This window comes from Maylandia zebra, linkage group LG3 (assembly GCF_041146795.1).
Source record: "Maylandia zebra isolate NMK-2024a linkage group LG3, Mzebra_GT3a, whole genome shotgun sequence".
NCBI classification, from domain to species: Eukaryota; Metazoa; Chordata; class Actinopteri; order Cichliformes; family Cichlidae; genus Maylandia; species Maylandia zebra.
In genome coordinates this window covers 21,821,409-21,882,356 of record NC_135169.1, presented here as the reverse complement: position 1 = coordinate 21,882,356, position 60,948 = coordinate 21,821,409, and the positions used below count along the sequence as shown (strand labels likewise).

At 43.9% G+C, this 60,948-nt stretch overlaps 2 protein-coding genes and 1 pseudogene across 2 annotated transcripts; 2 read left to right on the top strand and 1 right to left on the bottom strand.

Moving 5' to 3' along the window:
• Window positions 1-6,532: 6,532 nt before the first annotated feature.
• Window positions 6,533-8,569, top strand: LOC112431439 (tripartite motif-containing protein 16-like). The gene has a single exon (XM_024800040.2). The coding sequence runs from the start codon at window positions 6,627-6,629 to the stop codon at window positions 8,301-8,303; it is 1,677 nt and encodes a 558-aa protein (XP_024655808.2). The 5' UTR covers window positions 6,533-6,626; the 3' UTR covers window positions 8,304-8,569.
• An 8,355-nt stretch (window positions 8,570-16,924) lies between these two features.
• LOC112432771 (tripartite motif-containing protein 16-like) lies at window positions 16,925-19,033 on the top strand (annotated as a pseudogene).
• Window positions 19,034-50,835: 31,802 nt separating this feature from the next.
• Window positions 50,836-55,683, bottom strand: LOC143416800 (uncharacterized). Its single transcript, XM_076882424.1, has 4 exons — window positions 55,600-55,683; window positions 54,177-54,232; window positions 53,710-54,069; window positions 50,836-53,568 (listed from the first exon to the last, which is right to left on the bottom strand). Exons 2-4 carry the CDS (start codon window positions 54,223-54,225, stop codon window positions 53,453-53,455), a joined length of 525 nt encoding a protein of 174 aa, XP_076738539.1. The 5' UTR covers window positions 54,226-54,232; window positions 55,600-55,683; the 3' UTR covers window positions 50,836-53,452.
• Between the last annotated feature and the right edge of the window lie 5,265 nt (window positions 55,684-60,948).

The window sequence follows — 60,948 nt, the reverse complement described above, 5'->3', positions numbered from 1 at the left end:
CAGGTCCAGGTACCCTCGCCCCCAGAGGGGGAAACAGAACCCAGACCCAAGAGATGTTGCCCTCCCCCCCTGGGGTGGAGGCAAGCAGACCGTCCCAGGCTCCGCAGCAGCAGGGAGGCCAATCGGACAGCCAACATCTCCTCCCAGCCCCCCCGCCCCGATGGCTAGCAGAGAATGGGTGTGTGTGAAGACCCCATACCTCCCTCCTCCCGCTCATGTGTAGTGTTGCTGCGTGTTGTTCTAAAGTACATTTAAAACAAGGGAGAGCATGGTACTGCAGCCAGAAAGCAGTAGGTGTTAGCACGGCCCCTCCTGAGAACCCTCAATGTCTACATGGATTTAAAATTGAGGGGTGGGCACCAGCGCCAGAGGTAGGTTTGAGTACACAGACTGTCCACTGGACGCCGTTAACGTGCCCACCCTCAAGGCCCTATATATATGTGTGTGTTATGAGAGTGTAAGTAATGTGGATGTCTAAGTTGTGTGTTAGGTTTTGTATTGTTGATTGTCATTTATGCTTAGAAATATTTACCCACATATGCTTAGAAGTGTATAATCATTTGTAGATTGAAAGAATGTCTCATCCTAGGAGGTCTGTAACGGCTCTGAGTAGCATGAAGGGGGAGTGCGTTCACTCCCTCTACAGAGTGTTCTGGTATAGATCACACACCTCCTAGGAGAGGTCGTATCTTCTCTTGCTGATATATGGTATAGCAAACACACGTATATCTGTTTAAGTATAAGAGCCTTTTGTTCAGATGGACCCGCTCCTGGCACCAGCGTTTGGGGAGTCTTCACAGGGTCACATCTGGACCTCACACACACACACACACAGACACACACACACATACACAGTATTCTTTATTCACATGTATACCTATGTAAGATGTCATATGTTAATGACCCTATGCATATTCATGTAACCACAATAAAAGGAGTGCTATGGGAAGCCTGGCTGAGAGTCTGACGGAGGCTAGGTGGTGGGACGACACTTGGCCCCAGCCAGATTTCCCTCATGCATGAGTAAACCAGCCTGCTTGTGTCTTGCTTTGCAGTGTAGTTATATTGTCTTCAACGTTCCAGCGGATAGGTACAAGCTACAAACCTATCATTGTGAGATAAAGTTGAGGCACAGGTGGCCAGAAGGGGACAGAGGGGGGGGGGGGAATGTCTCCCCTGCACCCTGGTGACACACCCGCACCCCAAGGCCCTACCTGTGTGGGTGAGTGTGGTGGAGCGGAAAGAGGGAGGTAGCCGGGGATGGGGAGGAAAAGGAGGGAGGGAAGGATGCCCCTCCCTAGGGCCAGCTCCCCCGCTGACCGATCGGGTTTCCGGTACGGATTGGGTAGTGACACTGCTTCTATGCGCCATCTTTGTTTACTCTTTCCCACCGAGGCTTCTAGACTTCTGATTGGCAAACATTTCTACACGGTTAGTAATATATCGCCACCTGCTGCTTTGGCATGTTCCTAGCAGCGCTTTCCTTCGTTTTTGGCTTTTACGCGTGGACGGAATTTTTTTTTGTTTTTTAAACGAAAACAGAAAATGTCAGTTTTCAAAATTACCCATGTGCGTGGGGACGTAGCCTAAGAGAGTGATCCAGGCAGTGTTTAAGCTGAAAAAGCTGTGTGTTTCTTCCCCCCCTTTCTTTTTGCACACCATAAATGCATATCTGGTAACATTACTGTAGACGTGACCGGTAGGTTCACGTTCAGATCATGAAACCATTTAAGCTACAGGCATCTACTGCAATAATTTAAGGATAGCAGAAGTGATAGACTGAGGTTGTGCCAAATATTTTAAAGTTAGGGTGATTTGTTAGAGAATGGTACCCCATGGGTGCCGTCTGCAGGTTATACAGGGAGTGCAGAATTATTAGGCAAATGAGTATTTTGTCCACATCACCCTCTTCATGCATGTTGTCTTACTCCAAGCTGTATAGGCTCGAAAGCCTACTACCAATTAAGCATATTAGGTAATGTGCATCTCTGTAATGAGAAGGGGTGTGGTCTAATGACATCAACACCCTATATCAGGTGTGCATAATTATTAGGCAACGTCCTTTCCTTTGGCAAAATGGGTCAAAAGAAGGACTTGACAGGCTCAGAAAAGTCAAAAATAGTGAGATATCTTGCAGAGGGATGCAGCAGTCTCAAAATTGCAAAGCTTCTGAAGCGTGATCATCGAACAATCAAGCGTTTCATTCAAAATAGTCAACAGGGTCGCAAGAAGCGTGTGGAAAAAACAAGGCGCAAAATAACTGCCCATGAACTGAGAAAAGTCAAGCGTGCAGCTGCCAAGATGCCACTTGCCACCAGTTTGGCCATATTTCAGAGCTGCAACATCACTGGAGTGCCCAAAAGCACAAGGTGTGCAATACTCAGAGACATGGCCAAGGTAAGAAAGGCTGAAAGACGACCACCACTGAACAAGACACACAAGCTGAAACGTCAAGACTGGGCCAAGAAATATCTCAAGACTGGTTTTTCTAAGGTTTTATGGACTGATGAAATGAGAGTGAGTCTTGATGGGCCAGATGGATGGGCCCGTGGCTGGATTGGTAAAGGGCAGAGAGCTCCAGTCCGACTCAGACGCCAGCAAGGTGGAGTACTGGTTTGGGCTGGTATCATCAAAGATGAGCTTGTGGGGCCTTTTCGGGTTGAGGATGGAGTCAAGCTCAACTCCCAGTCCTACTGCCAGTTTCTGGAAGACACCTTCTTCAAGCAGTGGTACAGGAAGAAGTCTGCATCCTTCAAGAAAAACATGATTTTCATGCAGGACAATGCTCCATCACACGCGTCCAAGTACTCCACAGCGTGGCTGGCAAGAAAGGGTATAAAAGAAGAAAAACTAATGACATGGCCACCTTGTTCACCTGATCTGAACCCCATTGAGAACCTGTGGTCCATCATCAAATGTGAGATTTACAAGGAGGGAAAACAGTACACCTCTCTGAACAGTGTCTGGGAGGCTGTGGTTGCTGCTGCACGCAATGTTGATGGTGAACAGATCAAAACACTGACAGAATCCATGGATGGCAGGCTTTTGAGTGTCCTTGCAAAGAAAGGTGGCTATATTGGTCGCTGATTAGTTTTTGTTTTGTTTTTGAATGTCAGAAATGTATATTTGTGAATGTGGAGATGTTATATTGGTTTCACTGGTGAAAAAAAATAATTGAAATGGGTATATATTTGTTTTTTGTTAAGTTGCCTAATAATTATGCACAGTAATAGTCACCTGCACACACAGATATCCCCCTAAAATAGCTAAAACTAAAAATTACTTCCAAAAACATTCAGCTTTGATATTAATGAGTTTTTTGGGTTCATCGAGAACATGGTTGTTGTTCAATAATAAAATTATTCTTCAAAAATACAACTTGCCTAATAATTCTGCACTCCCTGTATAAGGCTTACATGATTTACTCATGAAAGTGGCCACTTTCTCATTACTTTCATATATTGTTTTAGTAAGTATCCAAAACATACAAGTTTCATTATATAATTTTTCAAGGGATCTTATATCTGTTCTCACTCTTATATGCTTTTCATACAAGTTTCACGCAAGACAGATACAAACTTTATAAAATTTATATATATCTTTTCCATGTGGGATGTCATGACAGTCCAAGTTGATGAACACTTCACATGCATCCACCACAGCCAAGCTGGAAGTGTCATTACAAAGTAGGGACTGGTCTCTCGGTCCGCTGCCGCTCGCTCGTGTGTGAAGCTCGAAGAGATCGATGGACAAACTGCCAATCGATCGTTTATGTCCTCCAAGGGGAGATATCTGCACATGACAAACACAGAACAACTGTGGTTTCTTTGAGGGGAAATGTGCACCAACTGCTCAGATCTCTGTGTATTTCCTTGAGGATAATGAGACACCAAGGCTGCAAGTACTCACATCTACCAGCTAACAAATTTCATATGATCAGAGTCAAAGAGCTGCAGACAATCACTGGTTCGCACAACGCCCATGAGGTGGAGCTGTTTCTGGAAAAAAAAAATAGTCCGCGTGCACAGATTACCTGTTCCCACTTGCGAGCTGGTGTGTACCCATAACTTTTCCAATCAGCACCATGAAAATGTCCATGTGACAAATACGAGTCCAACTGCTCAGTCCAGCTGCTCACTGAGCCTGCTAACTGCTGTGTATTTTATTGTGAGTAGAATAAAACAACAATTAGAATAGAATGTGCTTAGATAACAGGAGGTGGCTGTAGATCAGAAGAACGGGAAATGATTCCTAAGTGTGTGTTTTGCTAGAATGACTTGGGTCAACCCTTGTTTAAAGGACAATTGTGGACTTTTATTCTCAAAGCATTTCATGTGACCTTAAAACTCTCACAAATGAGATTAAGTTGCTGAACCCTGAGGAATTTATTGACAGTGGGGGTCTGCCTGGGCAACTCCCCAGACTGAACAATAGAATTAGTGGAAAACTACTGAAGGGGGGTGACACAGGGCAGCCGCCCCACTGACTCTATATAGGTGTGTGTATCAGGAATGATCCTCGGATCTACTCGATGCTTGCTGTGACTCCATGTAGTGGGATCTCCCAACGCACATTGGTAATAAAGATGAAAAATACTCCAGCCTCATCTGACCCTTCTTCCCCAGCTGGGATATCAAACGGATCGGTGAGGTCAAGAAGAAGTGAACCTCAACAGAACAAATTCACTCATGTGAATGTGAAGAGTGAAGGTAACAGTGGTCCAGGTGGCAATCAGGTCACTCGGTATCTAAATTGCTTCAATTTGTTTGATCAACATTATCAGTGTAGACACGTATTGAGGGGAAGTTGGGGTGACGATGAACTTGGTAGATCAGTCGACTGTTGAGAAGGAGGTAGGGATTAATAACTATTAATAAGCCTTTGTACTGGCATAACAGCTCCTGAGCCAGTTACTAAGCAGACCAATCAATTCTGTGGAGAACACTATCATCCTTCCTGGACGTTCCCTCAGATCTCTGTGCATGCATCATACAGGAGGGTCTGAAGTATTTTAAGCCAATCTTATTGCTCTTGTTGTCTGGATATTACTTTTATTCTGTTTTCACACAGATTCCTGGATTCCTTTCCCCCAGTGTGTGGTGACCCTACCCTGAGTAATGAGAGAGTGTCTCTTTGGATAAATGGATGTTTGGCTTCTCCACCTCTCTGGACCTCAGAGCACCATTTCCCCTTTTGCAGTGTGTTGTTCTAATATTAACGTCACTGTAAAACAAGTGCACTGGACATCAGCTTTATTTAACAATTTCAGGGACGTAATCAGATATCAAAGGGTCAGTCCCAACCCAGGTCCCCATTTAGTGACAATTTCAAGATGATTTGTCGAGTTGATTACAGCTTCTTGTCACGGCGAGTGAGATGAGCCGTGTGGAAAATAAAGGAGGATCCAAACGCAGGCACTTGTATGGGTGTGAGGGTGGTTTATTAAACACAAAAAGGAAATGGACAAACGGCGAACGGAGCAATGACTAAACTAAACTGGGAACAAACTAACTATAGAACACGAACCTGGACATGAATGAGAGCGGGCAGAAACAGATGATGGTAGACTGCAGGGAAACACACAGATGAAGCAGGGTGGAAACACAGACGGACCAGCAACTACAATGACGGCAGACATGACTTAAATACACAGAGAATCACAGGGGAATTACACACAGGTGGTGGACACAGCTGGGAATAATCAACAAGACGAGACAAAGGTAAAACTGAACACACTCACATGACACGCAGACCATCACAATAAAACAGAAACAAGCAACCATCACACTAAGACACAAACTCGACATAGAGAGACAGACAGAAAATGGCACATGGAGCTAGACAAATACTAAGCAGACACAACTGAAGAACAAATCCTAAACACCACAGAAACATGAAACTCAAATAATAAACATCATCATAATCAACACTACAAGAGAACAAGAAAACAATCCCTGATGCAAACTAAAACCAAAACATAATAAAACTCAAACTACTGGGTCCGACGGACCCAGAACCGTGACACTTCTACATAACAAAATAAATGAAATTTAAAAAGTTGATGAGTATGTTTTCTTTGAAATTAACAGGAATTTTTCTTCATTCCTATCGAACATTTCCCTGAAATACCAACTATTCCACTTGCTGCACCCTTAAATGCAACATAAGCTTCATGTCATCATGCAGTGGCTGCCTTATCTGTATGTCTAGGGTCATTATCATCCTGCATTGAATAAAACTGAAGGATAACTTCAGTGAGAACTGTGACAAGTGAAGTTTATTATATAGAAGAAAGTGTTAACAGGCTTAAAAGGTGAGCAGTAAATAAAAAAAAGGTTAAACACAGTATCACTCTCAAACTGCTCCTCTTCCTGGAGTGAAGCACAGCCTGATAACCCTCCCTCTTCTTCCTGCTCTTAAACACAGCACCTCCTCTCTGTCCACGTGTTTCCTCGTTCCCTCCCCTTCAGACCTGCACTTTGACAATGGGCGTAAACAACATGTGGTGACGTGTAAGAGCTGACAGGCTCCATTCACTGCAGAAACACGTTGTTGAGATCAGAGCTCAGACTAGTTTCAGTTTTAAGGAAGAGAAACTCACACAGTCACTGACACTGAGAGGAGAAATGGCGCAGAAAGGAGTTCAGCTGGACCGAGAAACCTTCTCTTGTTCCATCTGTTTGGATCTACTGAAGGATCCGGTGACTACAGCCTGTGGACACAGCTACTGCATGAACTGTGTTGAAACCCACTTTGACAAAGAGGACAAGAAGGGAATCCACAGCTGCCCTCAGTGTAGCAAGACTTTCATACCGAGGCCTGTCCTGGAGAAAAACGTCATGTTTGCAGCTTTAGTGGAGCAGCTGAAGAAGACTGGACTCCAAGCTGCTCCAGCTGATCACTGCTATGCTGGACCTGAAGATGTGGCCTGTGATGTCTGCACTGGGAGGAAGCTGAAAGCCATCAAGTCCTGTTTATCTTGTCCAGCCTCTTACTGTGAGAAACATCTCCAACCTCACTATGATGCAGCTCCATTAAAGAAACATAAGCTGGTGGCCCCCTCCAAGAAGCTCCAGGAGAACATCTGCTCTCGTCATGATGAGGTGATGAAGATTTTCTGTCGTACCGATCAGCAGAGTATCTGTTATCTTTGCTCAGTTGATGAACATAAAGGCCATGAAACAGTCCCAGCTGCAGCAGAAAGGACTGAGAAGCAGAAGGAGCTCGAGGTGAGACGACTAAACATCCAGCAGAGAATCCAGGAGCGAGAGAAAGATGTGAAGCTGCTTCAACAGGAGGTGGAGGCCATCAATGGCTCTGCTGATAAAGCAGTGGAGGACAGTGAGAAGATGTTCACTGAGCTGATCCGTCTCCTCCAGAAAAGAAGCTCTGATGTGAAGCAGCAGGTCAGATCCCAGCAGGAAACTGAAGTGAGTCGAGTCAAAGAGCTTCAGGAGAAGCTGGAGCAGGAGATCGCTGAGCTGAAGAGGAAAGACGTCGAGCTGGAGCAGCTCTCACACACAGAGGATCACAACCAGTTTCTACACAACTACCCCTCACTGTCAGCACTCAGTGAGTCTACACACTCATCCAGCATCAATATTCGTCCTCTGAGCTACTTTGAGGATGTGACAGCAGCTGTGTCAGAGACCAGAGATAAACTACAGGACATTCTGAGAGAGGAATGGACAAACATCTCACTGACAGTCACTGAAGAGGATGTTTTACTGTCACCAGCAGAGCCAAAGACCAGAGCTGGATTCTTAAAATATTCACATGAAATCACACTGGATCCAAACACAGCAAACAGACGACTGTTATTATCTGAGGGGAACAGAAAAGTAACATTTATGAAACAACAAAAGTCTTATTTTGATCATCCAGACAGATTCACTGTATGGTGTCAGGTCCTGAGTAGAGAGAGTCTGACTGGACGTTGTTACTGGGAGGTGGAGTGGAGAGGAGGAGCAGTTTATGTCGCAGTTGCATACAAGAATATCAGCAGAGCAGGAAGGGGCAATGAATGTGGATTTGGATGGAATGACAAATCTCAGTCATTATATTGTGACACAAACGGTTATAAATTTCAATATAACAAAGTCCAAACTGTCCTCTCAGGTCCTCTGTCCTCCAGAGTAGGAGTGTACCTGGATCACAGAGCAGGTATTCTGTCTTTCTACAGCGTCTCTGAAACCATGACTCTCCTCCACAGAGTCCAGACCACATTCACTCAGCCGCTCTATGCTGGATTTCGGCTTGGGTTCTCTGATGGAGACACTGCAGAGTTGATTAAAGTCAAATAAACTAAGGTTCTAAGGTACTAAGGTTCATGTTGATCCCTGACCATTATACGTACTTGTGTAGTTTCTAAATGAGGCTTTACATTTTAGAAGCTGAGAAGTTCAGTGGTCCATTGATGTGTGAAAATAATATTGCACTGTTTCAAACTGTACTTACATTTATGGGCATTTTTTTATGATTATTTGATCGTGCTACTAACAATCAATTATTGTATTTAGAGTAAAATCATTTAAAGCCATTTTCAAATAAAAAGTTTGACAGATTAAAACAGATATCATGTTTCTATAGAAATTGATACAATCAGATAACTGCTTGAACTGCTTTACTTAAATTTCCGAAATTTTAGCAGAAAGTTTCCTTTTAGACATGTCTGTTCCACAATCAGGACTTTGGAGGAGAACAAATAAAAGCATGGGCGACCGTGGTTCAGGGGTTTGGGAAGCTCATCTTTTAGCCGGAAGGTTTACCGGTTTGATCCCCTGCTACATCTGTCTTGGTGGTTCTGTCCTTGGGCAAGGCACTTCACCTACCGCCTACTGGTGTTGGCCAGAGGGGCCGATGGCGCGATATGGCAGCCTCGCCTCTGTCAGTCTGCCCCAGGGGAGCTGTGGCTACAACTGTAGCTACCTCCACCAGTGTGTGAATGTAAGAGTGAATGAATAGTGGAATTGTAAAGCACTTTGAGGGTCTCGAAAAGCGCTGTATAAATGCAATCCATTATTATTAAGTAATAGTGAGCTGTAGTGAATATTGATTTTTTTTCTCTCAGTAACAAAAACAGACTCATTTTCAGTACATAAGATAACCAGTCCCAGTTCAAATCTTTTGTCAGCAGACTCATTAACATCATGGTAGATAGTTATTCGGTATATGATGCTTTCACAAAACCCAGTTTAGAACAAAGACTTCTGATGTTTAGATGAAGAATACCTGGACCAGATCTAGTTTGAAAATCAGTTAAAAACAGGACATTGATGAGAACAAACAACAGGGGCATGATATCAGCAAACAACATCATTTAACACAAAAACAAATCAAATTTATGCAGATATTTCTGCTTCTTACTCATCTGCAAACATCCAGCATGTTTTAAATATTCCTGCTGTTTTTGTTAGCAGGAAGTTCATGTTGAGCTCAGTGAGTTGAATTTATATGTGAGAAAATAATTACACACAACTAAACCTGACAAAGTACATACAAACTCCAAAACATACAAACTCCAAAGCACATTATTTGTGTTTATTCTGCAAATACTTCATTATATTGCATAAATGTCAGTTACAAGCTTAACCTCCTAGGACCTGCCGTTCATATATATGGACATCCCATTTTGGGTTGTTTAAACCAAAATACTAAATTTTGCTCTACAAGAGCTGGATAACCACTTACGAGGACATTATGCTGCCACTGTTCTATCGAAATTTTAAATTAATGTCTTCATACGTGGATCTCATTTTTCTCAGAACCAAAAATCAGTTTAAAAAAAATCATGTAAGTCTTTGTTTTTACAGTCATCAGGTCCCAATGAGCCCAAATAGCAAAGAAAAATTAAAAATTTGAATGCCACGAAAGAGTTCGGGTCTTAGGAGGTTAAATATAAGGTTGGAAAAAAAAAGTAATTGCAACCAGGCTATTGATCAAGTAATTGCGATTAATCAAGATTAATTACAGAAAATTGTGAGATTAATTCGTTTTTTTTAAATTTATTGAAAAGCACTAATACATATATATATGTCGGGGGCAATCGTGGCTCAAGAGTTGGGAGTTCGCCTTGTAATCGGAAGGTTGCCGGCTCGAGCCCCGGCTCGGACAGTCTCGGTCGTTGTGTCCTTGGGCAAGACACTTCATCCGTTGCCTACTGGTGGTGGTCAGAGGGCCCGGTGGCGCCAGTGTCCGGCAGCCTCGCCTCTGTCATTGCGCCCCAGGGTGGCTGTGGCTACAATGTAGCTTGCCATCACCAGTGTGTGAATGTGTGTGTGAATGGGTGGATGACTGGATATGTAAAGCGCCTTGGGGTCCTTAGGGACTAAGTAAAGCGCTATATAAATACAGGCCATTTACCATATATATATATATATATATATATTTATTTATTTATTTATTTAATTATTTTTTACTATAACTGCATGTAGTGGCCTGTCATTAAAATTTCAACTGGTGTATACTTTGAGGTCCGAACACATACAAACTCCATAACACAACGGAAGTGCTCCAGGATGCTCGGCGCAGTGTTGAGCTTTTGTTACCTAGTGGCTACACAAGTCAGGAAGTACCAACGACCGGATTTGGTGTGTGGTAGTAACAGGTTAATGAACATATTTTTTTAAATTATTTGAATATATATGAGTGCTTGTGTATAAATACACAAACAATACACATATGCTTTCAATTGTGTAATTTAAGTGATCTAGGTAGCTGTTTTGGAAGTTCAGTTAACGCCAGCAGTGTTTTGGAGTTTGTAAGTGCTTTGTCTCTATGGGCCACCGTATATATTTATATATAAACATATATATAAATATATATGTTTTATATATATATATATATGGGTTTTTTTACATTAGTAATTCCTTTTGTGCATAATTTTATATTGTTGTTGATAATTAATTAATTAAAGCAACAAAAGAGCCGAAAGAGCCGGCTCTTTTTTTAGTGAGCCGATCTGAAAGAGCTGGTTCTGTAAAAAGAGCCGGAAATCCCATCACTAATGGGTCGCGTGTATCCTCCTATCCCAGAATTCATAGCACGGTCCAGTCAATTCCAGTTTCCAACAATGGCAGCAGCTACTTAGTTTTAATATTACTCTTATTACTATTTCTGGGTCACAAAAAAAACCCCGAAAAACAACAACATATTTTCAGGGGAGAATGTAGCTGTGTAAACTTTAAATATGCTTGATTTATCAAGACATCACATATTTGAAAAAGTGCTCTGACATTTTTGGAGACGTCTGTTACCCACCAGCTCAATAGCTGACTGGGAGGTCAAGGCTCACTAGAGCTGGTGAGAACAGCAAACTCCCGGCACATCGTTTCCAGCCTTCCCAGTCTTCAAAGGACCCGGCACACATATACCTCAAAGGCTGGGTCCTCCGAAGGATGCAGCCTAGGTTTGGGGACACAGCTAGAGAATATGAGCTGAGGGAGACACCTGGTGGACAAACGCAGACATGACAAGAAGAAAGACTAAAGTGCAGATGGGAGACAAACAGCTGGAAATACTTGTTGGAAAGGATTGAAGCAGACCACAGAGGTGTTGTCAGATACACTGGTGGATAAAAAAATCAGTTAGTGAGGAGGCTCAAGGTATTGCTTGGTATCTATTCTGGGCCTCTGGAATGCACCAAAACTGCCTTTCTGCAGGGTACAAGGGTACTGTTGGGTCTGCGCTTCCACAGGCCCCGCTGGTTTACACACTTATTCTCGTTAACGACAAAGACAAGACGAACAACTTTTACTTGCTAGCAAGGGAAGGCTTGGTTGGAACCAGGCTCTTGGAGCTCAACGCTCCTCACCCGTTTCCAAACCAACTTCTTCAACAAGCAGCCCTGTTATTTCCATTACAGTTACAGTTTGGAGTTTACACAAGCACCTCCCCTCGTAAAACCGGTATGCATGTGTATGCATGTGCAACAACGTGTGTGTGTGTGTGTGTGTGTGTGTGTGTGTGTGTGTGTGTGTGTGTGTGTGTGTGTGTGTGTGAGAATGTGTGTGTCATGGGTGCGTTTGTGTGACCTCCTGCTCACCAAAAGGATCATTAAAGCAGGAAGCTTACCACACAAGAAACAGATCTTTCAGATAGGTGTGCCTAATAAAACACTTTCAGCCTCCCCCAGCACCAGAGTGGCTGGAGAGGTGGTCAGAGACAAAGGAATGTCTTTGATCATATATTTTGAACCAAGACTTACAAATTTAAGAAACACAATCACAACAATTAACAATTTGACTCCAACAGGTACACTCTTTACTTAAGTACAGATAGCTACATTAAAAGCTAATGCAGTAAAAGTACTGAAGCAACATCTTTCCTCAAGTAAAAGTGAAAAAGTAAAGGCCCTTAAATGTTCTCAAAGTAAGAAAGTAAAAAGTAACTCCTTGAAGGAAAATTCTACTAACATTTTTTTGTAAAAAGGTCACTGAAGCTTGTGCTATATTAAGATAACAATCAAATAATATTAGTTCACATGAATACAAATATACAAATCTAAATTGCAATTCTATTGAATATACTCATAGCTGGACAGGCCATCGGTTATAGCGGGCATTTGCCCAGTGGGCCGATGGGTTTTTTGTTGTTGTTGTTGTTTTTGTATTGGTATAAACAATGAAAGGTGGTGGATTGGCCAGATGCTGGCCGATGTGTAAAAAAATCAGTGTGTCTTTACGCTGCACAGCTGCCTCTTCTTCGCTCATTCTTTCCCCTCCCTCTCCTGTTGCTACTTCAATCATGAAACTGATCAATGATCAGCTGATCGTCTTTTCAGTCCCGTCTCTCTTGTTTGTTTATTGCCCACTTAGCGCCAGAAAGAGGAAACCAGCGGATGTCGTGCTAAACAACAGCAGCACGTTTAAGCTTAATCAGCTGTTGTTAGAATTTATTGAATATTATTTTTTTGTATCAGCTGATGTTTGCTGGAACCACAGCTGTAAAAGCTGCTGGTCATGATATGGATTTGGATATGTGGTGAGCAGTGCTGGGCAAGTTACTTTGAAAAAGTAATTAATTATAGTTACTAGTTACTTCTTCAAAAAAGTAACTGAGATAGTAACTGAGTTACAATATTATAAAAGTAATTAATTACTTGAAAACTAACTATTGCGTTAGTTTACCTTTAACCCTTTGGGGTCCAGGGTATAATTGGACATTTTTAACTACTTTTGATTTTCCCTCCACATTTCACCTTTAAAAACTATCTACTTCGCCTTGTTTGGTATCATTCTTTTCAGCACAATCTCACGTGTCTGAATTTACAGTTATGGTTTCATTTTGATATACTGTATTAACACAATTGATCTAAAATCAGACAAAAAACATAGAATCAGAGTAGAAAAAGTTATATTTTTTTACTGTAACAACCACAAACATGTTTAATGAATCATATTTCATAACTTTAAATGCAAATATAAATTGTCGATTTTAAAATCTTATGCACAAGTTTTGCAAACAAAGTTATTTGCAGCCATCTACCTTTTACCTTGATTTTCTAAATAACCATTTCAAACTATTTACAGAACAATCAGCTGTTCTTCATTCAATAAGATGCAACACAAATTATTTGTGCCACTCCAAAACAATAATTTCTGTCCACTATAAAGGAGAACATCACAGCCTGATACCTGCAGGTCTGACAGCAGCAGGTGTATCACTCCTGTTTCTATCTGGAGACAGCAGTTGCCTCATTGTTCTGACACACAACACAAAACTATCCACAACACTACACACTAACTACACAAGACAACACATTAACTACACACTCCAAACACGCTAAACGTCACAAATCTCTCACATCTCAAAACTCGCTCTGTCTCTTTTTCTGTTCTCTCTCTCTCTCTCTCTCTCGCCGTCACTCCTAAAACTTCCCCTGTTTTTTTTGTTTTGCTTTTTTTTTGCTCATAAGCAGAGCGTGCTTGCTAGCGCTGTCCTTAGACAGTAAACGTGACGAAACTATTGAGGAAAAAACGTAGCGTATATATTGTTTATCATGACTCTGGTTTACGTGGCCTATCAACACAATTTAAAAACTGGTAAATATCACCTTGTTGCTTTGTCTTTAAGTGGTCATGTGTTTGGCTTACCATGACTACTTTATTCTTCCTCAGTCAAACAGCAGCACTCATGCGATTGTTTTGCCCCCTTAGCTCCAGGTGCTGAGCTAGAAAGTGATCGTGATTATTGTCCGCAGGGGGCACGCGCAGCTTCTTAAAGCTTTAGCGCCCAGATTACTTACGTAGTCAGCTACTTCCGTGAAACTGATATAAGATGCGGTGGCGCCTGTAGCGCCGCCGCCTGCAGCGCCACCGTCTCCGGCTTGCACGCCGCCGCCTGCAGCGCCGTCATCCTCATCTGGCCCAGCCTCCGAGTCTTCATCCTCATCTGGTCCAGCCTCCAAGTCTTCATCCTCGCCTGGCCCAGCTTCAGACTCATCATCCTCGCCAGCCGCAGCCTCCAAGTCTTCAGTCTCGTCTGGCCCAGCCTCCGAGTCTTCATCCTTGTCTGGCCCAGCTTCAGACTCATCATCCTCACCAGCCGCAGCCTCCGAGTCTTCAGTCTCGTCTGGCCCAGCCTCCGAGTCTTCAGTCCCGTCTGGTCCAGCCTCAGTGTCTTCAGTCCCATTGAACGACTGGCGACTCATTGAACGACTGGCGACCTGTAGCCCTGACCCCCATCGTAAGCAAATGCTTTGAGAAGCTGGTCAGGGACTTCATCTGCTCTGCACTACCCAACTCACTGGACCCTCTACAGTTCGCATACCGCCACAACAGGTCCACTGATGATGCCATAGCCCTGACACTACATACTGCCCTGTCACACCTGGAGAAGAGAGACACGTATGTGAGAATGCTGTTTGTAGATTACAGCTCAGCATTCAATACCATCGTTCCCTCAAAGCTGGACAGGAAACTGCAGGATCTAGGACTGAGTAGCTCCCTCTGCAGCTGGATCCTTAGCTTCCTGTCTGACAGACGCCAAGTGGTCAGACTGGGCAGCATCACCTCATCCCCCATCACACTGAACACTGGTGCTCCACAGGGGTGTGTACTGAGCCCTCTCCTGTACTCACTCTACACCTACGACTGCACGGCCACTAACAACTCCAACATCATTGTGAAGTTTGCGGACGACACTACAGTGGTGGGTCTTATCACCAACAGTGATGAGACGGCTTACAGGGAGGAGGTCAGCGCCCTGACCCACTGGTGTCAAGACAACCATCTCACCCTCAACGTCGCAAAGACAAAGGAGTTGATAGTGGACTTCCGGAGGTGCAGAGAAGTACACACCCCCATCACCATCAACGGCGCTACTGTGGAGAGAGTGAGCAGCTTCCGGTTCCTTGGCGTACATCTGGCTGAGAATCTTACGTGGTCAGTACACATAAACAAAACAGTGAAGAAGGCGCAGCAGCGCCTCTTCTTTCTCAGGAGACTGAAAAGATTCGGCATGAGCCCCCGCATCCTCAGGACCTTCTATCACTGTGCCATTGAGAGCATCCTCACTGGATGCATCACCACCTGGTATGGCAACAGCACCGCCTACAACTGCAAAGCTCTCCAGCGAGTAGTGCGGTGCTCTGAACGGATAATTGGAGGTGAGCTTCCCTCCCTCCAAGACATCTACAGGAAGCGGTGCCTGAGGAAAGCGGGGAGGATCATCAAGGACTCCAGTCACCCCAGCCATAAACTGTTCAGACTGCTTCCATCAGGAAGGAGGTTCTGCAGCATCCGGTCCCGAACCAGCAGACTGAGAGACAGCTTCTTCCATCAGGCCATCAGACTGCTGAACACGTCATAGACACCTCAGCTTCACTACTGGAACTTCAACATTATGCACTACATACTGTACAGTAATGCCACTGTTTTGCACATGTCTCAACTCTGTATATTTTTATATATTATATTTTATTGTTTACTCTATTTAATTTGTAAAATATGTGTATACACACACACACACACACACACACACACGTAGAAAAACATTTAGTATACACATCCAGAATTTTTTTTTTTTTGCATATACTATTATATACTGTACATATATTTATTGGTTTCAGATTTAGCCATTCATATATTTTGCCTGTTTATGTTATTGTATTTTGCACAACTCTGTTGCTTGTGAAGCTCGCACACAAGAATTTCACTCGCATGTGCTGTACCAATGTACCTGCACATGTGATGTGACAATAAAAGTGATTTGATTTGATTTGATTTGATTTGATTTGATTTGATTTGATTTGATTTGATTTGGTCCAGCCTCACTGTCTTCAGTCCCGTCTGGTCCAGCCTCCGAGCCTTCACCCTCGCCTGGTCCAGCTTCTGCCTCTGCGTTTGGAAACAATGACATTTTGTGGAGCTGAATGTGTTTGAAAACTCTTTAATATGTTTACTGCCTCATACACCAACTACTATACCTGCTGCACCCTCTCACCGTTGATAGTGTCTAATGGAGAGAAACAATTGAAATGAGCATAAACTTAAATGCAACATAAGCATCATGTCAGTGGCTGCCTTATCTGTATGTTTAGGATCATTATCCTCCTGCATTGAAAAAAAAACTGAAGGACTGTTTGATAATTTCAGTGAGAACTCTGACATTTCTAAAGTGAAGTATATTTATATAGAAGAAAGTGTTAAGAAGCTTAAAAGTTGATGTGAGCAGTAAATAAAAAGGGTTAAACACACAGTATCGCTCTCAAACTGCTCCTCTTCCTGGAGTGAAGCACAGCCTGATAACCCTCCCTCTTCTTCCTGCTCTTAAACACAGCACCTCCTCTCTGTCCACGTGTTTCCTCGTTCCCTCCCCTTCAATTCTGAACTTGGGTGTAACCAACATGTGGTGATGTGTAAGAGCTGACAGGGTCCATTCACTGCAGAAACACATGATGTTGAGGTCACAGCATAGACTAGTTTCAGTTATAAGGAAGAGAAACTCACACAGTCACTGACACTGAGAGGAGAAATGGCACAGAAAGGAGTTCAGCTGGACCGAGAAACCTTCTCTTGTTCCATCTGTTTGGATCTACTGAAGGATCCGGTGACTACAACCTGTGGTCACAGCTACTGCAGGAACTGTATTAAAACCCACTTTGATGAAGAGGACAGGAAGGGAATCCACAGCTGCCCTCAGTGCAGGAAGACTTTCATACCGAGGCCTGTCCTGGAGAAAAACACCATGTTAGCAGCTTTAGTGGAGCAGCTGAAGAAGACTGGACTCCAAGCTGCTCCAGCTGATCACTGCTATGCTGGACCTGAAGATGTGGCCTGTGATTTCTGCACTGGGAGGAAGCTGAAAGCTATCAAGTCCTGTTTGGTCTGTCCGGCCTCTTACTGTTAGAAAAACCTCCAACCTCACTATGATGTAGTTCAGTTTAAGAAACACAAGCTGGTGGCCCCCTCCAAGAAGCTCCAGGAGAACATCTGCTCTCATCATGATGAGGTGATGAAGATTTTCTGTCGTACTGATCAGCAGAGTATCTGTTATCTCTGCCTGATGGATGAACATAAAGGCCACGAAACAGTCCCAGTTGCAGCAGAAAGGACTGAGAAGCAGAAGGAGCTCGAGGTGAGACGACTAAACATCCAGCAGAGAATCCAGGAGCGAGAGAAAGATGTGAAGCTGCTTCAACAGGAGGTGGAGGCCATCAATGGCTCTGCTGATAAAGCAGTGGAGGACAGTGAGAAGATGTTCACTGAGCTGATCCGTCTCCTCCAGAAAAGAAGCTCTGATGTGAAGCAGCAGGTCAGATCCCAGCAGGAAACTGAAGTGAGTCGAGTCAAAGAGCTTCAGGAGAAGCTGGAGCAGGAGATCGCTGAGCTGAAGAGGAAAGACGGCGAGCTGGAGCACCTCTCACACACAGAGGATCACAACCAGTTTCTACACAACTACCCCTCACTGTCAGCACTCAGTGAGTCTACACACTCATCCAGCATCAATATTCATCCTCTGAGGTACTTTGAGGATGTGACAGCAGCTGTGTCAGAGACCAGAGATAAACTACAGGACATTCTGAGAGAGGAATGGACAAACATCTCACTGACAGTCACTGAAGTGGATGTTTTACTGTCACCAACAGAGCCAAAGACCAGAGCTGAATTCTTAAAATGTTCATGTGAAATCACACTGGATCCAAACACAGCAAACACACATCTGTTATTATCTGATGGGAACAGAAAAGTAACATTTATGATGTTCAAACAGTCTTATTATCATCATCCAGACAGATTCACTGAATGTTATCAGGTCCTGAGTAGAGAGAGTCTGACTGGGCGTTGTTACTGGGAGGTGGAGTGGAGAGGTGGAGCAGTTCGTGTAGCAGTCGCATACAAGAATATCAGCAGAACAGGGTTGGGCAATGAATGTTTATTTGGAAACAATGACAGATCTTGGACATTGTATTGTGACACAAACAGATATATATTTGTGCACAACGATGTCCAAACTGTCCTCTCAGGTCCTCGGTCCTCCAGAGTAGGAGTGTACCTGGATCACAAAGCAGGTATTCTGTCTTTCTACAGAGTCTCTGAAACCATGACTCTCCTCCACAGAGTCCAGGCCACATTCACTCAGCCGCTCTATGCTGGACTTTGGACTTGGAAAGATGGAGCCACTGCAGAGTTGATTAAAGTCAAATAGAGAAGACAGGTTCATGTTGATCCCTGACCATTATATGTACTTGTGTAGTTTCTAAATGAGGCTTTACATTTTAGAAGCTGAGAAGTTCAGTGGTCCATTGATGTGTGAAAATAATATTGCACTGATTCAAACTGTACTTACATTTATATACCTTACATCAATATAAATCTGAATTTGTTCTTATAGCTGATAATCATGTGAGTTTAAATGATACTACTCTTCATATTCAGCATGTTTGAAATCTGTCATCAGTCTGGTTAGTGGTTTTATTCTGTAGTTGCTGTAGTGGGTTGTCAAATGCAAAAATATATTGGAGCTGCAGTGATTCATCAGTTAGTCAATGATTAGAGAATTTATTGTTTTATAATTATTTTAATCACATTTAAAGTTGGTTCCAGTTTCTGAAATGTGAAACCTGATCATATATGACTGTAAACTTAATGTCTTTGAGTTTTGAACTTTTACAATTTAATAAAACTTTGAATCCTTGAGGTTTTTGATATTATATTATTGTATCTAGAGTGACCACACTCAATGTCATTTTTCATATGAAAAGTTTGATCACACTCGATCATTTATATTATTATTATTATTTAAATCCATTCACTCACTTCTGCTCATCCTTTTCAGAGTCACTGCAGCCTATTCCAGCTGTCTTGGGGAGAGAGGCAGGGTACACCTTGGACAGTCTGTCGCAGGGCTAACACATAGACAACCATTCGCACTCCCATTCACTCCCTGTCCTCCTCTCTCCCCACCTTCACCCAGTACGCCACTGTGGTGTTATCTGTTTAAGTATATCCGGTTTTATGGTGGAAGTGTGTTGGGTACCGGAAGTGAGAAAATAAAGGTTGAAGTTGTTTGCTCTACAAGGTGTCGTCTCTTTCCCTACCAAAAACCACGACATGGTGTCAGAAGTGGGATCGTTGTAAGTGCCTTATCATACCATCGGGGAGGACAGCAAGCGACTTTGGGAGTGGTAAAGAGTTTTCTCGAGACGAAAGATGTCGGACGAAGAAGCGGGAGCTAGCGCAACAGTTACGCGGCCTCGCACGCCACCGCCCCACCAGCGAGCTAACGGCGGCTACAATGCTAACGCTAACCTACCCCCGAATGCCACTTTCACCATCCAGCCCCCCGAGCTGTTCGATTTCTCGAAGCCACAGCATTGGGAAAAATGGATACGGAGGTTTGAAAGGTTTCGACTCGCAAGCAACCTACACCTTAGCTCCGAGGCTAACCAGGTGAACACTCTCATCTACTGCATGGGGGATGAAGCAGATGATATCCTCCGAGGACAAGCGTTATCTGACATACAGAGACAGCAGTATCAAGCAGTAAGAGACACTTTGGAGATGTACTTTGTTCCCAGGAAAAACATTATCTATGAGAGAGCCCGCTTTAATCAGAGAACACAGCAAGCTAATGAGACTGTAGACTCGTTTGTCACTGCACTTTACGCTTTAGCTGAAAACTGCAGTTATGGTGCGCTGCACGAGTTAATAAAAGATCGCCTCGTCGTGGGTCTGAAGGACATCAGCCTAGCGGAGAGACTTCAAATGGACAAAGATTTGACGTTAGAGAAAGCGGTTAACCAAGCCAGGCAGTCAGAAGCCATCAAGAAGCAGCATTCGGACATCAGAGGGGAAAATAAAATGGAAATAGATGCTGTGTCAGCTAAGCACAAGGAACAAAGGCATTCAACGTTCAAACCCCGTGGAGATCGCAAATACACATCAAAGGACAAAACATCTAATGGGAGATCATGCTACAGGTGTGGGAAAACCCCTGCACATGGTAAAGATCAATGCCGAGCGAAAGATGTATCTTGTCACTCATGTGGTAAAAGAGGTCATTTCAGTAAAGTGTGTAAATCTGTTAAGTCTGTGCATGTGATAGAAGCCGAAGAAAGCGATGTTACACCCATGTTTCTTGGTTCTGTAGACGTAGGCTCAGATCCTTGGTATGCAGATCTCACTATCAGAAACCACAAGGTCAGATTTAAGATAGACACAGGAGCTGACGTATCTGTTATCCCTGCCCAGACGTTTTACAGCATAAACCAGAACGAGACAGGGTTATGCAAACCAGATAGACCGTTGTTTGGTCCGAGTGGTTCCCCACTTGACGTGTTGGGTATGAGCAGAGAAACACTTTGCAAAGGTGAACAGGGAATACAGGAAAATGTGTACATTATCAAAGATTTGCACGTAGCACTGTTAAGCAGGCCGGCAAGCATCAAGCTGAACCTAGTGTGTAGAGCCGACAGCATCGACATGAATGTGCTGCACGGAAAATACCCGAAACTGTGTCAGGGTTTAGGCTTAATGCAACAACCTTATTCAATTAAGTTGAAGCCTGAGGCTGTGCCTTTTTCCCTGGCCACACCAAGACGGGTCCCCATCCCTTTGTTAGGAAAGGTGAAACGGGAACTGGAAAGAATGGAGTCCATGGGAGTAATCAGCAGAGTTGAAGAACCAACAGAATGGTGTGCAGGTATGGTCCCAGTGCCAACAAAAAACGACTCTGTGCGTATTTGTGTTGACCTCACTCACCTCAATGAAGCAGTGTGCAGAGAAAAGTACATCCTGCCTTCGGTTGAACAGACTCTAGGTTCTCTGGCGGGAGCTAAAGTCTTCAGCAAGTTGGATGCAAACAGAGGCTTCTGGCAGGTCCCATTGTCACCAGAGTCAGCACACTACACGACATTCATTACACCCTTTGGGCGCTTCTACTTCAACAGACTTCCTTTTGGAATAGCGTCTGCCCCAGAACATTTTCAGCAATCCTTAATGGGAACAATGTCAGTAATCCTTAATGGGCTGCCAGGCGTGGTCTGTCACATGGATGATATTCTCATTTGGGGACAGGATCAGCAGGAGCACAACACCAGACTGCACACAGTGCTCAATAAACTACAAGAGGCCGGTGTCACACTAAACCTGGAGAAATGTGACCTGAGCAAACAGGAAGTGAAGTTTCTTGGACACATCTTGTCTGCGGAAGGAGTACAGCCAGACCCAGACAAAATTAGAGCAATCTCAGAAATGAAAGAGCCATCAAACGTCAGTGAAATGCGCAGCTTTCTTGGGATGGTAAACCAATTAGGCAAATTTATCCCAGGACTTGCTGAAAAAGATAAGCCCCTAAGAGACCTGCTCTCGAAGAAAAATCAGTGGGTTTGGAAGCAAAAAGCATTCAGGCAGCTGAAAGGCGATCTGACGTCAACTCCCATTCTTGCACTCTATGACCCAAACAAAGAGTTAAAACTGTCTGCAGATGCTTCCTCCTATGGACTGGGAGCAGTCCTATTTCAAAAAGAGGGAGAGCAATGGAGACCTGTTGCATATGCGTCTCGTTCTTTAACGGAAACAGAACAGAGGTATGCACAGGTGGAGAAGGAGGCGCTTGGACTAACATGGGGTTGTGAAAGATTCAAAGATTTCCTCATCGGGAGACACTCTATAGAGACTGACCACAAGCCACTCATCAGCCTGTTAGGCCAGCAAGCCCTAACCGAGCTTCCACCCAGGATCCAACGATTCCGCCTAAGGCTTATGAGGTACAGCTACACCATCTCACACACTCCTGGTAAAGCACTCCATACGGCAGATGCACTGTCACGTGCACCTGTTAACCAAGACCCTGATTCAAAAGCTACAGCTGAATTTCTGGAAGACACAAATATTTATGTGGATGAAATTGTCAAATGCATGCCTGCTACCTCGACATACATCACACAGGTAAAAGAACAGCTAAAAACCGACAGCATATGTTCAGAGGTCATGACTTTTTGTCAGAGCAGCTGGCCAGAATACAGCCATCTCGTAGGCCCAATCAAAGCATATTGGCCACACAGAGAGACCTTAACTGTACATGACAATCTGCTACTGAAAGGCACCAGACTAGTAATCCCCACTGCTATGTGCCACTCTGTCCTAAGTGCCCTACATGAGGGGCACCAGGGAATGTCTAGATGCAGAGAGAGAGCCAGAGAGGCAGTGTGGTGGCCTGGTCTGAGTGGGCAAATAAACGAACTTGTGAAAAACTGCACCATTTGCATCAAAGAGCGTACTAACCCAGTACAACCTTTAATGCCAAGCCAACTCCCGGAGAGGCCATGGCAAAAAGTTGGTGCAGACCTTTTTACACTCAATGACAGCAACTATGTGCTTTTGGTGGACTACTACTCGAAATTTGTGGAAGTAGCATAACTTACCCCCACCAGATCGGAAGATGTTATAGTACACCTAAAATCTGTCTTTTCCAGACATGGAATTCCAGAGCTTTTCTACACAGACAACGGACCTCAGTTTTCAGGACAACAGTTCAAAGACTTTGCAGCAACGTATGGGTTCAGACATGTAACAAGCAGTCCTAGATTTGCACAGAGCAATGGCGAGGCTGAGCGTCATGTCCAAACTGTGAAAAACCTGCTAAAGAAGGCAAAAGACCCATATCTTGCACTTCTAGCTTACAGAGTGTTGAAATCTCCCAATTCTTTGAAACTTTGGGCTGAAGGAAGGACAATACTCGGTGTATTTATGCTCAATCAACAATCATTTATTTCCATACAATTCAACACTTAAGAGCATAAGGACCATCATGATGGGGAGACATGCCTGAAGAGGGTCACAGCAAGTCTCAAAATGGTGACGGGTTGCTCAGCTTTTTATAGTCTCTAGTGGCCCCCACCTGGTCGTAAAAGACCAAACATTAACATTCTTTCTCTCTTACGGCGCCTAAGTTATGACCTCGGCAGTTGTTCCTCTGCTTTCTGTAAGGTGGGGGTGTGGAATGTGGTCTGTCTATCTCCCCTGTCTTCGACACAGAGTCTCCTGCTTACAACCTTCTCTTCATGATTCAACAATTAAGCATGTAATACATTCACAGCAGATCAAGGATACAGAGTGATGCACACTTATCTAATAAACTAATCAGTGAATATGTTCTTTCAACTCAAAAGTATAATGAGAACTAAACTACATACAGATCACACACTCTATATTAAAGGGTATAATATGATCTACAGCAGTATCATCCTTCAACTACTTTGATTACATATATAAGGTAACATATAATAACAGAATAATATCGCAATTCCCCCTTTTGTCACGGTCTGGCTGGCAGACCATGGGGATGTGTGGGGAAGGAGGACCCAGGCGCGGTACTCTGTGTATAAACAGTGCGTTTATTTACAGTGATGGAAACAATAACAGTAAATCCCCGTGCTCTCCCGTGACTCCCGTGTCGTGTCTTCCCAAAAAGTCCGTGCTCCGTGTTCTCCACTGCCGTGTGTCCACACACACCCGTGCCTGCTGCCCTCCGATGTTCCACGCTCCTCCTGAGGGGAAAATGACAGAGGCAGTCGTCAAGACACTTAATTCCAGTAGGCATACACTCAGACTTTAGCTAAGCAGAAGACTAACGTGGAGTCTCATGGAATGATCCCGCGTCGGTGGGAGCTCCAAGACTCTCCTAAGTAGCTCCCCCGACGAGCCCTGATCAGCGGCAGGTGTGTGGCTTCGGGTGTGGCCAGTCCTTCCGCAGGGCCACACCCCTCAGGCCTGCAGGTGGCTGAGCTCCATCCTCCAAGCATCCCCGCAGACATAAACACACACACTCACATCTACAATCATGGAGGAGAGCAGCAGCAATACCAAAATACATATAATAATAATAATAATAATAATAATAATAATAATAATAATAATAATAATAATATAATACATGACTGCTCAGGGATCCTGGGTCGCCCAGTCCCAGGACCCTGACAGTACCCCCCCTCTAAGGGTCGGCTCCCGACGACCCCAAAACAAAAACAAAAAACAGCACAACCAACCCAGGGCGGGCAGCGGGGGGAACCAGGACGGAGGGCCAGAACCAAAACAAGCAAAAACAACAAAACAACAAACCGACCCAGTCCACAGTCTCAGAGTCAAACCGCGCATCCCGCAGCGGTGCAAAAAGAAAACGAAAAGACGCCACAAACAGTCACAGGCGGCCCATCAACACAACAAGAGAGTTCAGGGGGCCTACCTCGAGCCCAACGGCGGCGACGTAACAGCTCCGGCGGACGGCCCCTGGTCCGGCAGCAGCAGCAAAACAGTTCAGGGGGCCTGCCACGGGTCCGGTGGCGGCGGCGCTGCTCCTCCGGCGGCCTGCCACGGGTCTGGTGGCGGCGGAACGGTTCTGGCGGCCTGCCACGGGTCCGGTGGTGGCGGAACGGTTCTGGTGGCCTGCCACGGGTCCGATGGCAACGTTGCTGCTCCGGTGAGCAACAGCGAGGCGTGGCACCAGGTCCATGACACGCCGATCACCGACGTGGACGCACCGGACGTGGACGGCGAGGAGGCCGCGCTAGACGTGGAGGTCCCTCCGGTCCGCTGACCTCCGGCCGAGCGGGACCCTCCTCGGCCGGCAGCGAGAGCTCCTCCTCTGCACGTAGCGAGAACTCCTCCTCCGGCTCGCTGAGCTCCTCAGCTGGCAGAGTGGGCCCCTCCGGCTCGCTGAGCTCCTGCTCGGGCATGCTGAGCTGCTCGGGCATGCTGAGCTCCTCCGGCTCGCCGAGCTCCTCAGCTAGTGGTGCGGGCTCCTCCGGCTCGCCGAGCTCCTGCTCGGGCATGCTGAGCTCCTCTGGCTCGCTGAGCTCCTCAGCTGGCGGTGCGGGCGCCTCCGGCTCGCCGAGCTCCTGCTCGGGCATGCTGGGCTCCACAGCTGGCGGTGCGGGCTCCTCCGGCTCGCTGAGCTCCTGCTCGGGCATGCCGAGCTCCTCCGGCTCGCTGAGCACCTCAGCTAGCGGTGCGGGCTCCTCCAGCTCGCCGAGCTCCTCAGCTGGCGGTGCGGGCTCCTCCGGCTCGCTGAGCACCTGCTCGGGCATGCTGAGCTCCTCCGGCTCGCCGAGCTCCTCCGGCTCGCCGAGCTCCTGCGGCAGCTGGACGAAGTCTGAGGTTTCCCGAGTTTGCACTACCCCGCGGGCTTTATGCAGGGTGCAAAGGCAGGCGGAAACTCCCTTGAGCTGGCCGAGGTAGGGGTTTCCCTCCAGGATTGCCTCGATGGCGTTTAACCCCACCACTCTTGCCCGTGTGTTGGTGGTGTGAGCTACCCAGTCCATCAGGCGTTGGACGCGGGTGAGGTCGCTCTCTCCGGACAAGGCTGCTGGAGTGGGTAGTGGAATGGAGGCCGCTGCTGGTGGAGAAGACGGCTGAGGGGTGACTGCATGCGGATGAGATGACGACGGTGTTACAGCTGCAGATGGTGAAGCAGTGGGTGGTGTAGCGACCTCCGACCAAGGTGATGGTACCTGCACCGTCAGCTCGTCCACTGCAGACACAAACAGAGATGATGAGGAAAATGAAAAACTGTCCGTACTACTCACCACAGCCGGCTCTTGAGATGTCTGTGGCTTAGGCTGCGGTGAGGAACGCGAACGTTGTTTCCATGTAGATGTCGGGGCCGGCGTCTCAGGCTGTGAATCCACCAGCTGACCGGGCCGGTGAGCAGCCTGAGGAGGAGAGTGGAGGTGGAGGGTGGAAAGCAGGAAGTCCAGGACTACAGAATTAAGGGAGTCCACCAGCCAGGGGAATTTCAACAGCATCTCCTGCAGCCGCCTCTCCACGGCGCGACGCAACCCCTCCGTGGGCTTCTCCCACCACGACTCACAGAGTCTGTAAACCCTATCCATAACCTCCCTCCTGAGCCTCCCCTCAGAGACCGCTGGGTCCATGCGTGGCGGGATCATTCTGTCACGGTCTGGCTGGCAGACCGTGGGGATGTGTGGGGAAGGAGGACCCAGGCGCAGTACTCTGTGTATAAACAGTGCGTTTATTTACAGTGATGGAAACAATAACAGTAAATCCCCGTGCTCTCCCGTGACTCCCGTGTCGTGTCTTCCCAAAAAGTCCGTGCTCCGTGTTCTCCACTGCCGTGTGTCCACACACACCCGTGCCTGCTGCCCTCCGATGTTCCACGCTCCTCCTGAGGGGAAAATGACAGAGGCAGCCGTCAAGACACTTAATTCCAGTAGGCATACACTCAGACTTTAGATAAGCAGAAGACTAACGTGGAGTCTCATGGAATGATCCCGCGTCGGTGGGAGCTCCAAGACTCTCCTAAGTAGCTCCCCCGACGAGCCCTGATCAGCGGCAGGTGTGTGGCTTCGGGTGTGGCCAGTCCTTCCGCAGGGCCACACCCCTCAGGCCTGCAGGTGGCTGAGCTCCATCCTCCAAGCATCCCCGCAGACATAAACACACACACTCACATCTACAATCATGGAGGAGAGCAGCAGCAATACCAAAATACATATAATAATAATAATAATAATAATAATATAATACATGACTGCTCAGGGATCCTGGGTCGCCCAGTCCCAGGACCCTGACACCTTTGATCTCTTTTCTTCAAAGAGATCACTTACAACATACACTCCAGCATTGCAAGGTCCAGTTCTTCTTGGTCCTGAGGCCCTCTGGCCCCCTTTAACGGGTGGACCATATGTGGGATGACCTCTGTGTTCACGCAGTTCAGATGCAAGCAAAGTTAGATTTACAACCATAACAGCAGTTACAGATGACTCTCCCATCACTCCCCAATTCTCCCACAGCTTTATTTTGGTGCTCCAGTTTTCCAACCCCTTTTTAATGCCCCCTTATACCTTTCAAATGTACTTAGACTAGAACCTCTGTCTAAGGAGCTTTTAACCTTTATTTTTATTGCTGCAGCTACCAGTGTCTTCCAGTTGGGTAATTCTCAGCTTCTTTCTTCGACCTCCGGGGTTAGACCACCCTTTAGTCATTGCACAGTTCTGGGGATTATTCTGCCCCGATTTCAAACAAAGATCTGTGTGTTTTGGGGTCACCTCTGTGTCCCCCTTTTTGCCAAGAGCCTCTTGAACCTCGTTGGTCTGGTGTTCCTGGTTTTCGCCAACCCCTTCATGGTTATTGCTGTGTTTGTGGGATCCATCTTCTCCAGGAGCCCAAACGCCATGACACTTGACCTCAGTTGCTGTCTCGGCAGTCCCTACATCTGTCTCTGCTGTGAAGGGCCCTCACATCTCCGTGTCCCCGTCTGGTGTCTGTTCCTTTCTCTGCAAGAGACAGAAAACCAAAACACCTCTCTCCCTAGCCTTGATAATCTAATATTGTTATCCATTGTTCTTCTAATGATTCAAATTTGGTTTAAAATATTATGTTCAGGACTCTTTGACCCAGGGACTTATTCTAATCATAATCTATGTGTGTATAAAAGAAATCAAAAATTAGTGAACCCTTTCTAAGTCTAACACATTATAAGCTTAAGTTTTACCATAGCTAAATTATTAAACACAGAAATAACGTCATAAGATGTTCATAAAACCATTGTTTGATGTTCGGACTCAACTCCCCCCTTTTTGACACACTCCCATGTGTCAATTCATTGGAGCTAGACAATTAAAAGAGAAGGTTAGTGACATCATATCTCAGAAAGTATCAGAAATTCTTCTCTCGAGTACCGTTGCTCCAGCCTTGTCATCCCAGAGGATCCTCAATCCCGGAAATTTCCCTTCTCCTCATGTAATAAAGTCTATCATCCTTCCATGCCCTGGTAACTGGTCCATCCAGAGCTGTAACATTTTGAAATGTACATACAACAAGCCAAACCACACCTTGGTCACAGCAACCCTTTTCTGCCCTGAAGATGTCCAACGCCATCTTAGTCTGGACCAGGGTTGTAATAGTTTTGCAATTTTCATTAGTTTTTATTTTTATTTAGCTTCGATTTCAGATTTTCAATTTTATATCAGTTTTGATCAGTTTTTACCAATTGTTTGCTAGTTTAGTTTAGTTTTGATTAGTTTCAGTTATAGTTTTAGTTGTGTCTGCAATAATTAAGTGTAGCAAAATCCCAGTCCCATCATATCAGTCATGCTCTTGTGCTTATCCTTGGGTATTGTGACTATTAACTCTTGCAGCACCGGGTGCTCCTAATTTTGGTTCAAGTGAATTTATAAACTTTGTGAAGGGAATTGACTCCTCTGCACACTGGCATAAACATAATCAACATGATCCACATTTTACTGCGTGTTATTTCATCATCTTATTGATTCAAATGCTCCATCCTTATGTGGTTTGCGACATTATGTTTATCCACTCTGTCTCTAAATGTTTGAAGAATTTTCAAGTTTGGGGTCAAATTTTAAGAATTTGACCATAAGTGAAAGTTATGGTGTCATCACCCCCTTCGGGGCTTACCTTTCCCAGTTTTGATGATATTCCTCCCTATTCTTTGCAAATACCCCCTGTTGGTGGCGAGAAACTGTTGGTGTGGTCAAGTGGGTGCTATAGAAACAAAAACTCAGGACAGAACAGTTATCAGTCATGTGCTTCATACAAAATTAGCATATATTGAATTTCATATTGATCCTCTGAGTGTAATGGTACATTTTAATTTGAATTTATCCAAACTAAACACAATAGGTTTTTCTTTCTCTAATTTGCTCTTGTTCTTTTGCAGTACCACATCCTATCAAATGTCCCTGTCGATTATATTCTACATTTAATAACTTACTATTTCAAGTGAGAACCTAAATCACGTGGCCCAATGTTCATTAGGTCAAGTCAAGTCAAGTCAACTTTATTTGTCAATTCTGCCACATGTACAGGACATACACAGAATAGAAATTGCGTTACTCTCAAACCCTAGTGATTAGAAAAATGCAAATAAAATAATTAAAAAGTAAAAATTTAAATAAATACAATACAATTTTACGTATAACAAAAAAGCTATGCAATATACAATATACAATATTCAAGTAAGAAGGCATAGTGGTGCAAAATAGGCAAATAGTGCAAATGGGGATTTAGTAGTGTATGGTAAGAGATAGTGTAACAACAAAGTCTTATGAGGTCCAATGCTTAAGCAGTCCAATGCTCCACAAAGTGACTGGAGCAGGCCAGTGAGTGCGTCAGAGAGTGAGTGTGTGTGTGTGTGTGACAGAGTTCAGTGAGACCGTGGTGGAGAAGAAGGGAGAGGGGGGCAGAATCGGGAGGGAGTTTAGCTTCCTGACAGCCTGATGGATGAAGCTGTCCTTCAGCCTGCTGGTCCTGGCCTGGAGACTCCGCAGTCTCCTCCCTGACGGCAGCAGCTTGAAGAAGCTTTGCATTGGGTGCGTGGGATCAGCCGCTATGCAAAGGGCTTTTTTAGTGAGACGGGTGCTGTAAATGTCCTGGAGGGAGGGGAGAGAGACACCAATGATCCTCTCTGCAGCTCTCACTATGCGTTGGAGGGTTCTATGGCAGGACGCATTGCAGGCTCCAAACCACACAGTGATGCAGCTCGACAGGATGCTCTCGATGGTGCCTCTGTAGAAAGTGTACATGATGGGGGCTGGTGCTCCTGCTCTTCTTAGTTTGCGGAGAAAGAAGAGACGCTGCTGTGATTTCTTGGCCAGTGCTGTGGTGTTGTACGTCCAGGAGAGATCCTCTGTGATGTGCACACCCAAGAACTTGGTGCTGCTCACTCTCTCCACAGACGCTCCGTCAATGGTCAGAGGAGCATGTTGGGTGTGCATTCTCCTGAAGTCCACAACAATCTCCTTCGTCTTCTCCACATTCAGAGAGAGATTGTTGTCAGCACACCACGTGGCCAGGCGTCTCACCTCACTTCTGTAGTCGGTCTCATCCCTGTTGCTAATGAGACCCACCACCGTTGTGTCGTCCGCAAACTTGATGAAGAGGTTGGAGCTGTGTGATGGAGTGCAGTCATGGGTCAGCAGAGTGAAGAGGAGGGGGCTCAGCACACATCCCTGCGGGGCCCCCGTGTTTAAAATGATGGTGCTGGATGTATTACTGCCGACCCGTACTGCTTGAGGTCTTCCGGTGAGGAAATCCAACAGCCAGTTGCACAGTGAGGTGTTGAGCCCCAGCTGGACCAGTTTTTGAGTGAGCTGTTGGGGGATTATAGTGTTGAATGCTGAACTGAAGTCTATGAACAGCATTCGAACATATGAATCTTTTTTGTCCAGGTGTGTGAGTGCTGAGTGGAGTGCAGTGGAGATGGCATCATCGGTTGAGCGATTGGGCCGATACGCAAACTGGAAGGGGTCCAGGGAGGGGGGCAGGACAGTCTTGATGTGCTGCATGACTAGTCGTTCGAAGCACTTCATCAGGATGGGAGTAAGTGCAACAGGACGGTAGTCATTAAAGCAGGAGGGAGATGACTTTTTTGGAACCGGAATGATTGTGGTGGCTTTAAAACATGTGGGGACGACAGCCTGGATGAGTGATATGTTGAAGATGTCTGTGAAGACATCAGTGAGTTCCACTGCACAGTCTCTCAGTGCACGACCAGGAATGTTGTCAGGACCCGGAGCTTTACGTGCATTGATCCTGCTGAGGGATCTCCTCACGCTGTCCGGGGACAGAGTCATCACCTGGTCACCAGGAGGGGGTGGGGTCTTCTGTGCAGTGGTGCTGTTTCGGACTTCAAAGCGAGCAAAGAAAGTGTTCAGCTCGTTCAGCAGGGGGATAGTACTGTCACAAGTCTGTGGTGGGGGCTTGTAATCTGTGATGGTCTGAATGCCCCGCCACAGGCTCCGTGAGTCTCTGCTGTCTTTGAAGTGATGGGATATTTTCCTGGAGTACTGTCTCTTAGCCTCTCTGATGCCACGGGAAAGGTTGGCCCTAGCTGTCCTCAGGCTTGCCTCGTCTCCATCTCTGAAGGCAATTATTGCATATCTCTATTCTGAACGTGGCAAGCCATTCATAGGTATTGTTAAAGTTTTGGCGATTTTCCCCTATAAAATTTAATTGACTTTTTTCAGTGGCCTGCTGTGGTTAATAATAACATATTCCCGTCATGAGTGATATCAATAGTTTTTCTCCACTGTAGCATTTGGCATTCCCAATAATATCACATGATACCTTAATCAAAACACAGCTAATATAGCACAGTTTTCTTAATGCAAACATCAGTAACTCAAAATCAGCAACCAAAGTGTTAAGTCTACAGTTCATACTTATGTGAAGCTACAGTCTCCTCCTCCAGTCTCTCTTATCCTCCTGCTTCTGAAAAAACAAAACAAACAAAACGAAGCATCCACCCTTCTCTTGTCCGCTGGGTGAATTGTTTATTGGCATTTACTAATCCTAAAGTGGGTGCAGTCATTGTCTCAGTATCAAGTCAGTTAAAACTTTTAGTCGTCAGTCCATCACAGTCCAGTCACATGCATACCTCCACACACATTCATACCAGATGTTGCTGATAATGGAGTCTCACGCGCAACCTATTCGAGCCTCCATCACCAGCAAGATGACGTCATCATTTCAAAAGGAAAACAATTCCTTGTTGTTTTTTTTTTCGTTTTTTTTTTTTTTGTCCGGATTGACTCGGTGCAATCCTTGTAGATCAGTGTTCCCTATAAGTGAATTTCTCCCAAGCCAATTACAATCATGGAGAAGCACACTTTGCAACTGTTTTTGTAAGAATATTTCATAGCGCTTTAAATTTCAATCTTTCAGGCCTGGTTTAAAGAGCTGATTGTTAAATCATGGACTCACAAAATATCAACATATCACCACCGGTGGATCACACCTCTCAGATTTTCTTCAGTGCACTGTAACAAAAACGAAAACAGACGTAACCAACAAAACACTAATAACAATAACACAAACTAGGGCCCGTTGCAGACATGTCCAAGCATAAACTATCCCTCTCTCGCTTACGAGAAAGAACACAAGCCAAAGCTCACTGATAACATCAAGCTAGCGCTAAGCAAAACCAAAAATCAACCAGAAATTCACAGGAACGTTTTGCTTCCTGCCGGGACAATATTGTGTGGGAATGAGAAGCTCAGGTGCCGTAACCAGAGATGGGCAGTAACGCGTTACTGTAATCTGATTACTTTTTTCGAGTAACGAGTAAAGTAAGGGATTACTATTGCAAAATCGGTAATTAGATTACCGTTACTTTCCCGTAGGAACGCTGCGTTACTGCGTTACTAAAACCGTGATTTTTTGCGAGAATGTCTCACGACAGTGACGTAAGCGAGTGCGCCGTTAGTGACAACAGCTGTGTGCAGATCAACAATGGATCACATATCGAGTGCGGGAGAGAGTATGAGCATGCAGCGTTTAAAGCGTGGAAGTACTGACCTTACTTTGAGTTTGATTCCATAAAAAGTGACAAAAACATTAGCGTCCATCGTGCGTGGGAAGAAAACTTCTTTTTACAGCGAAAAAAACCCCTAAACTTCCAAGGAAGCACCAAGAGCGCAACGACGTAATGGGAAGCTCACAGAGACACTGCCGTATCCTTCCACTGACCGCTGCACACCTGCACCAGGGTAAACCTCCGCCTACTGCAGTCCTGCTTTACAGGTGAAAATAGAGCAACAGGACCGCTGAGTTTTTGACTTTATTTATGTTCTGCTGTGTTTTACTTGCATCTATTTGAAAGAGTGAGTGTAAACACAAAAAATTATTTTATTTTATGTGCTGGAATGTGCAGAAAATAGGTTTAAATGTTAAACTCATTTATTCAACTCAGAGAATGTTGCATATAATTAAATTTTTGCTTGATGCATAAAGTTAAAAGATTAAAAATGATAGAACAAGTTAAAAAAAAGAGACTTTTCCATTTGATTACATTTTGTATGATGGATTATGTAGAAAAAGTAGAATTGGGCTGAAAGATCTATCGCTTTATCACCTCTTCAGGTTGTAAATCGTGTTTATAAAAAGTAACTAAGTAACTAAGTAATTAATTACTTTTGAAAATAAGTAATCAGTAAAGTAACGGGATTACTTTTTTGGGGAAGTAATCAGTAATTAGTTACTGATAACTTGACCAACACTGGCCGTAACACCTTTTGTTCCTCCTTGAATTAAATCTCAATCACAGAAAATGCCGCACTCCAACCTAACCTTACACTATTAATTCATCATTTTCACTCTGTGCCACTGTTCCTCCTCAGGGCTGTGTGAAGCACAGCAAAGAATTCAGTCGAGGCCTTGAGCCATAAACAGACATCACGCACAGACATTGTTTTCATAACCAAACCGTTTTAGACCTTATTCCTAAAACCTACATAAATGCCCTCTATGTGACATATAACACATTCTAAGTAATCAATGGTAATCAATGGCTCCTCATAAAAATTATGTATTGGGATGTTTGTGTGCAGCATTTTGCATATCAGCATAAGCAAAGCATTCTTCATTGCATCAGCGTGTATGTGTGTGTGTGTGTCATTTCTCACTCACTCAACGAGTACACATGTTCATGTGTGTATTTCACTTCATTCTGAATCTGTGTGTTTGTAGACGTGTGTGTGTGTGTGTGTGTGTGTGTGTGTGTGTGTGTGTGTGTGTGTGTGTGTGTGTGTGTGTTCATCACTTTCCTGTTCTGGTGTTCTGGGTAAACCATGGCCTGAAGCGTGCCCTGGGGTCCCGCCCTCCTCCTTTTCAGTTTGTTTGCAACCATTGCTGCTGCTGCTGCTCAAAGTTCAGTCCGCCCTGGTTCTGACCCCAATTGGGGCAGTCCTCTCTCCAGTGTCCATGCTCACCGCAGGTGAAACCTGCATCTTCTCCTGTGTTTTTTGTCCATTCTGAGGTGCCTTCTGTCCTCAGTTACTCCTCCTGTCTCGGTCACGCCCTTTTTGCTGCCCGATCATTCGTGTTGGTCCATCACTGTCCTGCACAGTGTAAATGCAGAGTTATCAAGGTCAGCATTCTTTTGCTCAGCCTTACTTTTCATTCGGGCTTGGCGGGCGTCTCGTCACAGCTCTGTCAGCTGACGCAGTCTGGGAATTTTCCCCCGTGTAGTGAAACGGGCCTTAGTTTTAACGCTCTCCGTCTCTGCTGCATGAGATCGCATTCCTGCAGCACTGTTGACATTTTCAGGTCGTTGTTGTGGGTCCAGCTGTTGCAGCATTTGGTCAGGGTCACGTATGGGGGAGAGCAGGAGTCCAGTCAGCCTCGGCTTTCAGGGCCGGCAAAGCAGCCTGTAATTAAACATATATAGAGAAAAACAAAAAACAAAAACAGACAAAAACAAAAGCAAACGAACAGGAAAATGATGTTGTGTTGGCTGTATTACAACGAGAGGGGAGAAACACCGGGACCAGGCCCTGTGTCAGCCTTCTCTCCCCCTTTTTTTGTTTTTTCTCTCCCGATATAATCAACTCCTAACCCACCAAGCTGACAGGACAACATGCACCTTGCTAAAATTCTTAAGATCATGTTTAAAAGCCCAAAAAGAAACTTTCTTTCATTCAGTAATCACTTGTATCAATCAATCAGCAGAAAACATGTCACAATTTGAATCTTTTAACCCCTAAATTTGTCATGTCTTCACTGGTTGGTCAGACCAGTGTCTTTTTCTTTGAAGTTAAATTGTTGAGTTTATTTGTCAGTAATGTATTTATCCTTTAACAACAGATGTATGTTAAGTTTCGCTGCTTTAGCCTTGCTGGAAAATCTTCACGTGTTCATGAGTGTAAGCTGTTTCTTCATTGCGTGTGTGTGCATTTGTAGGCAGGCAGGTTAATTTTATCTTTTTCTCAAACTGGGCGTTACCTTAAAAGGAACCTTTCTCTCAGATTTCTCTGCTTGTGTTTTTGTTTCACCTTTTTGTTGTGATGCTCCGGACGCCTTCCCAACCTCCACAAGTCCGTTGGCCCTTTTTTATGTGTTAACACTTCTCTTAATTTTTCTCTTCTAAGCATCCAGACGCCGCTGGTCCTGGCCATGCGTCCACGACCAGGAGGGTCGCCACACCTTGAACAAAATTTCCACAGGTACACTAGGCATCAACCTTTGATCCTAAAATGTGTCTTTGCTCTAATGTCCTCCTATTCAAACACATCAACCATCACTGTCACTGTGTTCACGCTTCACACTCACAAAAAACACACTCAGAGCGCGCCTCACTTACACTCAAAACAACACCTAGAGCGCGCTTTACACACAAGACAGCACCCAGAGCGCGCTTCGCAGCTTCGCAGCTTCACACACACTCACTCAGAGCGTGCCTTCACACACACACAACACTTTTCTTCAGCGGGAATTTTACACAGAAACCTCTGAGCTCAACTATTAGATTCTTCTTAAAGCACACTGCACCATAGACTAAAATACCCCTTTCTCTGCGCTTATGACCGCCACAACGGGGCAAAGTCGCATCATAAAAGTGATGCTTGCATCCCCGAAGTTATACCTGACATCATAAACCAGGTTTTGCTCTATGTACTTCTTGGCAAGTAAAATTTTACTTTGTTTTATGACCGCAGCCCTTAAAACTCGACTGACGCCACAAACCACCGTCAAACCTCTATCCAATGTACTAAAACTAGCACCAACCACTACTGCACTTCACGGCTGCACCACCGGAACACGGCCGTATCATAAACCAAACCTACGGACGTGTTTCGCTCTCGCGTTGCCAGCGTTCAACTGCACCGTGAGCCAGCATCTGCTTTTCCTTAAATCAACTTCTATTTCATAGCCGGCAAGAGCCAGGACGTAACCGACACCATAAACAAACTTCAAACCTCGACTTCAATGTACTGAACTTATGGCCGCGTCTTCAGAAGAAATTCTAATGTATTATTGCTACAGAGGCCAGTATTAGACAAAATTAAATGTGGAAGGTAAAGTGGCTGCAACTAGCTCAACATAGTATCTTATTAGTTTCTCGGTAGAAGCAGTTTATTTAACACACTGGAATTCAGCCTCAACTTATGTTGTTAGTATCTCGCGCCAAAAACCAGACACCGACAAATTTAATGTGAAAATACATGTGACTCAGCGAACAGATTAAGTTGGAAAGCCCAATATGCACATTTGGTATTTGTAATACAACAGGCTGTGCTTACCTTTCTGTTTTAGGCCGGCCTTCTGTTCACCTTGCCCCACGATCTCACCAAAGGCCAAATCTGCCCCTCCTCAGCACACCAAAGATCCAGGTCACACGGCACCAAGTTGTTGAAATCTCCCAATTCTTTGAATCTTTGGGCTGAAGGAAGGACAATACTCGGTGTATTTATGCTCAATCAACAATCATTTATTTCCATACAATTCAACACTTAAGAGCATAAGGACCATCATGATGGGGAGACATGCCTGAAGAGGGTCACAGCAAGTCTCAAAATGGTGACGGGTTGCTCAGCTTTTTATAGTCTCTAGTGGCCCCCACCTAGTCATAAAAGACCAAACATTAACATTCTTTCTCTCTTACGGCGCCTAAGTTATGACCTCGGCAGTTGTTCCTCTGCTTTCTGTAAGGTGGGGGTGTGGAATGTGGTCTGTCTATCTCCCCTGTCTTCGACACAGAGTCTCCTGCTTACAACCTTCTCTTCATGATTCAACAATTAAGCATGTAATACATTCACAGCAGATCAAGGATACAGAGTGATGCACACTTATCTAATAAACTAATCAGTGAATATGTTCTTTCAACTCAAAAGTATAATGAGAACTAAACTACATACAGATCACACACTCTATATTAAAGGGTATAATATGATCTACAGCAGTATCATCCTTCAACTACTTTGATTACATATATAAGGTAACATATAATAACAGAATAATATCACAAGAGCAACACCATTGGCTAACGGATATAGCCCGGCGCAACTACTGATGGGACGGAGACTGCGCACGCCAGTTCCCCAGCTTCCTTCCCTGCTCAATCCCAGCCTGCCCAATAAGAATACAGTGTTGGCAAAAGCGAGAGAGAGAAGGGCAAGGGACAGTGATGCGTACAACAGGAGACATCGGGCGACTGAACTTCCTCCACTCGCACCGGGGCAACCAGTGTGGATTACAGACACTAGGCGTGAAGGGACTGTCATCTCCTCTCACTATATGGTTGAGACTCCTTCAGGAGCCATCAGGAGAAATAGACGTCACCTCCAGCCATTGCCAGAGTCCACACCAAAGTTACAGACCCCATCTACCCCCGTCAGTCCCAGAGGAAATACCCTGCCAGCTCCCAACCTATTGACGTCTACAACTCTGACTCCGAAGACAGAAGTCCCAGGTCTTGTCAGAACTAGAGCTGGCAGAGTTGTCATAAAACCACAAAGATTGAACTTGTGAGATTAAATAAAGCAAAGCATCTCGAGTTAAATATAGAGTAGCTATGTTTCTGCAGTAGGTTCTAAGAAGTAACGAAAGTACAGTTTCCCATATGCAGTAAATGTTTCAATAAGTTGTTGTTTTCTGCGAAAGGAGGATGTGGTGTTATCTGTTTAAGTATATCCGGTTTTATGGTGGAAGTGTGTTGGGTACCGGAAGTGAGAAAATAAAGGTTGAAGTTGTTTGCTCTACAAGGTGTTGTCTCTTTCCCTACCGAAAACCACGACAGCCACCTGCCTCACCAGAGACAATAAAACATTGGACTTATTGTATGCTAACACCAAGGAGGCATACAGCTCATCATCTCTTCCTCCCCTGGGGGGCTCAGATCACAACCTTGTTCATCTCCAGCCTGTGTATAAACCTCTAGTACACAGACCACCAGTTGTGAAACGCACAGTAAGGAAATGGTCGGCAGAGACTGAAGAGGCCCCGAGGGACTGTTTCCTTTCCACTGTGTGGGACAACCTACCAAATTTCCCCTTGTGTTACAATTAAAGGATTATTTTATTCTATTCTATTCTAACCTCTGCAGCCTTTTGGAGGATGACCTCAACAGCATCACAGACTGCATTACAAATTACATGAACTTCTGTGTGGACAACACCGTACCCATCATAAAGGAATGATGTTTTTCTAACAACAAGCCATTGATAAATCCTGAAATAAAGGCTCTCTCATCAAGGAGAAGAAGAGAGTCTTTAGATCTGAAGACAAACAGGAGCTAAGAGTTGTCCAGAAGAAGCTGAAATGGAAGATAAGGCAAGGGAAGGAAAACTACAGGAGGAAGATTGAAGAACAGCTGTAACAGGACAACATCAGAGGGGTTTGGAACAGCGTGAAGACAATCTCAGGACAAATACCAACCACCCAGGCTTCAGGAGACTTGGGGTGGGTAAATTACTTACTTACTTACTTACCATGCCTTATGTTGACATATCGGGTGGCAAACGAATGCCACCAGGCTTGATCTTGTGCCCGGGCTTCAGCTTCTTCCAACAATATATTTGATGTGTTTAGGTCTTGATGGAATGACCTTTGCCAGGTGTTACAGGGACATCCTCATGGGCTTTTAATGCCCAGAGGTTGCAAGCGCATCTCTGTTTTTGGAATCCGTCCGTCATCCATGCAGAGGATATAGCCAGCCAGTCGGAGTCTTTGGCCTGCAACGATATTGTGAAGTTTGACCGTGCCACTCCTTCGCAAGACCTCCTCGTTGGTGATGTGCTTGGTGTAGTGGATCTACAGAATCCAGCGAAGGCATCGCTGCTGAAAGACGTCGAGCTTGGTGTTAATGCAGGCCGACACCTTCCAAGTCTCGTTGGCATAAATGGCGGTTGGGATCAAGATCGAATTAAGCAAGTGGAGTTTGATCTTGAGGGAGGTGATCGGGGAGGACCAGACCTTGTTCATCCTTCGAAATACCGCAGCCACCTTTCCAGTGCAGCATTTGACATCCACCTCCGCATCGCTGTCATGGGAAATCACGCTACCGAGGTAGGGGAATTTCTTCACTTCTTCTAGCTGCTGTGTCCTGATGTAGATCCCCCGTCATGGGTCCTTGGAACTGACGTGCATGATCTGCGACTTTTCAGAGCTCCTCAGGCCAATCTTGCCGGCTTCTTGTCTTAGATCGGTCGTTCCTTGCTGTAGCTTCAGCTCATCTTCCTCGAGTAGGGCGATATCGTCAGCGAAATCGAGGTCGCCAAGACGGTCTTGATCAGACCAATGGATGCCAGCTCCTATACGGGCACCAGCTCGCCGCAAGACGTAGTCGAGGGCAACGAGAAAAAGCTGTGGTGACAGGATGCAGCCCTGCCTGATGCCGGTGGTGTCCTTGAAGAAGTCGGTGTGGCCATTTCCGGTCTTAACGCAATAGCACGATCGCAAGTACAGGTCCTTGAAGATGTTGAGGAAGATTGTAGGGACACCGTACAAGCGCAGGATCTGCCAAAGAGAATCGTGGTGGATGCTATCGAAGGCCTTCTTGAATCGACGGAATTGATGGCGAGTTGTTGCCGATACTCGATGCACTGTTCGATGATGTTTCTTAAGACGAAAATCTGTTTCGTGCATGATCGGCCACTTTGGATCCCAGCTTGCTCCTCTCATAGACGTTGGTCGAAGGCACTCCCCGGTCGTCGAACGAGGACAATACAGAATGGCTTGCCAGGCACAGAGAGAAGGGTGATGCCTCTCCAATTGGTACACTCGGAGGTCTTGCCCTTCTTTGGTAGCTTGACTATGGCGCCCTTCCGCCAGTCCTCCGGCACTGTGCCACTTTGCCAGCACTTGTTGAACAGGGTCATCAATTCTTCCACCTGGGCTTGGTTGCCGTGTTTCAGGATCTCTGCTGGTATTTCGTCTAAGCCAGTCGCTTTGTTGTTCTTGATGCTCTTGATCGCAATCTTCACTTCCTCGATGATTCTGCCAGTGTTGACTCATGTTGGGCATCCTCCGCCTCAAAATTGTACGTCGTGGCGGGCTCTGGCTGGTTAAAGGTCTCTTGGAAGTGTTCGGCCCATCTTTTGTTTTGCTCTTCTTGAGTGATCAGGAGCATCCCATTTTTGTCCTTGACCGGGACGTTTGCATTAGTCCTCGATCCAGTAAACTCATTTACGATGCGGTATATGTCTTAGAGTCATTCCGATCTGCTTCTTCCTGAGTTTTGGCACCTTTTCGTTCTAGCCATTCTTTCTTGTCTTTCCAACAGCTTTTCTTCACTAGCTGATCTAACTCCGTATCGTTGGGTTCCCTCCCCTCTGGCTTGTTCGGTTTTTGGCCTGCTCTCTTTTGAGCTTCACGATTTTTTCTCTCATCGATCAGTTTCCATTTTCTTCCTTGGATCCACTGTTCGCTTCTCTTTCCTCTGCGTCTTCTGATAGTGTTTTTGGTGGACTCCACGGTGGCGTCCCTGTGGCCAGTCCAGAGGTCTTCGACGTCTTCCATTTCTCCAAGGACGGCAAAACGATTTTGCAGTTCTAAAGTGAAGGCGTTGACAACGGTTGGGTCCTTGAACTTCTCAATTGCGAGTGGTTTCTTTGGTGCGGGCTGTCTTTGGTTCCAAAGTTTGAGTTTGACTTCCGCTCTGACTAGGTGGTGGTCAGATCCAACATCCACTCTTCGATAGGCCCTTGCGTCATGCAAAGCAGACCTCCATTTTTGGCTGATGCAGATAAAATCAATTTCATTGAATGTACGCCCATCCGGGGATCACCATCTCTTCTTGTGGATCTCTCGGTGCTGGAAGTATGTATTTCCAACGCACAGCCCATTTTGCTCGCAGAAGGATACTAATCGTTCGCCGTTGTCACTGAGATGCGTTGAAGATGCATGTGGTCCAACCACTGTCTCCAATTCTAATCGGTTGCCACCCAGCTGGGCATTGAAGTCTTGCATTTTAAGGTCGTGATTCGGGATGTCATTAACGACGTCTTGCAGCTGATTGTAGAAATTGTCCTTGAAAGCAACTTCCGTATTGTCCATTGGCGCATAGACTTGCACAATGGTTGTCTTGGTGTGTACCAATCTGAAACAAGCTGTGATGATGCAGTCGTTAACAGGTTTCCAACCAATGAGTGCTCTCACAGCTTCTTTGCTCAATACAAGCCCCACTCCATGTTCATGTCGATCTTCGTGACACGAGTTCAAGATCGTCTTGCCATCGCTGATAATTTGGCCGCTCTCTATCCACTTCATTTCACTCATTCCGAGGATGTAGAGCCGATAATCGTCAAACTCCTTCAAAAGTTGAGCCAGCCGTCCGGTTTGATATAACGTGCGAACCTTCCATGTCCCAAATCTTGTGATGGTTTTGGTGGAGAATAATGCTTCCATCGGGCGCTGGATGCCGTTTTCGGTTTCTTCCATCACCGTCATCCCGTTTGAAGTAGAATTCCCGCCACATTGCCAAAAAACTTCTGCTTTCGTTTGTCATTTCTGTAGCGGTAGGGTTTTTTTTACAGGGTTGCTAGCCTGACGCCCAACCCTCCTCCTTTCTCATCCAGGCTTGGGACCGTTCATGGCGGAGTTGGGGTGGGCGAATGACCTAAATAAATATTTTAACAGGTTTGATCAAACACCCACCCCTCCCCCAGCATTGTCCCCTCTGCTGCAATCTCCCTCATCTTCAGGGAGTGCCTGTCTTTCATCTCAGGACTTCACACCTCTCAGCTCCCAGCCATCACACCCACCCACGGTTTCTGTGGACTCCAACTTACACTCCCCTCCCCCCAAATCCACTCTTTCTATCTCAGCACTTCGAGTGAGAAGCGAGCTTCGCCAGATCAAGGTGCGGAAGGCTGCAAGTTCAGATGGCATCAGCTCCAGGCTCCTGAGGTGCTGCGCAGATGAACTGTGTGGCATCCTAGGATATCTGTTCAACCTGAGCCTGTCACTGGGGAAAGTACCACATCGTGGTACCGATACCAAAGGCCTCCCATCCCAAGGACCTCAGCAGCTACAGGCTGGTAGCCCTGACATCACATCTGATGAAGACCCTCGAGAGATTGGTTCTAAACCATCTGCGCCCCCTGGTGAGGTCTTCATTGGATCTGCTGCAGTTTGCTTACCAGCCTGGCATCGGGATGGAGGACGCCATCATCTACCTCCTGCACCGAGCTCTGACTCACCTGGAGAAGCCTGGAAGCACTGTGAGGATCATTGTCTTGGATTTCTCCTGTGCTTTCAACACCATCCAGGCACGACTTCTGAGGGACAAGCTGGAGCTATCAGGAGGGTCACCACATGTCCCAGTGGATACTGGACTGCCTCACAGGACGCCCACAGTATGTGAGGACACAGGGCTGTGTCTCTGATACGCTGGTCTGCAGTACGGGGGGCCCACAGGGAACTGTACTGGCACCGTTCCTCTTCCCCCTCTACACTGCAGACTTCTCCATCAACTCCCCACAATGCCACCCACAGAAGTTCTCTGACGACTCTGCCATAGTCGACCTAATCACAGGTGAGGATGACTCAGAGTACAGACAGTGGACTGGACTTTTTGGACTGGTGCCATGCAGTTGGTTGTGGACTTCCGCAGACACAGATCCACCACACTAACACCGGTGAACATCCAGGGAGTGGAAATTCAGACAGTAGACTCTTATAGGTATCTGGGTGTTCACCTGAATATTAAACTGGACTGGAGCCTGATGCTCTTTACAGGAAGGGATCAGAGCAGACTCTACCTGCTGAGCTGGCTGAGGTTATTTTGAGACCAGGGAGCACTTCTAAAGACTTCCTCCCTTCCTCCCTGCAGCTATCAGACTGTACAATCAAAACTACTCCCAACAAATATAGATGTTTACATCATGATGTAAATATGTAAAAATTATGTTTCTGTTCTGTATCCTGTTCTGTTTGTATATGTGTGTTTATGCTGCTGATACAATCAAATTTCCCCTTGTGGGATAATTAAAGGATTATTCTATTCGATTATTCTATTCTATTCTATTCAAACCTATGGGCAATTTAGTGTTTCCAATTAACCCATTAGAGCCGGTCGGAGCGGGCACGCTCTGTTTTGCGTAACTATTTTTAAATCCTGGTAGCTCTGCAACCACGTAAGCTAGTGCAATAATTTTTTTTGCATATGAAACCGGAGGAGTTGTACTTACACCTTATGCCATCAGCTTGTCCTAAGTCACAGTTTCCTTCCACATATAGCTTTGCAAAAACTGCATAAAAAGCACTTGCAGCAACAAAAACATAATATTCCAGAAACACGCTTTGCCGATCCGATCAGCTGTTCATAACATTTCCTACGTTGGAATAGACGTCAGCGCGAACTTTTGCATGTCCACCATTACCTGCCCGAAACCGGAAGTGACGTTATTTTCACGGAAATGTAGTTTTTTTTTACCATCAGGGCCTCAGGGCCTATACTGGTCTTTTTAAAAGTTATCTTTGACTTTATGACTTTCTGTGTCTTTTCTGGGATGCTTAGGACTCATATTGCACTGCTGGAAATAGTTTATTTTGATGCATATGCTGCTTTTTTGCAAATTTGCAGTATAATATTTATTTTCGTTTTTCCTGCAGTATATAAAAATTGGTGTATTTCAAAAATAAAACTATGAAGACACTCAAAATAAATTTCCTGTGGTAGGAAACTATTTTGTGCAACTTTTTTGTATTTACAGTTTTGAGGGATAAGCCTCTTAAATTTCTCTAACTAGAAATATATGTTAAAAAAGCAAAAACGATTTTCAATTTTTTTGTAGTTTATTGCACTTTTTTGCAATTTATGTAATTACTATGCACTTAATGAATACATATTATTAAAATCTGGGCTATAATTGTTGTATTGATGTATAGCAACTTGAAATGCTCCCAAAAATGGCACTACAGCATGTAAAAATATAATATAAGCTCTGGCGGACTTGGTTCTATGGTAGGTCTTAAAGGGTTAACCTAACCCCACTAACTGCACGTCTTTGGACTGTGAGGAAACCGGAGTACCCTGAGAGAACCCACGGAAACACGGGGAGAACATGCAAACTCCACAAAGAAAGACCCCGGTCTAATGGTACAATTGAACTCAGGACCTTATTTCTGTGAGGCAGCAGTGCTACCAACGTGCCACCCCATACATTTAAATATAAAACTAAATGATACAGGCCTGTATATTGTGGAGGATAGACATGTTTTATTGCCCTGAGCTGTGTCTGGCAGGCAGAGCGTCTCCACAAATCTGATGCTTCTGATTTGAAGAAAATGAGCTGAGGGAGACACCCGGTGGACAAACACAGACATAACAAGAAGAAAAACTAAAGTGCAGAGGGGAAATTCTTGTTGGAATGAATTTGCATGCGTCAGAAAAACACACAGCACACACTCTAACAGTCCATTATTTGTACTGAAGGAGACACGTGAAGAAACCCAATCACACAACAATGAAGTGAACACATTTATAGCCAGTGTTCAAGATGATGGATAGAAATGAAAATCATGGAGCATTTATGCATTTATAGGTCTGTGTCTTACAGCAGAAGCAGCATTTCCATGAACTCACTGGCCTTTTCTACTGAACGCTCTCTTCTTCATCACCTCATCTGCATCTTGTGACTGCTGCTGAGCTCCAACCCTTTTAACCTCCTGGAGATGATTCAAGATTCAAAGCGTTTACTGTCATGTGTGCAACGAAAAAGCATCTCTCTGTACAATTAAATTATTTCTCTGCTGTCCACACGCAGATGCCGGTTAATATGTACAAATAGATAAAATACAAATAGCATGAATGTATAAATGGAGACAAAAATTGAAGTATTAAATAGATTTATGATCTACAAGTTTAATATGCTGCTTTGATATGTAAGATGAACTGATGTGCAAAAATTATTATTACTGTTAAAATAGGTCAGCTGTTCAAGAGTCTGTTAGCAGTGGGGAAGAAGGAGTTGTTGAGTCTGGATGTTCTGGATTTCACACTTCTGAACCTCCGTCCCGAGGGCAGAAGTGTGAACAGTCCGTGTTGGTGGTGTGTGGGGTCTTTGAGGATGGAGGCAGCTCTCCTCTGGACTCTGCGATGGTAGATGTTCTGCAGAGAGGGCAGCATGGTCCTGGTTATCTTCTCCGCAGTTGTTATCACTCTCTGCAGGTGTTTGCCATCCCGAGCAGTAATGCTGCCATACCATGCAGTGATGCAGCTGCTCAGTATGCTCTCCTCAATGCAGCTGTAGAACCTCCTGAGGATCTTGCCTGACATACCAAATTTCCTCAGCCTCCTCAGGAAATACAGCCTTCTGCCCAGCTGTATGGTGTTCAGTGTCCAGGTGAGGTCCTCAGAGATGTAGACGCTCAGGTATCTGGGTGATCTGAGGGTTCTGGAAGGTCCAGGAGGTCTGGATGGTCTCGAAATGAGTGTAGAATCGATTGAGGTCATCTAGCAGACTGCCTGCAGAGCTGATGGTGCTGATGGCGGACCTGTACTCTGTGATGTGCTGTAAGCCTTGTCACATCCACCTGGGGTCAGCAGAAGAGTAGAAGCCATCCAGTTTCTCTCTGTACTGCCTCTTAGCCGCTGTAATAGCTTTCCTCAGTCCATACTTCGCAGCTTTGTACTCCGTTATTGCCTGATCTAAATGCAAGAGACCGAGTATGCAGCATGTGTCGTACCTGACTGTTGCTCCAGGGCTTCTGGTTGGGGAACTTTCTGACATGTGTGGTGGGCACAATATTTTCAACAGAGGTGCTGATGTAATGATTCATATTCACTGAAATTTCACTCATGACACAGAAACTGTTCAGCTATTCCCTATTAGTCTATTTATTAGGAACTTCTGTTGATTTTATATGTAAAGTATTTTTCATTGAACGTCACCGCACGCACTCTGTTTATTTGCACACTTCTCACAATTTCTTTCTTAAATCATTATTTGCACATTCTTTTTCTTTTACTGCAAATTTAAAATCTGTAAATTTGGTCAATTCTTTATTGTTGTTTAATGGTCGGGCATTGCACAGCACTAAGCATTTCACCACATGTGTATGGTTGTGTGTGGGACAAACAAAATTTTGAATTTGAATTCTGTGAGTTTCTCTTGATTGTATATATTTCTCCTGTTTGTTATTTATTCGTGTTGTCGTCATATTAATATTTTATTCCTGCACAGCTTGTGTGGAGCACTCATAATTTTGTTGTACATGTACAATGATAATAAAGGGCTATTCTATTCTATTCTGTTTTGAATAGTATAATGGCTGAACTAACTGAACCTGAAGCACAAAAACATTAGGTCGGCTCTGCAACAATAATGAGGTGTGTTAACTAGGGGTGGGGGTAAAAATCAATACAGCATAGCATCACAATATTTTGTTTGGTAATAATGTATCGATACAGGGACAGCAGACATTGATATTTCATTATAAAAAATTCCATTGCAACAAATGGTACGGTTGAGCTTTTTCTCTAGTGAGGTCAGCAGAGGTTAGGTCACCATGTGGGAAAGTTGATCAAATAAAGATGGAGACAGAGAAAGAAATCAGGAAAGCACCATCTGTGTTTAAATCAAACCTCTGGACACATTTTGGATTTTTTTAACAAGGATGGGACAAATGAGTTGGATATGACACACGGGATTTGCAAGGTGTCTCGTATCAAAAAAAAAGTATTCTGGTAATACTACGAACATGCGGGCCCATCTTACGCACCACCATCCAAAAATAACATTAACTGAGGACGGCAAAGCTTTCTCCCACTTCAGAGTGAGCTTAAAAAAAATAACACAATCTATCATGTACTTCATCAGCAAAGACCTACGTCCTTACAACATTGTGGAAAATGAGGGTTTTTCTTACATGCTCAAGATGCTGGAACCCAGGTATGTGATACCATCACGTTTTTTCACCGACACAGCCGTTATCCAATCTCTACATAGACATGAAGCGTAAAGTTGAGGAAAGTTTGAGTGCAACACAAAAGGTTGCATTAACTTGCGATGCATGGACCTCATGGGCTGTGGATTCATATGTAACTATAACAGCTCATTATCTCACAGTGGACTGGTGACTGCTGTACATCTCCAAACTCGAACATCACATGAAAGTCACACTGGAGCGAACATTGCCAACCTCCTGCAAAATGCAGCACAGGAATGGGAAACATCTGGTGGTTCTCACCAACAATGATTCTAATATGACAATCGCCACTCAGCTAGCAGGATACATGCATGTGAAACTTTTTCACCCATATGCTCAATCTGGCATCACAACGAGCCTTAAATGTGCCTGCAGTAGCCAGGGTTTTTGGGAGAGTGTGGAGCATAACTGGCTTTTTCAATAGTAGCACAGTGGCAACCCAAGCTCTGGAGCAAAAATAGAAAAGACCAATGTCTGCACAAGATGGAACAGTGCTTATGACATGCTCCAGCGTTTCCTTGAATAGCAACCTGCCATTTACGCAGCGCTGCTGTCTCCCGTTTTGAGAAAGCGTAGCACTGATATCTTTACACTAAATGAGAGAGATATTGGCAACGCTGAAGAAATTGTCTGGGTCTTGAAGTCAATGCAAGTCGTGACCACTGTGATGTCTGAGGAAAAGATTCCTACTCTGTCTCTCGTAGCACCGCTGCTAGCACAGCTGTTGCATGACACCCAGGACAACATTTGTGACATAGCGCTGGTCAGAAACATCAAGCAAAGTATCAGTCAAGATCTTGAGAAGAGATATGCCAGCACAGTCAAGAGGAACACCCGCTACACAGCATCAGTCCTCGATCCACGCTTTAAAACCCTGCCATTCTTGTCACCATTCTTTGTCATTTTGGTAATGTTCTATTTAACAATTAAATACATTAATTATAATTTATTAAAGAAAAACAACATATTACTGCATAATAAAAGATCTAACATATTTATTTTCTCCCTCTCTCTGTATGTGTGTGGGTTTTCTACAGGAAGAAAAGAAGCAGCAGTCCATCTCTGAGCCAGAAGCCCCTGAACATCATGAGGAACCTGACGGCACTGAACAGAATCCCAGACCACCTCTCATACCAGCTAAGATGAGGAAGTCCTGTGGGCTAACAGACTTCCTTGGTCAGACTTGTGGTGATTTTGGAGCCCCACCAAAATCATTATCTGCCACAACTGAGGAGGTGAAAAGATACCAGGAGGTCACGCAACTGGCACTCACAGAAGACCCACTAAGCTGGTGGAAATCCCATGAGCAAGTCTATCCTTTCCTGGCCACACTGGCAAAAAGATGCCTTTGTTTCCCAAGTACTCCTATCTCAGCTGAAAGAGTCTTCTCGACCACTGGAGACATCGTCACAGCAAAACGGAGCACTCTGACCTTAGACCATGTTGATTAGCTCCTTTTTCTGAGCAAGAATGCTGATATTCCTGCACAGTCCAAATGTGTTTAACTGTTTTTAAGGAAGCAACAAACAGGACAGTTTACTTATTTTAATTTAAAACAACATGTTTTATTTTATTTCAATGTAAAACCTTTTTTATTTAATGTAAAACAATATTTTGTTTTACATTATATTATATTCTTCAGGTGCTAAAGGGGCTGCACAGTGTTTACAAAGGTCATTGTTAGCAATAGCTAAAATTGTACAGTTGTCCCCAGATGGTTGCATTCAGTTAAGTTGGACTAGACTGTAATACAAACATTTCAGTTTGTCGGCAATGAAACTGAAATGAGAGAAAGACTGAGTGTGACACTTTGCTTTAAGATAAAATGAATGTAAGTTTACCTTTATGAACACAGTCTGTCGTAGAAAAATGTGATAAATCACAAAATATTGTATTGCAATACTCAGAATATCACAAAACATTAAAAAATTGCAATAATATGGTGAGTGAATATGTGAGTTAAGTCTTGTGATAATATCATATCTGGTGATTGGGGTGTCTGGTGATTCCCACTATTAGTGCTAACTCAGTATTTCAACTTTAGCAATGTTGAGTAAACTAAAAAAAGCAAATTACAACTAAAAGTTTTGCAATGAGACTTTTTTTTTTTTTTTACACTGTGTGTGAACTTCAGCTTTCAGCAGTTCGGCTCTTCGCAGGTGAATGGTTCAGAGTATTTCAGTATTTTCCCAACTATTTTAACACTTCCAAGTAATCCAACTTAAATGTTCAGCTTTCAGCATTTCCTCTGCATTTTCTTAGGAAATGTGTTCTCTGGTTTGTTTATCGTTTGTTTAACATCCTCTGGTTTTCCACCTCTATGTTGGATCCTGTCACAGGGTGAGAGCATTCAGCTTTGCAGTTTCTACATTTTCATCACTTCAAATGGTGACACATTTGAAATGTTGACACATGACTCAGTCTGTATCCTGGAGCCTGCGTGAATGAAAGAATGGACACCAGAGCATAACAGCCACAGCATGAACTCAGGAGGGGTCAAAGGTTATAAAACAGGATTGTCGGAGACAAAAGGAGACCATTTACACTCAACACCTGAGACCATCTTTGAGCAGAGATCCAGGTTACCATCTCCTTCCATAACATGTGACTCGAGGTCCAGAAATCACTATGACGACCAGCCGCTGATCTGAGCTTTTCAGCATCTGAACATACAGTGAAAATATTCTGATCATTTCCAGCTCTGTGTTTGAACTCTTTCAGTTTACTAGACCAACTGAATGATTCACTGCACAAAACAATGCTTCTTTTTCTTTTACTGGGCCTCTGCGCATTTCATATATTCACATCCATTCATTTGGTGAGAAATCTGATGACACCATACCAGTTTGTTTAGATGTGTGAAAACAGATGATCAACACTTTTCTCTTGGCTGCCAGATCTCATATACAGCACATAAATATGTTTCTCTCTCAGACTTGAATGAGCATGCCCAGCCATACAGAGGGGTCTCCTGAAGGCTGCAGTGGGAGTCTGCCAGGCCAGGACTGTGTGGGACCGCCCCGAGTACAACAGCTCAGCACATCATTGTGGTAAAGAACAGAGTTTTTGCATGTGTTGTTCAGCACTGCAGACATTTATGAAACTGTGTAATAATCTGGGATGTTGTGGTATCTGCAGTTTGTTTTTCTCTCCTTTTCTGAGCTCAGGTTGGGTTCTGCTCACTCTGGGGCGGAGTCAGTTTCCAGCGCTGGTCAATGGACACCTGCACTCCAAGTGGTAATCAAGCCACTGCGTCTCAGTTGGTTTTTTTTAGCTCCTCTGCATTAACCCTGTTTTCCCCTTGTTTCCAGTGCACCAGTCTCTTTACCTGGTTTCTCCAGCGCTCGTGCCTGGATGCTCACCACCTCCATTCTCTCTCTGTTACATGGCACCTCTGTATCCAGCATCCTTTAGCAGATCTACTAGGAGGCTGATCCCAACGTGATTAACGTAGGTGAAGCTTTGGGAATATCTGGAAGTTTATTTTTCCCCTTTCAGTGAAAACTGGACATTTCTTTAAAAATAAAAAAAAGAGAATAAATGGGAAACCTTATCTTAATGTTCCAAAGAAACTATCATAAAATAATTTGCTGTGTGTGATTAACCCAGATCCAGGAGACTGAATTCATTGGGTGAGATATTCTGTGTCAAACTGGTCTTGTTATGGTTGTTGTTTCTTACAAACAGAGGAGTCATACCAACACCATTTATATCAATAAGAATTTATTTGCAAATGTATAACAAACAGTACAAGTGCATTATTCCTTTACAGTACTATTCCTGCACCCTATGTTTCCACAGGACACACATTAATGAATTTCACGTGGAAAAATACAGCTTTTCACATTAACTAGTTAATACTTGCTTCAGTTGTTTGTCTCAAATTTAACTTGGCACTCACCCACGTTGTGTGGCTAATAGTCATTGCTTCAAGGTGCTGAACTTCACTGGCATTCAAAGGTCTCTGGCTGCTACAAAGCTAGTTTTCTCTTTCTTAAAGTGGGCATGAAACACATAAAAAGGCAAATTTACATTGTGGATCCCTGCTGTCAAAAACTGACAAAGATGAATTTAGGAAATAAGTGCTTAAAGCTATGAAATGGAAAGTCCAGCTGTTAGCTGTAATGTTCAGGTTTGTAAAGCACTTTATAAATGAGGACTGTGTGGAGGAGAGTCTGAGTGACTCAAACAACACTCTAGCTTTTCCTCGCCAAGCCAATAACATCAACAATGTACACAAAGACACATTTGTGCCCTTTCACAACTATTTATAGTGTGTAATCTTTATCAGCTGTAGTCAGTCTTTCCTGAGTAACGCGAACGTAAAATATAATTATGTAGTTACAGGGTGAGTCTGGCATATTTCTGACATAAAACACAATTACACGCATTAACTTTGAACCTTTGATGCTAAAAGCTAACTCACCAGGATAATACATTCAACTGTCGAATACCCGTTGTTGTGTTGTCAGTAAAAATAAAAAACTCCACACAACATCTCACTGGCAAAGTTTTCCTGCTACACGTGTCGGATCTGCCTGCTTTAAAGTAGAAACGGAAGGAGTGCAGAAGGAAAATGAAAGCACCTGTGGTGCTGAATAGCTTATTTTGTATTTAATTTACCACTTTACGACAATAATGACAATAATAATTATGATGATAGTTAAGCTTTACCCCCATGATAATTAAAACTCTAATCCAAAGTAATGCAACAATAATTTAACTGTCGCTCTCCCACACCCACAGTGGGTTGGAGTGTGTTAGTTTGTGACTGAGAACTTTAAAACTCACTGTGTTTCTGTACATCACTGTTGCATAGTGTCAGTGTGATAGACGGCTGTGGTTCTCATAAATCCCACACTGCCTTCCAGGACTGTCGGGATCTCCACACTGTCTTAAGTATTATTGTGCAGCAGATTTGCTGCTTGAATGACACACAGAACAAACAAAACTCGTCACAAATGCGTGCTCAATCATCCAGGTAAGGAAATCCTAAAAAGTTGATATTGTTTATCTGGGGATAATGTTTTCAGAGACTGAAGATGTCAGACTTGGATGAATAACAAAAAGTTTCTCCTTTTGAAAACGCTACATTCATATGAACAGAATCAAGTTTTTGGGATACTTGTCACAAACTTCGACGTAGTCTTAATCTGTTAAATTAAAGAAAAGCACAGAGAGGCAGGAGAACTAAAACTCCCTGACTAAGAATCAAGCAGGTCCTTCCTGAGCTCTCTCACTGTGGACTTAAAATAAATTTCTCTGGCTGAGGAGGATCAGCAGCTGCTAGAAAAATAACAAACAAAAATTTGTTTTAACTTGAACCTGATGTTGGTTTCGATTTACACTAGTGGTGCAACGGATCAAAAATCTCACGGTTCGGATCGGCTCACGGTTTTAAGTCATGGATCGGATCAATTTTCTGATCAGCAAAAAAAGAAAAAAGACAAAAATTTAACATTTACTTATTGAAGTATTTTTTGCCTGTTAAAAACATTCAACTCAAGTCTCATTCCACGCAATTATAAAAAAAATAAATTATGGTTCAATATAGGGCAGCTTTGTATCTACCACTCAATTCAATTCAATTTTATTTATAAAGCACCAAATCACAACAACAGTCGCCTCAAGGCGCTTCATATTGTAAGGTAGACCCTACAATAATACATACCGCTCATTATATGTGATATAATGTGATATAATGAGCTGCCACGGTCACGTAGCTTTCCGTTGCCCTGGAGCTCCACCCATTTGTAGTAGTTAGGGCAACAGAAGATGCCTGGGACAGTTCAGCCATAACTTAAATCTTTTCCTGCTCATACATGCTTGGAACAATCTTGCCACTAAAGTGGACGCGAAGGGGATATCATAGCATGGCTTAAGCACGTTCATCATAGTTTAAACCTCTTGTTTTGCACACCTCCCGTCTGCAGCTAAACACCCCAGTAGCTTTTGTAATAGCTTTAGCCCGGACGGATTGGGCAGCAAAAGGCTGCTTAAATACCGCAAACTCCTCTGCTCCGCTACTTGGACCACTAGCGCTGGCCATAACTATCGCTTGACAGACTGGCCACGTGCACCATACACATACTTTTTCTTTCTTTTTCAAATCTTCGGATCACGTGCGTGCCGAACCGTGGAGTGGGATCGGTTCGGATTACGGATCAACCGCGATCCGTTGCACCACTAATTTACACTATATCATATTTCATTTTGAAAAATCAAAGTCATAACAAAGAAAGCAGTTATCAGCTGCAAAACTCATTAATGTTCAACTACACAAACTGCAGCACAGCTATAAAAAAAAGGGAAGTCTCCTAACTTTAGAGACACAGAGTGAAGAAAAACCCGCAGAGAAGCAGCAACACTCTGATCCTGCCTTGACTTGTTGCTTTTGATGCCTCTGGTTTTCTCTCAGGTTTAGTACTGACCTTTAGCCCTGCAGAGACACCAAATAAATCTCAGTCATTTACAAAAACAACAATAAAGAAATCAGAATAAGTTTTACAAAAAGATTTCCAGTTATCCATGAAAGCTGTTTCACTCAAAATTTAAAAAAAAAGATACTGAATAAACTCACCAGTGACGCTGAGTTGACATTCCTGGAGGTTGTTTCCATAATCTGTCTCCACTTCACATCTGTACCGACCCGAGTCATCAGTCCTGAGTCTGGACAGCTGCAGTCTGATTCGTCCTTCTCTGAGGGCGTCTTTGTCACTCTGGACTCGTCCTGAAAACTTTTCATCCTGAGACTCTGACACCTCAACACCTTCATGAACGTGATACAGGACTGAATCTTTATGAGCATTTATCAGGTAACAGATGATGAAAATGTAGATCCAGGATCTGTCAGGTTTGGTGGTGAACGTCCACTCCAGTGTGATGTTGTGGTTCTCCTCTGCCTGATAGCAGGTCTGTGTCACATTGACTACAAATGATCCTGTTGAGGAGACAGAGAGGGAAAGAGAGGAGCAGACACACTGAGAACTGGAACAAATCTGTTGTTGAGCTTTATTTGGAGTTCATAAAGTGAAGCTGTAAACTAACCAGAGACACACGAGGTGAGGATGATGAGCAGCAGGATCCTGCAGATCATCTTCTCCCTGTGAGAGGAGACAGAGGTGAAGAGTCATCAACACATGAGGTCAAAGGTCAGTCAGTACAGCTAGAAGAAGGAAAATCTACAGTCTGACTTCATTCACTCATTACAACATGTGATCCTCTTTATGATCCTGATTATTACACTGACTGACCAAAACTACATGAACTACAACCTCTGCAATTAAAGCAACAAGAAAAAAAACCTGCACTTTAATTTACTCTGAAAATATTTCCACATTTTAAAGTAAAGGCATCAAGTTGAAAGTGAAAGTTGTCCTGGCAAAGTCTAATCTTAAAAGTAGAAATGTTGTCCACTTGTCTTTACCTTAAAAATGTAAATAAAGCTGGATTGAATGGATTGTTGTCTCCTCAATCCAAACTGGCAGCTGGTTCTATTAATAATAAAATTACGGTTTCATAAGCTATTGTGATTTAGGTTTTTTTTATTTGTTTTTGTTTTGTTTTTTTGCCAGGCGTTAACTATAGTGTGAAAAATGAACAGAGAGTGGCGTTAAGTGCAGTGTTAATATGAAGGCTTGAGTTGAGCGTTTTCACCATTGTCATTCAGAACAGAGGAGAAGCGTCTGTCTGTGAATTCTTCGCTTCTTTAACTCAAAGTGTTTCAGGAAGTATGAGCATTTATAACCCAAACTGACAGACAAATAGAAGCACGTGGTGTTTCTTCCGGATTTGAACATGCATGTACTTTTCCCCTCACGGCGCTAAACTGAGCTGAGTTGGAAAGTACCCTGCAGGCACACTTCCAGGATCTCCCAGTGTCTGTAGACTTTGCACAGCTCTGTGAAATGCATCATCATTATTATTATATTAATATTATAATGATGCTCTTTTTCTAAAGCACGAGACAAAAAGCATATTTTACTCAATATAAAAATGGCCAACACGTTCTCACTCCCAAATTGACGCTACGCTTTCGCGTTCCCGAGGAACGCCGCGGGACGTGACAAATCGTCGGGATGTTACGCTCCGGGAGTGAGAACGAGCAACACCCGATGGCCGGCAGAGCAAGGCTCGTAAACAGGTCGCTGATGTAATAACTGAACCGTCCTTCCTTCTTTTTCTTCCCCACCAATTCATCACGCACACATCTAAAAAACACGACGAACAAAATGATTTCACGAAGGTGACTCGAGTTATTATACATTTCAGAGAAGCTGGATTTAAACTGAACTTTAAACGTTTTTAATTTCATTCATTTTTTTAAGCTAAATTCGCAGTTTAGAGGATGCCGGTGGACTGCAGATTGTCACTATTTGACGTGTAAACTATGCCCCGCTGCTTTTTAAGGGAGGTGTTTTTTCTATGAACACAAATACGCAATAACAACAACAGCGACGTGTCACATTACCTTCTAGCACATGTTAAAGGGTGAAGAGAGGAAAGATGTCCTGGGTGTCCGGGTAGCAGAGGTCTAGAGGCAGATCCGCCCTCAGATCAGCCAATCATCAAACGTTTTTGTTTGTTTTTTTCCAGATTTTAAAACTTTACCGGATGGTCTCACGCTAGACCGAACAGCAGTACTTGTCTAAAAGGCTGAATACTATAAACTATCTAAACATGCTTCATTCATGGAGTTACTCTTTAAATTAAATTATACTGATATGAGACAGTGAAGGTAACTGCTTTTAGAGGTTGTAGTTATCTTACATCACATTAGCTACCTGCATATGTGTCGCAGTCGTTTCTTCATGAGGGACCCCTCCCACCACATCCATTCCAGTACTAACTCCAGCTAAGTTACAAACACGACCTTCTTTGGTCATTGAAGATTGAGCACACCAAAATAAAATGATCCTGATTGCGCTGTTAACAGTTCATTTTGAAGCTGTTCATTTACAGACAGCTGAAAAGTAAAACTCTGATGATTATCCAGCATTTTATCCCTCTGACTTCTGATGTTTTTCCAAGAGTGTGTCATTACAATGAGGTAAGCGAGTGCGACGTTCGTGACAACAGCTGTGTGCAGATCAAAAATGGATAATATATCGAGTGCGGGAGAGAGTATGACCGTGCAGCGTTTAAGGCGAGGAAGTACTGACCTTACTTTAAGTTTGATTCCATAAAAAGTGACAAAAACATTAGCGTCTGCTGTACAGTGCATGGGAAGAAAACTTCTTTTTACAACGAAAAAAAACCCTAAACTTCAGAGCAAGCACCCACGGAATGGGAAATTCACAGAGAAATGAATAAAGTTAAAAGATTCAAACTAATAAAATAAGTTTTAAAAAGAGGCTTTTTTTCCCATTTGGTTACATTTTATATGATGGATTAGGCAGAAATTAGAATTGGGCTGAAAGATCGATCGCTTTATCGCCTATTCAGGCTGTAAATCATGTTTTTAAAATGTTACTAAGTAACTAATTACTTTTGAAAATAAGCAATCAGTAAAGTAACGGGATTACTTTTTGGGGGAAGTAATCAGTAATGATTACTTTTTTCAAGTAACTTGACCAACACTGGTGGGCACAGCAGAATGTTGTGCCCATAGTGTGGGCAGTATGAATAGAAAGGGTTTTTTTAAATGTTGTTTTTGTCTTACATTCAGGGGAGAGATTTTAGAGAATTATGTGTGGTAACCATGTGAGACAAAATGGGACAACTCTCCATTCAATAGGCTTTTTTCGTTAAATAACTTGCATTTTTAATATCATGTTTTTTCTTGCTTGAAAATCAAACCTTCCCTTTTAGTAAACATGCAGGTTTTTTTCTCCCCTGATTGATACATCACCCCTCCCTTCCTCCTCTGTCAACTCTTGTCTGGTGCAATCATTCAGTGAGTTGTAACCAGCAGCCTTTTCCTCGTTGAAGTCTTTCACACTGCCGCAGAGAGTCACTTTGTTTTTCAGTCGATCATTAAATTATTAATTTGTAGTGATGGGTAGATGAAGCCTCGTGAAGCGTTTCAGCACATTCCCCAAACTGTATTTATACTGTGTCGACACAGTGTTGTTTTGCTCCATACTGACACCTGCTGGACCTTAAATATCATTGCAGGCAACTTACTTGAGACTCATAACAGACACTGATTCAATGACCTAGTCATACTTGTATACACTGTATACCCCAACCGGGAGGGGGCTCAGAGTAGAGCAGCTGCTGCTCCACATCGAAAGGAGCCAGCTGAGGTGGTTCGGGCATCTGACAAGGATGCCCCCTGGGCGCCTCCTGGGTGAGGTGTTCCAGGCATGTCCCACCGGGAGGAGGCCCCGGGGAAGACCCAGGACACGCTGGAGAGATTATATCTCTCGGCTGGCCTGGGAACGCCTTGGTATTCCCCCGGATAAGCTGGAGGAGGTGGCTGGGGAGATGGAGGTTTGGGCCTCTTTGCTTAGGCTGCTGCCCCCGCGACCCGGCCCCGGACAAAGCGGATGAAGATGGATGGATGGATGGTATTGTACTTTCCATGGAATCATTTTATATCTTTGACATTTCAAATATTGTAGACATCTTTAAAATGTATTGTGAATGACATTAAGTGGAAATTAAAATGAAAGTATTGTGAATGTAATATTACCCATTTAAATGTAACTGACTCAGAGTTTATACAGTTTTTACACTGTTTTTGCATTCAGTCTATTGCGTTTTTTGACACCATTTCCCCAGCTTTGGAAAACACACGACACAGGGCACAGATGAAGCTGGGGTACACAAAAACTGTAAAGCCAGGTGGAAAAGGTTCGGATAAGATGTCTTCCTATTCCCCCAGTACGTTAAAGGATCCTCTGATCTTGGAATGTTTCTCTCAGTCTCTCACTGGACCTCAATGATGGAGTCTGCTGTTGCATTGTTGGTTTATCTGCCAGCTTCTTCATTGTGCCGCTGCCACAGGTTTTCTGAAATAATAACATATGCATGGCCGTTTTAGTTTTTGTCGTCTACTCAAAATTTGTACACATTAGCATCAAAATAAATGTACAAATAATCTGATAATAGTGAACTTGGCTGGAACAGGTGACTGCTCTGATGAAGGTCCAGGCTGTGGCTCAGATGTTGTGCGGGCAATTACTGCAGCACACTCCACTCGTTCGAGTTCCTCCGCATGTTTTTTGGCTATCAATACCTTGATGGTGTGAAGATGAAACAAAGTTAAACCAGTATGCAGTACTTAACATCAGCTACCTGATGAAACATTGTCTATACAAACCTTTCTGGTTGGCAAAACATATGATGGATCAAGGACCTGAACCAGCTCCCTGAACCCCTCACTCTCCACAATACTAAGGGGTTGGCAGTCCTTTATAATAAAATTCAGGACTGCCTGGTCAATCTTCCTAGACGCTTGAGTTCAAAATAATAAAACGCATATTAATAAAAAGATGATAATGCTGCTGCAAAAAGAAATGTATTTTTTTTTTATCTTTGTGAGAATAATTTTGTTTTTGTTTGTTTTTTTTGGTGGCGACTCATTCCGTTGACAGATGCGCATGCGGTACCTTTTAAACTCTGGCTGTGTCCCAATCCAGCGACCGCACACTTCGAGTACGCATTTTGAGACCTATTACGTCACAGCGACGCGACGACGGCTGTCCCAATTCGAAGTGCACTTCAAATGCGTACTCCAAATGCGCCGTCGATTTCCCCAAATATCAAGCGTGGTCCGGTGCACGCTTCGTGGTCCCATATATCCCACAATTCATAGCGCGGCGGTGGGTGTGGATAATTTTGCCGCAAAAATACGGCAGTAGGGAGCAGCCGAAGAGTGAACTGTCAAAAGTAAGTACTGAGTGATGTCACTTATTTATGTGTGAATGTTTAATAATGAAGAACATTAAAACATTACTGTTGGCCACATGTCAGCAAAGTTATGTGACATTAGTGATGTTTGTACTAACTTGGTTTTAAAGCCTTTACTGTAAAATATACGCTGTTCAATAGTTGACTTTAATCTTACAGAGAATGTGATGATTTTGTGGATAATTAAAGTCAGTCATATATCCACAAACACAACAAGCTGAAAGTCAGTGATGCTGCTCGGTTTGCAGTCCTGAATATCACGGCACCAGCAGGATTCACTGCACTGTTAATGTTAGCTATGTTACATTGCTGCCTCTGCTCGGTGGTGTCGAGCCAAACGGACTTTAACGTGTGTTTGAACGAGCTGACGGTTCACTCGTTAAGCTGAAAGAAAGATGCTTTAATCACAGGAGTCACACATGTGTCCACTGTACCATCTGGGAACTCTTCTTGTTTAGCACTCGTAATAACACAAACACTAAATCCTCCTGTTTGTAGCAGTGTGTACACCTGAGACTGTCACCTGTCTGTCTGTCCTGCACTCTTTCTCTGTTTCTTTCTCTCTGATTGTGGAATAAAAGTATGAACATGTATTTATAAGTTACACTTGTGTTTGAATCCTGCAGCTTATCACACATTTGATTTCCATGTGTGACAACTGCAAGTGTCCAGAGTGAGGACAGACTGAGGGACCCACTGCTGCACATCATCTGTGAGGCTTTGCACCCCTGATGATCCACCAGGACAAACTCAGCAGTGTGTGAGGAAGAGGAGGAGGAAGAGCCAGCAGCAGCTGACAGATGGAGAGAATAGACAGACTGTTCCCTGTTTGTGAAGGACTGCTAGACAAGTGTAGAATCACTAATTGTCTGTCCTGAATCAGTCTTATTAGGTAATGTTCAAATAATTTTATCATTCCAGTGTTTTCAGTGTGGGAGAAAGTACTCAGGGCCTTCAAGTTACACACCATGAAAGGCAGCAACAAGTTTAATGTTCAGAAACCTAAAGTCTGTATCAGCAGCAGAATGGAGCTAAAAATAAATGTTTGTTTCAGTTCTATGAAGCTTTGAGTATTTTGGATTAGTAGTACTGCTGTGTTTGTTGCATCATATTGCTGTAATTGTTTATATGCTTTATATATTCTGAGGTAAGTTGATCTATAGTGTTACATCATATTTTATAAGGATGTTATGTGTTTGTATACTTTCTGCCCAGTTTGACCCATTTAGCAGAAGTCAGCCTGTTTAAGGCTCTGATATCTATTCTGTATGACTTAAAGCAGTTATGACATGGTCTGATTTTCTCACCCAATAAAGGAATATTTCATATATCAGTCTACTCTTCATTCTATCAGAAACCGTTATCACAGCTCGTACATTTGCTTTTTACACATATATGTAAGCATTGAGCCAAATGTAATCTAATGCCAACATATTAAACGAACAATATTTGTCTCATACATAATACATCTATATATACACTGTCAAAGGTACTTGTCTTTGAGTGAAGATTTAAGGTGATAGGAAATATAAATAACTGCAACTTGAATCTTTGACACAGAGTCCAAGCTCACTGCTGTAATATATCCTGTAATATCATAATAATCTGACAATAAATATAATATTGGCCATATTATATTCACATTACCAAAGTGAGATGATTTTAGTCTCATGACCAACATTAACTAATTGTTATTTACTAACTAATCTTGAAATGACTGTTCAGTACAGAAATAAAGGCCAGCAATCATGTTTTACAGTCCCGTGGTCTCAGCCTCAGATACTCAACTAATCAAAGTGATGTCATGACAAAATGAACGAACAAAAAAACATTTTTTTTCTCCTTCATTTATGTCAAACAATGCTGTAGTATCATGGTTGCTAGGCAACCTGAGCAGCGCGACGAAGGCTAGACCGTCCCATTTCACAAGCCTCGCACTTCCGCACTTCTCGCACCGTACATA

Bases quoted from the DNA above. Each gene is read 5' to 3' on its own strand.
- LOC143416800 (XM_076882424.1), bottom strand. From the start codon at position 54,225: ATGATCTGCAGGATCCTGCTGCTCATCATCCTCACCTCGTGTGTCTCT. The intron at 54,070-54,176 runs GTTAGTTTACAG...TCTCCTCAACAG, and splicing joins CCTCACCTCGTGTGTCTCTG to GATCATTTGTAGTCAATGTG. The intron at 53,569-53,709 runs GTGAGTTTATTC...GTGTCTCTGCAG, and splicing joins ATGTCAACTCAGCGTCACTG to GGCTAAAGGTCAGTACTAAA.
- LOC112431439 (XM_024800040.2), top strand. From the start codon at position 6,627: ATGGCGCAGAAAGGAGTTCAGCTGGACCGAGAAACCTTCTCTTGTTCC.